The 72,089-nt window shown below is 38.6% G+C and overlaps 1 long non-coding RNA gene across 6 annotated transcripts; it reads right to left on the bottom strand.

Moving 5' to 3' along the window:
* Window positions 1-8,201: 8,201 nt before the first annotated feature.
* On the bottom strand, window positions 8,202-42,394 carry LOC127664768 (uncharacterized). Of its 6 annotated transcripts, XR_007973249.1 has the most exons (8): window positions 42,272-42,394; window positions 41,940-42,143; window positions 40,510-40,614; window positions 37,087-37,151; window positions 17,771-17,980; window positions 15,281-15,439; window positions 11,120-11,304; window positions 8,202-8,428 (listed from the first exon to the last, which is right to left on the bottom strand). It is a non-coding gene; the product is annotated as an uncharacterized LOC127664768 (long non-coding RNA). The 6 variants fall into 6 exon arrangements; XR_007973246.1 differs by having other exon boundaries at window positions 8,204-8,428; window positions 41,940-42,390; XR_007973248.1 differs by lacking the exon at window positions 17,771-17,980 and having other exon boundaries at window positions 8,206-8,428; window positions 41,940-42,383.
* Window positions 42,395-72,089: the final 29,695 nt, after the last annotated feature.

Genomic DNA, 72,089 nt, shown 5'->3' on the forward strand with positions numbered 1-72,089 from the left:
AATTAGAAATTGAGTAGAGAACTTATGTGCAAACATATAGGTGCTTAGATCAAATAGGATCCAGATTGAATATGGATTTTTTTTTTAGTACTGAGACATGTCTGGAGCCTCATATACTGTTCATAAATTAAATTGTACTCTAGAGAGCATTGGAGATCAGAATGCTTTGTGTCCTCCTCATGTTTTGATCTAGGAACATTACCAAGTGATGACCTGGCCCCTCAGCCTAGTCCTATACTGATAGTACCACCCCACTTCCAACTCTGCACTGTCCAGCAGCAAGTCGGTCTGGGGATTGGGTTGTGTCTATGTGTACAGGGCCAGCTGTGATATGAAAAGACCTAATCTTTGTCTTCACTTAGATCAATAAGCAAGGAGAGGTTAGAATAATAGGGAAGGCTCTAACAGAAATGAAGAAAAAGTGTGTGTCTTGGAAAGATGTGGAATGGAATGTAAGCATTGCAAAAAGGACACTTAGAGATTCACTTTCTGTACTCATCTAGGCACAGACATGGAAAGGGGCCAGTGGTAAGAAAACCTTGTAGGGAGGCCCTGTGGCCTGAGCAGCAGTCTCTGCTGAGAGCAGAGCAGATCTGCACGGAGGGCAAGAGTGGAGTAGGAAGTGGACCTTGCACTGCCTTCCAAACTCCCTCCAGATACTGACCGCGGGGCCCTCGGACTGGCCCGAGCTGGGGCACCAGGCTTGGGAACATGGCGCTGCGTGCCCAGGCGCTCTAAGGCTTTAAGTCCGAGAACCCTCTGAGATCTCACTGCAGGAGCACGAGGTGTTGAGGTCGTGCAGCAAGCAGGACATGGAGGGCTGGCTCTAAGGGATCAGCAGCCGCAGCCACCGCCTTCTCTTCCCGGGCCTCCTCCTGGTGATCCGCACACCTGAGCCTGGACTACCGGGCAACAGGGGCCCGGGAACTCTGCGCGCTCCGCCAACGCGCAGGCCGGAGGCTTAGAGCCTCTGCTGGCCTTGCAGCTGCTGCTGCGGCCGCAGGCAGCGCCTTGCCGCTTGGAGGGCGCCGGCTTTCCTTCCAGCAGGGGCACCCTACATCGCCCCAGCAGCTCCCTGGAGGTCACCAGGCCAGCCAAGGCAGCAATGATGACTGGGACAAGGAGTGGGACAACATCTCCACAGTGGCCTAGGAGCCAGGCGCGCTGGGCAGCGAGCGTACCCGGACCTTGCTGGCTGGGCAGAGGCGGCCAGCAGCTACCTCAGTCCACAGGCTCGGACCTGTCGCTGGGCTCACGCGGCATTTCAGCGCCCCTGCCACAGCAAGCTTCTGGAGCCAATAGCCACCCTTGCCCTTATTTAACGTGAACAGGAAGTAAAAGTAAGCGTTATTCATTTCCCTTAGATTTCCATTCCTTCCCAAACATCTCCATCAGCTTATGCACTAAGATAACTCCCAAAATGTTATAGAAGCACATTTTGCTTTATGAAGGCAATGTTTCTCTCACTCCCCCAGGTATGTCCAATATTCTACCTTGATATTGTCTGTTCTCTCTTAGACATCAGTCGTAAAATCAAGCTTCAATCGGCTGTAAACATGCCTCTGAACATTTTTTATCTAATCCGTAATAACCTCCTTCCCTATAATAGTGAAGTGGCTACTTTTTGGTGGTTTCTTTTCTCTACCCTGCTCATACAATACAAATATTAAAATTATATATTTAGTGACTATAATTCTCGCCAAAACATAAGACGTCTTTCAAAGAATATGTAGAGAGACACGAGCATTTATGTGGAAAGCCTATGAGACCCATGAGATTCAAAGTCAGGAGGAACAGCAGCCAATGGTTGTCATCGCATACTTCAAACACTAATGTAAAGATATGTTACAAAATAATAGCAACTAAATTTTGTGATGGACAAACTGAAAGGAAATTAACATGTCTGGAAAGTAGTTCCTGTCTAATTAGAATTAATGCTCAAATATTCAGAAATATATTCCAAAGAACACAATATGTGTTGTAACTATAACAATTTGAAGAAAACCAGGGAGTTCTTAGGTTTTGGGTCTACAAAAAAGAATGACCAATTCTTTTTAAAAGTATTTGTAGTCATGGTGGTTAAAACAATTGGGTTGCATATAAAACAATACTCAAGCATAACCTGGACACTTTTTTTTGGTAAGATTTACAGAAATTGTTCTCCTGTATGCTTAAAGCATACCTCCCTTCACATAATAATGTTGTTTCTACAGAAGATTGGTACCGAATATGGCTTGAATGTCTACCTTTTCAAGAAACCACTACAGAGATGAGAGTTAGTTCATATGATCTAGAGGAATAAAGAGAGAACACTTCCTGATATGATTAGGCTATCATGAGAAACAAATTACCTATTAAAAAAATACCTTTTTGGTGGAGCCTGGAAGGGAGAATCTTTGAATAAACTCAAATTTTGCCTTTCTAGTCTTGAATAGCAAACTGGTGACTAAGGTTGGTAGTCAAGCTACTGAAGTCCGAGGATTCTGTAGCAGTCAGGATGAAGAACCATTGTGATGTCAGTATTCTAAGGGCCATGAAAACGGACAAAAAGGCACATGCATTTCTTTCCCTTACACTTAGTGGCTTTAAATTTGAGCCATACATCTTTGTAAGGAATCACATATTTTCACAACCATATATATACTGATAGCTACTCTTTCGGTAATTCATTACACTACCCTGCTCATATAATTTAAATATTAAAACATATTATGTGAATATCAAACTGTTCAAAACATATGACATATTGTTCAAAGAATATGTAGATAGACACCAGCTTTTATGTAGAAAGCATTTGTGAGCCATGGGATTAGAGGAGTCAGGAGGAACAGTAGTCAATGGTTATCACACACATCAAACAATAATGCAAAGAAATTTTACAAAAATAATACCAATTCAGTTTCATGATATTAAATATTAAAAGTAAATGAACATATGTGGAAGATAATTCCTTTTTATGAATTAACATTAAATCTTTTAAACTTTTTAAAAAACACAATGTATTTAGGAAAAAAATAACAATTTGGGGAAAACTGAAGCATTCATAAATTTTAGGTTGAAGTTTGACCAGTTTACAAGAAAAGTTTGTGTTTTAATGGGTAAAAACAAATTTGATAGTCTAGAAAATACTCCTGTCTCATGTTCATGGTAGGTATTTTTTGAAGACTTATATAAAGCATTCTCCTGGAAACAAAAAGCATAGTACTCCTTAATAACTTTGTTTCTTTAGGGAATTGGTACTGAATATTGCTACTGAGTAACTTTCCATTAAGAGACTGCCAAGTTAAAAGCTAGTTTTCTAGATCTGGAGAATCAAGATAGAACACTTCCTGATTCCATCAGACTATCATAAGAATGAAATTAGTTATTATATACATACATTTGCAGTGCAGCCTGGAATCGAGAACCAATCAATGGATGTGAAATGATCACTTTCCTTCTTGGCACTAAATACCAAACTGAAGACTGCAGTTGGTAAGCCAACCACTGAAGTCTGAGGATTCTTTAGTAGCCAGGATGACAGGCCATTGTGATGTCAAGATTCAAAGGCTCATCTATAACTGACAAAGTGACAAGTGCATTTCATGTCCTTCAGTCATTTGGCTTTAAAATTGTATTCTTTTAACCATCAATTGAAACATAGGAATTTTTATTAAATAACATAATTTATAAAAATATTTGTGACTTTATAGATGATATATCTATCTCTATTTACCTATATATAGGCTTTAAAATTGTAATCTTTTAACCATCATTGAAACATAGGAATTTTTATTAAATAACATATTTTCATAAAAAATATGTGTGACATGATAGATGATATATATATATATATATGTAAATAGATAGATAGATAGATAGATAGATAGATAGAAAGATAGATAGATGATAGATAGACATCAGTAATAATACCTGTTCAAGGAGAGGAGGAATTATGCCCTGTTTTCTGAGGAACCACCAGACTGACTTCCAGAGTGATTGTACCAGCTTGCACTCCCACCAGCAGTGGAGGAGTGTTCCTCTTTCTCCACATCCTCCCCAGCACCTACTGTCTCATGAGTTTTTGATCTTAGCCATTCTGACTGGGGTGAAGGGAAATCTCAGGGTTGTTTTGATTTGAATTTCCCTGATGACTAAGGATGTTGAACATTTCTGTAGGTCCTTCTCAGCCTTTCGATATTCCTCAGGTAAGAATTCTTTGTATAACTTTGTATCCCACTTTTTAATTGGGATATTTGGCTCTCTGGAGTCTAACGTCTTGATTTCTTTGTATATATTGGATATTAGTCCTCTGTTGGATGTAAGGTTGTTAAAGATGTTTTCCCAATTTGTTGATTGCCATTTTGTGCAATTGACACTGTCCTTTGCCTTACAGAAACTGTACATTTATGAATTCCCATTTGTCAAATCTTCATCTTACAGAATAAGCTATAAGTGTTCTGTTCAGGAAATTTTCCCCTGTGCCCATGTGCTCAAGGCTCTTCCCAGTTTCTTTTCTATTAGTTTCCATCTGTCTGGTTTTACGTGGAGGTCCTTGATTCACTTGACTTAAGCTTAGTACAAGGTGATAAGAATGGATCAATTTGCATTCTTCTGCATGCTGACCTCCAGTTGAACCAGCACCATTTGTTAAACAGGCTACCACTACTTGGCATATACCGTAAGGATTCCCCAGCATGTAATAAGGACACATGTTCCACTATGTTCGTAGCAGCCTCATTTGTAATAGACAGAATATGGAAAGAACACAGATGTCCCTCAATGGAACTATGGCTACAGAAAATGTGGCCTAATTACACTATGGAATACGACTCAGCTATTAAAACAATGAATTCATGAAATTCTTAGGCAAAAAAGGTGGAACTGAAAATATCGCCCTAAGTGAGGTAATCCAGTCACCAAAGAACCCACATGGTATGCACTCACTGATAAGTGGATATAGCCCAGAAGCTTGGAATACCCAAGACACAATTCACATAACAAATGATGTCCAAGAAGAAAGAATGAGTGGCCCCTGGTCCTGGCAAAGCTCGATGCAGCAGTGTAGGGTATACCAGGACAGGGAAGCAGGAGGGGTTTGATTGAGGAACAGGGGAAGGAAGAGGGCTTATGTGACTTTCAGGGAGGGGAACCAGGAAAGAGGAAATGAGATGCTGATTGCTAGCAAAAAGAATGCAAACAGGCAACCTTGGGAAGTTGGAAGTTGAGGGGAACCTCTAGAATATATCAGAGACCTGAGAGGAGGGACACTCAAGACGAAAACCTAGAGACCTTAGATAAGTCTTAGTGTTTACTGACTCTATTGAATACAATGAATTAACTGTTTGTATATGATTTGTCAGAAAACAGATTCCCCAAAATAAGAGATACCTGTGAAAGTATTAAAAGCATACAGAACATCAAGTAGACACATAATACTCAAATATTACATGTGCAAAGGAATCAAAATAGTAAAAGCTATGAAGAAAAACAACAATGTCACATATAAAGGCTGATTAGAACAATGCCTGACTTTTTTTTACATAGAGATATATTTATATAAATAGTATATATATATGCCACATAATCAACAGATAGATGGTGTTTATTAGTCTTAAGTCAGGCTGAGGAGTGAACAACGCCTCTGACCAATTAGTGAGTTAGTTTTGGGGACACTGGCAGCTGTGGGAATGAATGACTCCAAGTACTACCCTAGAGCTATAAGGAAAGGAAGCTGGTCCCTTCTTGATACACCCCATCCCTTATGTTGAACAAGCAGGTAGGCAATAGAAAAGCCAGGATTGTCTCTACACTTGTCTATCCCTGGACACTGGGGGGCAGGAGGATGATTCAATTAAAACTGCAGGTTTATTTTCTGTTTACACTTTACACATTTTGCACTTGGGAGGAGGAAAACTACAGCTGGGTCCTCCCTCTGAGGTTTCTCTGGTGGCAAGGTAATGCATTTCTTTGTTCCTGTTTCTCTGCTCAAACCCTGGCTTTGAGCCCAGAGGGCTAATATCCAATATATACCAAAAACTCAAGAAGCTAGACTCCAGAGAGCCAAATAACCCTATTAAAAATGGGGTACAGAGCTTAACATAGAATTTTCACCTGAAGAACTTTGAATGGCTGAGAAGCACCTTAAGAAATGTTCAACAGCATTAGTCATTAGGGAAATGTAAATCAAAACAACCCTGAGATTTCACCTCACACCAGTCAGAATGGCTAAGATTAAAAACTCAGGAGACAACTGGTGTTGGCAAGGATGTGGAGAAAGAGGAACACTCCTCCACCTCTGGTGGGGTTGCAAGCTGCTACAACCACTCTGGAAATCAGTCTGGTGGTTCCTAAGAAAATAGATAGAATATCTATCTATTTTTGCACTCCAGATTTTATTTTCATCATCTGCACTCTGAATGTTCCACTTCACATACCTCCTCTCCCCCCCCAACCCCAGTCTCCACAAGGATGTGCCTAACACCCTCACCACACCCCCCTGCTCCATCCCACCAGATCTCTAAATCCCCTGGGGCAGCCAGTCTCTTGAGGGTTAGGTGCACCTTCTCGGACTGAAACCAGACCCAGCAGTCCTCTGCTGTATATGTGTGGGGAGCCTCGTATCAGCTGGTGTATGTTGCCTGGTTCGTTGGTGGTTTAGTGTTTTGAGAGACCCCAGGGTCCAAGTTAATTGAGAGTGCTTTTTCTCCTACTGGGTCGCTCTCCTGTTCTCATACTTCTAACTTTCCTCTAATTCAGCCATGGGAGTCAGCAGCTTCTGTCCATTGCTTGGGTGCAAATATCTGCATCTGACTCTTTCAGCTGCTTATTGGGTCTTTCAGAGGCCAGTCATGATGGTACCCTTATTCTTCAATCTCCATAGCCTCAGGATAGTGTCAGGCCTTGGGGCCTCCACTTGAGCTGGATCCCACTTTGGGCCTGTCCCTGGTCCTTCTTTACCTCAGTCTCCTCTTCATGTCCATCCCTGCAGTTCTTTCAGACAGGAACAATTGTGGGTCAGAGTTTGTCTGTGGGATGACAACCCTATCCCTCACTTGATGCCCTGTCTTCTTGCTGGAGGCAGGCTCTATAAGTTTCCTCTCTCTACTGTAGGGATTTCATCTGAGGTCTTGCCCTTTGAGTCCTGAAAGCCTCTCACCTCACATGTCTCTGGTACATTCTGCAAGCTCCCCCCACAACATCCTACTTCCTGAGGTTGCCTGTTACTATTTTTTTCTGCTGGCCCTCAGGGATTCAGTCCTTTTCTGTCACCCAATAACAGACCAGGATCCCCTCCCCCCCCCACCAAGCTCCCATCTGTCCATGTTCCCTCCCAGTTCTTTCCCTACCCTTTTGTGATTGCTTTCTTCTTACTCTGGTAGTACTGAGCCATCCTCACCTTCAGCTTGTTTAACTTCTTGAGTTCTGTGGACTGTATCTTTGGTATTCTGTATTTCTTTGTCTTTTTTGTTAATATCCACTTATTACTGATTACATACCATGTGTGTCATTTTGTGTCTGAGTTACCTCACTCAAGATGATATTTTCTAATTTCATCCATTTGCTTGCAAAACTCAGTATATATATAATGTATTAATGTCTCTGCTTAAGTAACTGATATGGGCAAACTAACAATGTAACTGGGTTCTACAATTCCTTTCCTGGTTCGTCGAATGTATAAAAGGAAGAAGCTTACTGCATATGAATATTCATCATCCTCTGCTTCTCAACTAGGTAAAGGATTTCACTAGTTACAACCTCCTGACATCACAAGTGCTGTTTGATGATATCTTGAGACCTCAAATAATGAGCTATTTTTCCTAATGTAAACAATTTTCTAGAGTACCATTTTACAGAAATAGGATTATTATTATTTTTTTTTAAAAAAAGTGTTGCTCCAATGCACAGGAGTGAGTCTGATTTTATTGTATAACTAAATAGTTGACACTTAGCCATGGGGAGTATTTTATAGTGACAATATGGAAGAATTTGGGCAGATAAATCCCTACCTTTCATTTATTGAGCAGTACATAGAATGCCCATTTTTGGAACTTTGGAAGAAACAAATACTAACATGGATCTGTCACAGGAATACAGGTGCCTAAGTAACAGAGGTGAAGGAGAATACTGAAAATGCCATTTTCCAAAGACTGTGGAGAATCATGAATCAGACAATTTGGAGTCTAAGCAATAACATAATTTAATACCATTTATTAATATTAATAGATAAGAATGTGTAATACACAACATAAAATAAATATAGTGAGTGAAACTATGTAACAATATGGTTAAATATAAAACTGAAGTTGTTTCTCGTAATAATCTCTTCTGCTGTGGTTAAGAGGGAGGTAGAAGGGAACATTAAAATAAAATGACCAGCAACTTCTTCAGTCATGAGGAAATTTCCATTGTGAAAAGATATATGTTGAAGTTGTTTCATTTTTCCCTGCTAAAGGAAACATAAAAATTTCATTGTACAAACATTCTCAGATGACAGATTCACCCCATTTCAGATAAGACTAGTTTTTCAGTATATTTTATGAACAAAGAATCTACACAAAGAATTACTTGAGTTAACACTATATCTGAATTTGAATAATATTGCAGGTTAAAATTCTCACATATGTGTTGTGGTGGATCCCATGAAAATTAATGTTTATACCAAATGCTAGGCATTTGGCAAGATCATCTCTCAAACATCATTGTTTTTGTACAAGGATAGCACAGCTTGCTGGCACATGGTTTAATCTTGTAGTAAGTTTAGTGCATTTTTAAATCAAATAATTGTTTCTAAGTAAACCTTTTTAAAAAGAATTTCATATCTAAGTTATCCTACATGACTTATGGACCATGGGAAGAAAAGGATAGAAATACAGCAAGTAATATTCTGGAATTCTTACAGGGTTTAAAAAAAGAATTCCCTTGTCATACATACATGTATGTATGTATGTATGTATATATGTGTGTCTGTATGCTTACCTATGTATATATCCATATAACCACATAATTTAAGTGTTGTTTAAAATATTTTCCAATGCTTTAATACCATGATATGCTAAAATGCTGTTCTAATATTTACAAATTTATGAAATCAAGGAATGATATTATTGTTCGTTCCCTGTGATAACTAATTAAAAGTTCTCTTAACTTGTAGGACCTTCCACCTGAGTAGCATCAGATGAAATCTTTACTTCTGTAGTATGAGCATCTGTGGTTTCCCACTGTGGCCATTTATGTTTTTTTTTTTTTTTTTTATCATAACAGGTGACTTGCCAGCAGTATTTACTGATGTCTTTATGTCATCTGACCTCTTTTGGTTATGGTCACAATGATATTGTTATTCTATCCAAATATATCTACACAGTTGTCAATCATGATATGTATGATAGATATCTGTAACACCACAATGCCAAAAAAAAGATTGTCTTGTCATTTCACATACTTTAAGAAATTGATGTCCAAAATGATAAGGAAAGTAGCAGTAACTACAAGCAGATATGAAACTGTGACATGAAGTCTATGTCTGAAATGGAGACTCTAAGTTCTTTGCAACTAACTAGTTAAAATTTCATATATATTGTAAAGAATGGGGAAACTACTAAAGCAATGTAACATTTCAGAACTGATATGCTGCCATAATGACTGGTGAATCACAGCAATGACTTCCAAGGTTTCTTGAATTGGTGATTTTTTTGCAGGGGTTTGGGGACAGAGGCAAAGTTTTATTTTGATGCTTTGAATGGGATGGCCGTGTAACTGCAGGCATCACAATATATGACACCATCTTTGTGACAACTTTTGGGTATTTGAAGTGGCTTGGCTTCCTCATAGGAGGTTTGTCATTGATTAGAATTTAAGGTCACAGAAGGCAGGTGCCATTTGCAGTGTACTCTCTGTGCTTCGTGTTTGCTGCCTAAGATGAGAGCCACCAGCTCTCTGCTTCCTGTTGGTTGTCCTACCTTCCTGCAGCTATGCTCTTCTGTCATGACTTTGAAGGACATTAATCTCTCTGGATATCTAATTCCCAAATAAGTATTTCATTCTATGAGCTGCTTTCATCTTGGTGCTTTATTAAAGCAATAGAAAAATGACTAAGACAAGGTGGTGAGAAGAGGAATTTTAGTTGAGAAACTGCAACACCAGATTGGCCGATTGTCTAGGGAAGGCTATGGGATATTGTCCTGATTAACAATGGAGTTTGTAAGGACAAGATCTGCAGGATGGTGCCACCCTTGAGTTATATTGAGATAAAGAAAGGTATGGGGTGCTGGTCATGAGGCAGCACTCCTACACAGCCTCTGCTTCAGTTCTTTCCTCTTCAGTTTAGGCCCTGACATTCCTCAGTAGTTAACTGTAACAAGGAGTATATTGTGAAGTGTTAACCTGCTCTGTAGGTTGCTTTTCATCCGTGTTTTATCATAGCAACAGTAATAAATTAGGACACTTTCTAAATTGAGGAACCTATTTCTTGGCCTATCTTACTCTTTTCTGAGTAATACTAGTATGACTTTCTTCCTGTGGACCTTATTTCTGGAAGCTAGTTGTTAAAGAGAACCCTAGCTTTCTTTTCTTCTTTTGTTATTGTCTTATTTGGGTTGTCTAACTTTTTTTCCTTTTCAAAACATATGGTATTTATTGATTCTCTGTGAATTTCTCATCATGCCACCCAGTAACACTCCTTTTCTAGTCTGACCACATCTACTCTTTCCCCTGGAAACTTCCACCCAAAATTAAAAATTAAATATAAATTAAGTAAAGTTTTAAATTAAAATTAAACTGACAGAAGAAGGGGTTTTGAGGATGGGACTTAGAGGAGGGTACTGCAATCAGGATATAAAGTAAATAATGAAAGTAATAAAAATATCAATGCATGCAGCTTCATAGTAAAATTAAGAGCTACTGAAAAAAGACTGAGGTACATTATACTGTACCTGAAATAATTCAAACATACATGATTCTATTTTGCAGAAGTAAGAGCGAGTGCTAAAAGAACACAAATTATATTATATAACAGACACTCCAACTCCAGAAGAATGCAATCCTAGTTTGTCCTTTAATTCAGTGACCTTTCGGAGACATTCCCAATTCCTGGATCACAATGAAGACTTTGTTCCCAAAGGGAATAATCATATCCCCTTACCTATTTTGGGAGGTCACTCCCAAATCATGAGTTCAGCAAGTTGGATCCCACAGCACATGAGGGGCTACGCGGACAGATAAGGTGTAGGTGTCTAAGTGATTCCTCATAGAGGTTTTCATTTTAATAGCACAGAGATGAGCTGTTTTAGCAGGATGTAATTTGTACATGGCATCTTCAGTAGAATACTATACATAAAAAAGGAAAATTTTACTGTTGATTGTCATACAATTAATGTTGCTTACAAAATTCTGAATACAAAGATCAGCATAAATGTTTTGTAGACCAGCTCATAGTATATTCAGAATTCAAAATAAATAAAAATATACAGCTTAAGAATTGCCCTGAGGTAACCCAGACTCAAAAGGTGAATCATGGTATGCACGCACCAATAAGTGGATATTAACCTAGAAACCTGGAATACCCAAAACATAATCTACACATCAAATGAGGTACAAGAAGAAAGGAAGAGTGGCTCCTTGTTCTGGAAAGTCTCAGTGAAGCAGTATTCAGGAAAACCAGAACGAGGAAGTGGGAATGGGTGGGTGGGAGGACAGGGGGAGAGAAGGGGGCTTACGGGACTTTCTGGGAGTGGGGGGGGGGGCTAGGAAAGGGGAAATCGTTTGAAATGTAAATAAAAAATATATCGAATAAAAAAAAAGATCAGCATAAATGTTTTGTAGACCAGCTCATAGTATATTCAGAATTCAAAATAAATAAGAATATATAGCTGAAGAATTGCCCTAAATATTTTCTTCAAATCAATTCTCCTTATAGAATTGTAGGAAACTTTGAAAATCATGTCTGAATTTCTCAGTACTACATGTATATCTGCTACCTTCACAACCCAGAGGAAGGTGTCAGGTTCCCTGGAAATAGAATGAATGAAGAGTGTTGCAGGTCATGTGTGTTCTGTGTATGGAAACAGTATTGTTAAAAAGGGAACCATCTTTCCAACCACCATGGCGACATATTTAATATCTATTGTAGTATGAATCCATGTAATACTCTTGCAACACTCTGCAACACAAGGAGCAGAAAGCTCACTAGTGACCCAACACAATGCAGGTGTAACAGCTCCTGCTATAGGGAAGGCAGAGTTGCTGAAGTCCTGGGTAGAAATGGGAGCACAAAGCTCCTGTTACCAAAGAAATCATTGTATGGAATATTGTACAGGAAAATGATTCACAGAAGTAGCTATGCCTGACCCAGACTTCTCTAGGTAGTTGAAAAAGGGGAACTCAGTAATAGCTTCATGTTCTAATCAATGACATATATTTAACATGTGCAATATTCACAATACCATGGTAATAATACTAGGATGTCAATAACCCACAGGTATTATACATACACACTTCTTTTAATTTGTCTCACAGGAACTCAAACCAATACTTTAGTCTGACCTGCACACAACTGTGTAGCATGCTCTGTCTTCCAAACCATGACAGTTATAATGTAGAAGACCCTCAAGTGGTGGGATTACAGACATGGTACAACACTCTTGCTTGAGAAATGCACCGGTTTATAAAGTGAATATACATGTCTGAGCAAAGGAAACCTCTTGGCATGGGACATTGGTCTAGTTTATAATCCTGTAAATACAAACCAATGTACCTTAAAAATACATTGATTCTAACTATGTGCAGTTCCCCAAGTGTTTACTATATCAATACCTTTGTATAGAAGAAAAATTTCCAAGCAGAGATTGGTCATTAAGGACACTAAGCCAAATTTCATATAAATCAGATGAAAGCAAGCTTCCTTAACCATTTCTAATGAAATCCTTTTTAATGAGGAAAATCACAAGAAAATTAATGATCAATGTACATTTTAGAAAGTATTTGAGAAACATTTCTGTTTAAAAATAGCAGTTTAGCCCAGTGATTCTCAACTTGTGTGCCACAATACTTTTGGGGGTCACATATCCTGTATATCGATATTCCATAGAGTATGCATAATACTCCATAATAGTTATGGAGTATTATACATAAAATTTCAGTTATGAAATGACATCAAAATGATGTCATGGTTATGGATGATCACAGCATGATTTCAGACGACTAGGAAGGCTAAGAACAACTGGTTGAGACCCTACTTCCTTAAGATATTCTCAGCCTGTCACCAACTGGAAACTTGCCTCTAAGGTGGACACTACAGGCAGAAGCCCATGTGTTCTTACCTAAAACTAGAATCAAAGATGCAGAGTTCTGGCTGCATTATCAGTGAAATAACCCTACTGTCTATTCTAAGTGCTTTTCCTGGTTTCCAGTCCACACTACTACCTGCAATCAGAGAACTGCACTCCAGTTCATAGCCTGAAGCTCTGTCTGTCTCAAAGGAGGCCAGCTTCTCTGTGGGCCATCCTGAAAGGATCCTTTTATAACTGCTCTTTGAGAGGCTTCACCCAGCAGCTGATTAAAATTGATAAACAGACCCACAGGCAAACACTGAATAGAGCACTTTGACTATTATGGAACAGTTAGGGAAGGGATTCAGGGCACTGGTGGAGATTAGGAGTCTACAGGAAGACCAACAAAGTCAAATACAGGGGTTATTCCTAAAGCTTTTGGCTGTCTGTGGAAGCCCTTCACCAACTGGCCTCAGTAGGAGCAAATGTGCTAACCCTGAAGAGAGTTGATGTGTCGAGGTGCAAGGATAACACATGGGATCCCTAACCCACTCAGGGGAGAAGGGAAAAGACTCTGTAACAGGTGAGGAGGTAGAGGTCAGCATTCAAGATGTAAAATAAATAAATAAAGAAATAAAGAAATAAATAAAGAAATAAATAAAGAAATAAATAAATAAATGTGCAATAATTCTAATAACAGCTAAATAAAGGAAAAAAGAAACAGTAACTATATAAAACCACCAAAACAAACATACAAAAATGGTAAGTGTTCTTTCTGTAATTAAGCAACAATTAAACAATGGCAGCGACAGAAAATACCTCCTTCCTGTTGTATAATTGGGTCAATTTGTCTTTCTGATCACAGAGTATAAAGTTGTAATATACAAGTATACGTCTGTATACAGGCATACTTGGAATGTGGTGAACTTTCTTACTCAACACCCTGCTTTACATGTGAGAAGGTCTTACAGTTTCACTTCCATTCCTTAAAATGTGGAAATAATCAGCTATTTAATTAATTGTAAGCAGCAGCATGTTTGAGGACAGAAAAGTGTCTTTGCTCATGAAATACCACAATTAACTTTCATGTTGTACCAAGGATTACAAATAAGACAAATGGAAGGTTCCCAGGTGTTTCTGTACCTTTAAATTGCTGTGAAAACTCATGGCCACCTCCAGTTACTGATCTTCACTTTCCTCCCCATGACATGGTCCCAGGTTTCTGGCAATTAGAGCCAGACACACTTTGAAAGCTCCAGGGCCAAGGATGGATCATTCAGTAACTTTGCCCAATATTATTAACCATGCCTATTCTCAGAGCATTATCTTTTCTTTTGATGTTTGGGACCATAGCTCTATAATCTACTGAGAGGCAAACTCAGATCATGGCCCAAATAAAAATAAAACAGTGATATTTGCTCCAGACTTACTGCTGCCCACTGGTAACTTAAGCTTGGTAGACTATTTAGAAGTAGGTAGGCTAATTCTTCATTATTTGACATGGGGTTAAAATGGCAATATCTCACTAATGTAAAAGTGATGCTTTATTTTTTTTTGGTAGAGAAGGAAAAGAATTAAGTTTATCTACTGGACAGAGGGCAACACTCAAATCTTTCAAAACTTATTGTAAGTGTGTGATGGACCAGTTATTTTGAACTATTTTTATTTAGGAATAGTTTTTTTTTTTTGTTAAGTATGATTTAAGGCATGAATTTTGTAAAACACATTTTTAGCACTATATTTCTTGTTTTGCTATTAATTGACATGGTACAGTCATAGAGATAAAATCAATGGGAACATTTGCAATGCCAAAACAAGCTCTTCCAATTTATGAGGAAGTTAACTTCCAAGAGAAGGTGTTCACCTGTGTCTTGGTGATGAATCTTTGAGATTATAAGAATTTTACTTAATATGCCTCTTATTCAGAGGTCATGTGTCCATAGTTCAAGAAAACTATCATCATCAGGCAATCTCAAGGACAAAAAGCACATCTCTAGAGTGATGCTGAATGTAGGCGATGCAAAAATTGTTCTTACCTTTAAAACGGAAGCTACTATGAGCACAGATTCTTCACTACAGTTAATATGTAGTTCAATGTAAATCTTATCCCTAAGGGACCAGTGTGATTTTTCTGGTACGAATGGGAATATTTGATATGAACTTTGGCCCCTTCCCGCAATTATGGATAACATATCCTGTGTGGGATAAGGACAAACTTCGGTTATTTCAGAGCCAAACACCTGAAGTACAAATGTGTCTTTTAAAGTAAACCAGAGCTATGGCAATAATGGACGCATAGCTACAACTGAAAGGAATGAAGAAGACATTTCACTTTTTTTCTAATTTAGCTTCCAAATATATTTTATTCCCTATCGATTTTTTCCAACTTTGAAACATCAATGTTTCTTGGAATTAATTAATCTTCAAGACTGAATCACACTTCTCTTCACCAAAGCATTTTGGTGGTCAGTGTTCTCTTACTTTTTCTTTTCTCCTATGAATATCTTTCCCAAGCATGCCATTCCAAGTTACTACTGGGATAGTTCTCTTTCACAGAACAAATTTCTCTTTTACTTCCTGTCTGTCATGGCCTCTATTATGAATCATAACATTTGTGATGATCCAATGTCTACATCTAAAGATGCTGTCACATTTAAGAACCCAAGCAAATGTCAATCGTTCTCCAGTGGTTTCATTCTGTAGAAGTGATGAGCAAACACAGATTTACTCCACATTTTCTCTCATTATAATTGACTACATGAGTACAGGCATTGATGACAGTAACTTATACTCTAATAAACCTAGGGAATGGGCAGTAATTCTCATGTGTCTAACATGATAACTTGTTAACATGCACAATAAATTCCTGGCACAGGCATAGTGCTAAAATAGATCCTGAACAGTGAAAGAATATTTCCAATGGAAATCTAGTAGCATATTTAAAATAGACTAAACCATATTAGGTGCCAATTTTATATAGCCCAGTAGCATAAAAAGATCAATATATTTCAAAGAACAATGTGTATATCTAATTAATTGATAATATCAAATAAATGTCTATAAATGTTTTAAATTATAAGATTTAGTAATCTCAGAGGCAATTATATTAAAGTACAATCTAGAGTATTATGGAGTCAAAACACTGCTGAAGATATTGACAGTTGGAAAATCAATAGGGCACTTCCAAAGATTCATTTCATTCTAAAAACTGGTGAGTTTGGGTCTTTTCTGAAATCAGTTCAACTCATGGGAATACTGTATCATTTCTCTTTTTTCCTTTTTCTTTAAATCAGAAGACTCAAATTTCAGTGGGATTTATATCTGTTTTAAAAGGATCTTACCCTCATGAATAGGTTATCTGTACATTCATCAGTTTGATAAAATAATTTACTTAGAAGAAAGGTTCCCAGAATCTATGTGAAATAGGTCAGTTGTAGAAACCCAAAATGAAACTCATAAGTACAGGAGAAGGCAGCATTCTGTCCAAACAAACAATGGGTGGAAATTTATAAAATACTTGTTTTTTTATTGGTGCAATAGTAGTTTGCAAAGTTGCTTGTAGTGTTATATCCATATTGCCTTCTGGTTTCTCTGAATCTAATACAGGGAAATCATTATTTGTTGTAATTGATCTCACTTAGTTCTTGCATGACCCTCCCATTTCATAGCTTGCATGCCTTATGCTTCACCACAAATACACAGAAAATAAGTGATCAGTATTATAAAATTTCTAATAATGGCATTGCTTGATAAGACATTGGATAACTTGTAGTATATGGCCCATGCTTCTGGTATACAAAGTAATTTCTGGGTTTGCCTTGAAAGCTATGCATATAGGTATTAGAGTCAAACAATGAAATAGTACCAACATGTTAGTTCACCTGTGTGACTTTCTGACTGAACAGCAATGGCCAACTGCAAATTATCAGCAGTATCTGCACTTCAAAACACAACTTGCCTGGCTATATTTCTACTACAGTACTTGGCTTCCTCGCTACTACCCCCTCCCCCCGAACCGAGAGCTCATATCTGAGATCATGGTGTCTATGTCTCTCATATGGGTACATTAGGCTCTATGTTAAGACTATCATAAGAGAAAAGCATGGTGGAACATGCCTTTATACCCAGATCTCAGAAGCTGAGCCGAGAGGATGGATCTTTGTAAGTTTAAGGTCACCCTGGTCTACACAGGAAATTTCAGAGCAGTCAGATCTTTTACATAGGGAAAACCTAATTTGGTGTTGAAAGGTTGTTCTTTGTATTATACACATCTATATCAATACTCTATATATCAAAGTAAGTGACACATCCTTAAGTAATTACAGAATCTCATTTCTGGGATTTACCTCTTATATAAATTCATGATCATTGGAAAGAGGTACCAAATAAGGAGGCAATTTCTTCCAATAGGAGTTTATAACCCACAGGTGAAGTTTCCCTTCACATGGTTTAGTAAATATTTCATTGCTGTTTGTTATAATTCATAGTTTAAGTGCTAAATGATTCTAAGTTTTAAGTATACACACCTATAATACTCTCCTAGAGAAGAGGAGCCACTGAACTTTCCGCCAGAGCACAATGGCCAGGGGTCCATGTCCTCCCACTGTGGCAGCTGCTGAGTCCATGTTCTAATTCTTTATGTTGCTGATGTTAGATGGAGAATTCGGGAACATGAAATATTTGCTCCATGTGGATGAAAAAATGATGTTTCTTACCACACTGCAACCATGTCTAATCTGAAAAATTTTGGAGAGTTTTCAATTATAAATGTGACCAGGAAATCTGTGATAAAACAGGGCAAATACAGAGGGTCTCTGTCATTTTGCATGGTTACAAATCACATTTTATTTAAAACTCTTGGGGGCTAAAAGTATGTAGTTCAAAGTTGTGAGAAAATATTAGCTTTAATAAATCATAGGGGTGGACTTCTTGTAAGAAATTTAAACATTGTAAGATCAGATATTCAAGTGAGATCATCATAGCCCAATTTGATATAAGAGGATGTTTTCCAGTTTTCACCTTGTGATGACCAGTATGTTATACACATTGGTCACTTGATTAACTTTGGATGTCTTTGACATATTCATGGCTGTGCATATTTGTTAGGGTCCTTATAGAAACAGGAGGGAAGATGACCTTTGAATTTGGTCATTTAAGTGGGATTCCATCCTACACACAGTTCCCAAGGGCTAACTAAAAAGCTAGAGACAGGCGAACCCATCTGAGCAGAAACATTCCCATGTCTCTGATGGCTCAATGCAGAAGCTATGGGAACAGTGCAATCTCAGGTTTATTACGCTGGGAGATATTTGAAATAATGCCTATGTGGAGGAAACTGGAGACTTATGGGTCTCCCATGTCAGGGTCTTTTGAATCCTATTTTTTCCTTCTCATATTTGACCCTATATAATATGAGGAATATTTATTCTCAGTTATGCTGTCCTAAAATATATTCCTTTCAGGTCAAAGGGCAGTTGGCCAATTAATAATGATTCAGAAATTCAAATACTGAGAGTCAAAATAAACATTTAATATCAATACTGTAGAAGTTTTGATATTTTAGTATAGTTTTTGAAAGGCAAATAGAAAATTGTACTCTATATTTTCTCTAAACCAATCATAACCAGCATCAAGAGGCCAACGGTATATTTAACCACACTAATTTTATATTGTCTTTCTTTGGTTGAATAAACCACATTGAAAATGAGTAGAATTTCACACATTCTACACTAATTATATCAGAATTCAGTCTTGATTGCTGAACACAGTACCCAGGATTTTGATCATTTCACAGCATTTTTCTCATTGGTTTAATCTAAACATATTCTATATCAGAACTGACAAAACACTGAGTCATTGAGCTCAAATAAGCATTTATATTTTTCTTACTTAAAATCCACCAATGACATTTCCTCTCCAGATGAACACCATTTAAAGTTTTACTTATTTTACAAAATGAAACAAAAGCAAAATCAAAACCATCATCATCAACAACAAAATAACCTAGGCTCTCAGAATAATCCCACATTCCTATCTCATTGTAAAGGCTTCTCAAAGCTAGGCTTAAATTTTATACCTAATTACCTTTCGGCAATAAAATTTTCCAGGACTTTATTGGGATAGCTAGGAAGCCATGAGATATATGGTGCTATATCAGCATATAGATGGTAAGGTGGCATTAGGTTAATAGAAGAATTTCATGCAATTTTATATAAAATCCTAAAATGTTGTCCCAGAAGAGGTCAGGGATACTGATTCCCCCAGAATTTCTTTTGTTATTGAGAATAGTTTTAGATATGCTGAGTTTTTTGTTATTCCAGATGAATTTGAGAATTGCTCTTTCTAACTCTCTGAAGAATTGAGTTGGGATTTTGATGGGTATTGCGTTGTTCGAACTATTAAAGGAAGTCTGCTGACTTCTAAATTATATAACCAGTGACTTGCTATAACCCAAAAGATCAATAACAAAGAAAAATTAGCAGCAGTGCGGAGGTAATGTGTGGTTAAATATGTGAACAATATCAACAAAATAGAGGTTATATTTGCTTGCACACATTAGAGATTATGTATCCCAGAAATATTCACTAAAAATACTGACTGACAACAAAAGTTTCAATTGTTCACAAACATGGAAGATCCTGCTATACCACTCCTGGGCACATGCCCAGAAGATTCCCCAGCATGTAATAAGGATACATGCTCCACTATGTTCATAGCAGCCCTATTTATAATAGCCAGAAGCTGGAAAGAATCCAGGTATGCCTCAACAGAAGAATTGATGGAAAAAATGTGGTATATCTACACAATGGAGTACTATTCAGCCATTAGAAACAATGAATTCATGAAATTCTTAGGCAAATGGATGGAGCTGGAGAACTTTATACTAAGTGAAGGAACCCAGTCTCAAAAGAGGGTATGCACCCACTAATAAGTGGATATTAACCTAGAAAACTGGAATACCTAAAACCTAATCCACACATCAAATGAGGTACAAGAAGAACAGAGGAGTGGCCCCTGGTTCTGGAAAGACTCAGTGTAGCAGTATAGGGCAAAACCAGAACAGGGAAGTGAGAAGGGGTGGGTGGGAGAACAGGGGGAGGGAAGAGGGCTTATGGGACTTTTGGGGAGTGGGAGGCCAGAAAAGGGGAAATCATTTGAAATGTAAATAAAAAATATGTCAAATAAATAAAAAAATTAAAAAAAGAAAACAATATTGTTAAAATATAAAAACAGATAGAAAATATATTTTGCAGATAAGATACATTATGGAGATTACTCAAAACACAGTCAACTCTAAAATTTAGTTTAGTTTCAACTTTCTTCACAGCTCCCCAACTTTCCCCAAGGGAGAATGTTGACTGATATGTAGAGTCAGTAAAATTTGTCCTTCAAAAGAGGAAAACTAAGAGCAGATTTTCTGAAATGCTTGGATTGCAAAAGACTCTCTTCTTAGGTCAAAGTGCCTCTACTGAACATCTGAGCAAACTAGCATACCTGAGAGATCAATACCTCAGGTCAAATTCTATTTTTAAATAACAGAAATACACAGTTATGGTAACTATAACAAAGACAACCATATTCAGTTATTATCTAATTTCTGAACATCAGAAAATCATGCCTGTCACTGGAAGCATGGGATCACATGAGGTCATGGCTCTTAGAGAAGGTCTCTAAAGAAGGTACTGTTTCTCTAAACAAGCATGATTCCCTATTCTGTTCTAAATAAATAAACTAAAATCTGCACATAACGTAGCCCTTATCCATACATCAAAGTATGTTCTCTTGGTAAAGAATGGAGAGTATCACAGAAAACCACAGCTATTCAAGGTACAGAGAACAAAATATCCTGTGGCTACAAGCCAAACTGTGTACAAATTGCATACTAACTCCTGAACCTTGGGCTCCAAACACTGGTTAAAATAGTCAGAAAGATCGTACACCAGAGAATCAGGTAATCTCCTTTGAGATTGGGCCTCTTAGACATGTTGGGAAGGCTTCACATCTGAGAGTCCAACAATATAAAAGGCTTGTCAAAACAATTTCTCATCAAAGCATCATCCATGATTGCATCACTAACTGGGAATGAGTAAATCTTGTGAAGACAAACTTCACACAATTAGTCCATATACTACCGAGGATACTGGACTTGTTGTTTGAACATATTTACAGACACATTTTTATTTACATGATAATAACAATGAATGAAAACTGGCCATGTATCTTCACAGAAGTGGAATATTGACTGGAAACAAACTCAGACCAAGGGACAGGAAGGAATGAAATGATGTAATTGAATTTTAATTTTAATAATAAGATACAAATTATATTTTTATGGTGCTGAGGGTATGGCAGAGTACTGAAGAATACCTGTTTCACAGCCATGAGGACCCACATTTGGGTACCAATGCTTCATGAGATAGAGATATGCAATCATGAGTATGTGTAACAAAGAGATACATGAAGGAGTCTATACTCTATACTGAGGAAAAGAAATCTGCCTCTCAGAAAAAACGACAGAGTGACAGAGAATGAAGAAGCCTGGTAGTCAAATGCATCTGACTAGGCACGCATACCAGGGGACACTGATATGCATGTATGAAGTGACCTCCACATGGCCACATGAATAAATCACATGAAAGATATTTAGCTACATTACGGCTCATTCTGACTGGATTTCTGTTTGAGTCCTTATTCCTTACATTGTCAATAGCAGAGGAACCTTTCACCTTGCCAGATTTTTCTCATATATATGTACTATCACTCAAGGGAATTCATGATGAAGGAAACTACTCATGTAGACTCAGAGGAATCCTGAAGGCGGATGATGCAAGGACTTTCCCTACCTTTAGGATCCAGGCCACTTCATGGACTGAGTGATATTTTATATCCACTTCTTCCCTAGAACCCAATGTTTCCTTCAGCTTTTTGCACGATGTCTCATTGGAAGAAATGATGAATAAGCCCTGTGTTGTGGGGCCTTTTTCTCTTATTACTACAGGATCTCCTGACAGGAAAAAAAGGGAAATACCTGTCAAATGTCATGGAGCACAGAGCACTATCTGCTCATGAAAACCAGACCAATGGTGAGCACAGGTGCAGTGCAGGGGCTGGCATTGACAAGCCTCGAACAATATTTATTTAAATTAGAACAACATTTTTATTTTCTGAAAACATTTCTTCAAGGACAAAAGGGAAATAAACACAACATCACATGAAGAAAATATAAAAAGTATATATTACCAATCTTCTAAACACACAAGTTTGTTAATAGTTATGGCAGGGTAACATATGAAAGCACTAGCGTCATGGGTGAAAATCAGTAAAAATGTTTACTGTAAAGGAATTGGATCTAAGTCACAAAGGTGTTGAAAGACATCAGGAAGATTGCTCTTCTATAATACTGAGCATTTGCCATAGCTGAAATCAAACAGCGGAGGCAACAGTGCATTTCCCGGCAGGACTATCTGCTCTTCTGCTCTTCTCTGTCCTGAGGACACATCTGGTTTAGCTAAGTTACTGAGTATTCTATTTAATGTCACTGGTTAGAAATTACTTTTATACTACACTTTCTCTTTAATCACTGTTTTGTATAACCTAGAAAGTATTAAAATCAAATTGCATGGTGATCATTATACACACCTTGTGTTTTTAGTGCAATTTCAACAGTGACATGTTAGAATATCGACTCTATATACATTTTGTAGCCATTAGCATTTTAAAAAGTCAGAGAGAAGGTGACTCCCTGAGCTTCATTCTATTCTGTTTTACAGGAGGAATGGTCTTCAATGCTCTGCATGCTACATAAGAGTTACATTTATGATCTACACTAAATCCAATAGTGAAAATGGAACAATAATATAAGTATTAGAACAATAGACACTTTTTAAAAAATTCATTCATTTCATTTACATGAGTAAACTGTACCTGTCTTCAGACACACCAGAACAGGGCATCAGATCCTATTACAGATGGATGCGATCTATCATGTATTTGATGGGAATTGAACTCAGAGAGCTAAACAAAGAATTCTCAACTGAGGAATAATGAATGGCTGAGAAGCACCTAAAGAAATGTTCAACATCATTACTCATCAGGGAAATGCAAATCAAAACAACCTTGAGATTCAGCTACACATCAGTCAGAAAAGCTAAGATCAAAAACTCAGGTGACAAGAGTGCTGTCAAGGATGTGGAGGTGGGATGGCAAGCTGGTACAACCAGTCTAGAAATCAGCTTGGTGGTTCCTCAGAAAATCATAGTACGACCTGAGAACCCAGCTATACCACTCCTGGCATATACCAGAAAACCCTCCACTAGGTTCAGCCTGATTTATAATAGCTGGAAACTGGAAAGAACCCAGATGTCTCTCAACAGAGGAATGGATACATAAAATGTGGTATATTTACACAATGGAATACTACTCAGCTATTAAAAACATTGAATTCATGAAATTCTTGGCAAATGGATAGAAATAGAAAATTTCATCCTGAGTGAGGTAACCCAATCACAAAAGAACACACATGGTATGCACTCAGTGATAAGTGGATGTTAGCCCAGAAGTTTGGAATACCCATGATACAATTTACAGACAAATTAAGCTCAAGAAGATGAAAAACCAAAGTATGGATACGTAGGTCCTTCTTAGAAGGTGGAACAAGGAACCAAGCGGACAGGGTCCAGGCAGACCCTGCGCTCACGACCACTGGCCATCGCTGGCCAGCCAGGCTGCGAGCAGCGGAGGATTTACAGCACCTTTCATCACACAGAAGCCACATCAGAACTCTGCCTCCTGCCAGTCAGACACTAGGCCTCCATATTGGTTCTCGGTCGCCAGAGAAATCAGACTGAGGTACACAAATACAACCCGAGACCAACATCGCGGGGATCTAAGCCCGACGGGCATTGGCCTGCACCCAGGCCCTTGGCTGATTGGGGGGCCACCAGGATGCAAACCCGGCCAGGAGGTTCCCCCCTCCCCCGCCGGCGCACGCGCACCACTGCCATTTTGCCTACCGGAAGCCAGAGAGACCTAGCAGGCAAAACCAAACCAGCTAACAGGCATAGCCTGAGGCGGACATAGCAGGGGTCTCAGAAGGTCAGGCCCTGGACTGCCCCCAGGCCCTGGGCTGCTCGGTGGGCCATCTGTGTGCTGACCTGGCCAGGAGGTTGTTAGCCCAGCAGACTCTCCCAGCACTCTCAGGGAGCGCGCACGCCACCATCCTAGCCACCTGACAGACCCAATTAACACTCACAGCTGAGGGGAACTTTGCTCGGACATTGGCCTGCCAGGCTTTTGCCTAGACTCAGGGCCTGAGCAGCTAGGCTAGCCTTGTGTGCACCAACCCGGTTGGGAGTTCCGCTGCCCAGCAGAAAGATCAGCACGCAGAAAAGGTCCCTGCAGCATACAGCCTCAGCACTGCCTGAAGGAGCAAACGGGCACCTTCTGGCTCACAGACACAATCTGGGGCAAAGAACACTAGGGCTGCAAGGGCACCCAAGAGGAGGAAAGCACATTAGCAATCTGCAACAGGGGAAACCCTGCCCTCCAGTGGTGCAGAAATAGCCCTAGAGCCTCTCAGGAGGCTGAAACACCAGCCAGAGACAAGACCAATTAGCTCCAGAGAACAAGATGGCAAAGGGCAAACGCAGGAACGCTACTAACAGAAATCTAGGCATTATGGCAGCATCTGAACCAAACTCTCCAACATCAGCAAGTCCTGGTTATGCCAACACACCAGAGAAACAAGATTTGGATTTAAAATCACTGTTCATGATGCTGCTAGAAGAACACAAAAAGGACATGAATGAATCTCTTAAAGAAATACAGAGCATGAATAAGCTAGAAACCCGTATAATGGAAACACAAAAAACACTTAAAGAAATGCAGGAGAATATGGCCCAAGAGATAGCCAATAAAGAAGAAAGGCAAAAAACACTTAAAGAAATGCAGGAGAACTTGAGTCAACAGGCAAAAGTCATGAAAGAGGAAACACAAAAATCTCTTAAAGAATTACAGGAAAACACAGACAGAAAAATGATGGAAATGAGCAAAACCATGCTGGAACTAAAAACAGAAGTAGAAACAACTAAGAAATCACAAAGGGACACAATTTGGAGATAGAAAACCTTGAGAAGAAATCAGGGGCCATAGATGCAAATATAAACAACAGAATACAAGAGATGGAAGAAAGAATCTCAGATGCCGAAGATACCATAGAAACCATTGACTCAACAGTCAAAGAAAATGCAAAATGCAAAAAGCTTGTATCCCAGAACATCCAGGAAATCCAGAATACAATGAGCAGACCAAACCTAAGGATTATAGGTATAGATGAGAGTGAAGATTTACAACAGAAAGGGCCAGCAAATATCTTCAACAAAATTATGGAAGAAAACTTTCCTAACTTAAAGAGAGAGATGCCTATGAATATACAAGAAGCCTACAGAACTCCAAACAGACTGGACCTGAGCAGAAATACCTCCCGTCACATAATAATCAAAACCCCAAATGCACTAAACAAAGAAAGAATATTAAAGGCAGTAAGAGAGAAAGGCCAAGTAACATATAAAGGAAGACCTATCAGAATCACACCAGACTTCTCACCAGAGACCATGAAAGCTAGAAGATCCTGGGCAGATCTCATGCAGACTCTAAGAGAACACAAATGTCAGCCAAGACTACTATACCCAGCAAAACTCTCATTCACCATAGATGGAGAAACCAAGATATTCCATGACAAAACCAAATTTACACAATATCTTTCCACAAACCCAGCTCTGCAAAGAATAATAGGAGGAAATCTCCAATACAAGGAGGGAAACTACACCCTGGAAAAAGCAAGATAGTTACCTTCCTTCATCAAACCCAAAAGAAGATAACCACTCAAATATAAAAAGAAAATCAAAAATGACAGGAAGTAATAATCACTATTCCCTAATATCTCTTAACATCAATGGTCTTAATTCCCCAATAAAAAGACATAGACTAACAGACTGGATAAGGAAACAGGACCCTACAATTTGCTGTATACAGGAGACACACCTCAGTGTCAAAGATAAAAGCTACCTTAGAGTAAAAGGCTGGAAGACAATCTTACAAGCCAATGGTCACAGGAAACGAGCAGGAGTAGCCATTCTAATATCAGATAAAATTGACTTTCAACCTAAAGTCATCAAAAGAGACACAGAAGGACACTTCTTGCTGGTCAAAGGAAAAATCCACCAAGAAGAACTTTCAATTCTGAACATCTATGCGCCAAATACAAAGACACCCTCATTCGTAAAAGAAACTTTAGTAAAGCTCAAAGCACACATTGCACCTAACACAATAATTGTGGGGGACTTCAACACTCCACTTTCCTCAATGGACCGATCGGGAAAACAGAAAATAAACAGAGACACAGTAAAACTAATTGAAGCTTTGGACCAATTGGATTTGACTGATATTTATAGAACATTTCACCCTAAAGCAAAAGAATATACCTTTTTCTCAGCACCTCATGGTACCTTCTCCAAAATCGACCATATAATTGGACACAAGGCAGACCTCAACAAATATAAGATGATCGAACTAATCCCATGCCTCCTATCAGATCACTATGGTGTAAGAGTGATTTTCAATAGCAACAAAAACAACAGAAAGCCCACATACACATGGAGGCTGAATAATACTCTACTCAATGACACCTTGACCAAAGAAGAAATAAAGAAGGAAATCAGAGACTTTTTAGAATTTAGTGAAAATCAAGGCACAACATACCCAAATCTTTGGGACACAATGAAAGCAGTGCTAAGAGGTAAACTCATAGCCCTGAGTGCCTCCGAAAAGAAAATGGAGAGAGCATGCACTAGCAGCTTAATGACACACCTGAAAGTCCTGGAACAAAAGGAAGCCAATTCACCCAGGAGGAGTGGAAGGCAGGAAATCATCAAACTCAGGGCTGAAATCAATCAATTGGAAACAAAGCGAACCATACAAAGAATTAACGAATCCAGGAGCTGGTTCTGTGAGAAAATCAACAAGATAGAAAAACCCTTAGCCAGACTGACCAAAGGGCAAAGAGAAAGTATCCAAATTAACAAACTTAGAAATGAAAAGGGAGATATAACAACGGAAACTGAGGAAATCCAAAGAATCATCAGATCCTACTACAAGAGCCTGTACTCAACACAACTGGAGAATCTGGAGGAAATGGATACTTTCCTTGACAGATACCAAATACCAAAATTAAGTCAGGACTAAATAGATCATCTAAACAGTCCCATAACGCCTAAAGAAATAGAAGGAGTCATAGAAAGTCTTCCAACCAAAAAAAGCACAGGACCAGATGGTTTCAGTGCAGAATTCTATCAGACCTTCAAAGAAGAGTTAACACCAATACTCTTCAAACTATTCCACAAAATAGAAACAGAAGGAACACTACCCAATTCCTTCTACGAAGCCACAATTACGCTGATACCAAAGCCACACAAAGATCCAACAAAGAAAGAGAACTTCAGACCAATTTCCCTTATGAACATCGATGCAAAAATACTCAATAAAATTCTTGCCAACCGAATCCAAGAACACATCAAAACGATCATCCACCATGATCAAGTAGGCTTTATCCCGGGAATGCAGGGTTGGTTTAATATACGGAAATCCATCAATGCAATCCACTACATAAACAAACTCAAAGAAAAAAAACACATGGTCATTTCATTGGATGCTGATAAAGCATTTGACAAAATTCAGCATCCTTTCATGCTTAAAGTCTTGGAAATAACAGGAATTCAAGGCCCATACCTAAACATAGTAAAAGCAATATACAGCAAACCGGTAGCCAGTATCAAACTAAATGGAGAGAAACTTGAAACAATCCCACTAAAATCAGGGACTAGACAGGGCTGCCCCCTCTCTCCTTATCTTTTCAATATTGTACTTGAGGTACTAGCTCGGGCAATTCGAAAACATAAGGAGGTCAAAGGGATACAACTTGGAAAGGAAGAAGTCAAACTATCATTATTTGCAGATGACATGATAGTCTACCTAAGTGACCCAAAAAACTCCACTAGAGAACTCCTACAGCTGATAAACAACTTCAGCAAAGTGGCAGGTTATAAAATCAACACAAGCAAATCAGTGGCCTTCCTATACTCAAAGGATAAGCAGGCTGAGAAAGAAATTAGGGAAATGACCCCCTTCACAATATCCAAAAACAGTATGAAGTATCTTTGGGTGACTCTTACCAAACATGTGAAAGATCTTTACGACAAGAACTTCAAGACTCTGAAGAAGGAAATGGAAGAAGACCTCAAAAAATGGGAAAACCTCCCATGCTCATGGATCGGCAGAATCAATATAGTTAAAATGGCCATTTTGCCAAAAGCAATATACAGATTCAATGCAATACCCATCAAAATCCCAACTCAATTCTTCACAGAGTTAGAAAAAGCAATTAACAAATTCATCTGGAATAACAAAAAACCCAGGATAGCTAAAACTATTCTCAGCAACAAAAGAAAATCTGGGGGAATCAGTATTCCTGATCTACAGAGCAATACTACAGAGCAATAGTGTTAAAAACTGCATGGTATTGGTACAGTGACAGGCAGGCAGATCAATGGAACAGGATTGAAGATCCAGAAATGAACCCACACACCTATGGCCACTTGATCCTCGACAAAGGGGCTGAAAACATTCAATGGAAAAAAGATAGCCTTTTCAACAAATGGTGCTGGTTCAACTGGAGGTCAGCATGCAGAAGAATGCGAATTGATCCATCTTTATCGACTTGTACTAAGCTCAAATCCAAATGGATCAAGGACCTCCACATAAAGCCAGACACTCTGAAGTTAATAGAAAAGAAACTGGGGAAGACCCTTGAGGACATTGGTACAGGGAGAAAATTTCTGAACAGAACACCAATAGCGTATGCTCTAAGATCAAGAATTGACAAATGGGACCTCATAAAATTACAAAGTTTCTGTACGGCAAAGGACACCATCAAAAGGACAAATCGGCAACCAACAAATTGGGAAAAGATCTTCACCAATCCTACATCAGATAGAGGGCTAATATCCAATATATATAAAGAACTTAAGAAGTTAGACTCCAGAAAACCAAACAACCCTATTAAAAAATGGGGTACAGAGTTAAACAAAGAATTCTCACCTGAAGAACTTCAGATGGCGGAGAAGCATCTTAAAAAATGCTCAACTTCATTAGTCATTAGGGAAATGCAAATCAAAACAACCCTGAGATTTCACCTTACACCAGTCAGAATGGCTAATATTAAAAATTCAGGAGACAGCAGGTGTTGGAGAGGATGTGGAGAAAGAGGAACACTCCTCCACTGCTGGTGGGGCTGCAAATTGGTACAACCACTCTGGAAATCAGTCTGGCGGTTCCTCCGAAAACTGGGCACCTCACTTCCAGAAGATCCTGCTATACCACTCCTGGGCATATACCCAGAGGATTCCCCACCATGTAATAAGGATACATGCTCTACTATGTTCAAAGCAGCCCTATTTATAATTGCCAGATGCTGGAAATAACCCAGGTATCCCTCAACAGAAGAGTGGATGCAAAAAATGTGGTATATCTACACAATGGAGTACTATTCAGCCATTAGAAACAATGAATTCATGAAATTCTTAGGCAAATGGATGGAGCTAGAAAACATCATACTAAGTGAGGTAACCCAGACTCAAAAGGTGACTCATGGTATGCACTCACTAATAAGTGGATATTAACCTAGAAAACTAGAATACCCCAAACATAATCCATACATCAAATGAGGTACAAGAAGAAAGGAGGAGTGGCCCCTTGTTCTAGAAAGACTCAGTGAAGAAGTATAGGGCAAAACCAGAACGGGGAAGTGGGTAGGGTTGGGTGGGAGGACAGGGGGAGAGAAGGGGGCTTATGCGACTTTCGGGGAGTGGGGAGCTAGAAAAGGGGAAATCATTTGAAATGTAAATAAAAAATATATCGAATAAAAAAAATAAAAAAAAAGAAGGTGGAACAAAATACCCATGAGAGAAGATAGACAAAGTGTGGAGCAGAGACTGAAGGAAAGACCATCCAGAGACTGACCCACCTGGGGTTCCCTTCCATATATAGTCACCAATATCCCATATACAGACACTACTGTGGATGCCAACAAGTGCTTGCTGACAGAAGCCTGATTTAGCTGTCTCCTGAGAGGCTCTGCCAGTACCTGACAAATACAGAGATGGGTGCTCTCAGCCAACCACTGGACTGAGCACAAGGACCCCAATATAGGAGCTAGAGAAAGGACCCAAGGATCTGATGGCAAGGAGCTTGCAGCCAGATAGAAGGAGCAACAATATGAACCCACCAGCACCCCCAGAACTGCCAGGGACTAACCTACCAAGCAAAGATTACATATGGAGGGACGCATGGCTCCAGCTGTATAGGTAGCAGAGGATGGCATTGTTGGACACTGAAGGGAGGAGAGGCCCTTAGTCCTGAGAAGGCTCAATGCCCCATACAGAGGAATACCAGGACAGGGAAGTAGGAGTGGCGGGTTGGTGAGCAGGGGGAGGGGGAGGGGATAGGGATTTTAGGAGGGGAAACCAGGAAAGGGGATAACATTTCAATTATAATTAAAGAAAAAATAAAATACCCAATAAAAAAGAAATGTTTAACATACTTAGTTATCATGGAAATGCATATCAAAACAACCCTGAGATTCTACCTCATAGCCAGAATGGCTAAGATCAAAAACTCAGGGGACAGCAGGTGCTGAGAAGAGTCGGGAGAAAAAGGAACACTCTTCCATTGCTGGTGGGATTGCAAGCTAGCACATCCAGTCTGGAAAACAGTTTAGCAGTTCCTCAGAAAATTGGACAAAGTACTACTGGAAGACCCAGTTATCCCACTCCTGGGCATATTCCCAGAAGATGCTCCTCCATGTATTAAAGACGCATGCTCCACTATGTTCATAGCAGCCTTATTTACAATAGCAAGAAGCTGGAAACAACCCAGATGTCCTTCAACAGAGAAATGGATACAGAAAATGTGGTGCATTTACACAATGGAGTACTACTCGGATATTGAAAACAAAGAATTGATGAAATTCTTAGGCAAATGGATGGAGCTAGAAAATATCCTGACTGAGGTAACCTAATCATGAGAGAACAGACACTGATAAGTGGATATTAGACCAGAAGTTTGGAATACCCAAGATACAATTCATGAACCATATGAAGCTCAAAAAGAAGGAAGACCAAGGTATGGATACATTGGTCCATCTTAGAAGGGGAAACAAAATACCCATGGGAAGGAGATATGGACAAAAAGTGTGGGGCATACTCTGAAGGAAAGACCATCCAGACACATCCCTACATGTAGACCCATCACATATATATTCACCAAACTCAGACACTATTGTTGATGCCAACAAGCTCTTGCTATAGGAGCCTGATATAGCTGTCTCCTGTGAGGCTCTGTCAGTGCCTGACAAATACAGAGGTGGATGCTCTCAGCCTACCATTTGACTAAGCACAGGATCCCTAATGGAGGAACTAGAGAAAGCATCCAAGGAGCTGGAGGGCTTTGCAGTCCCATAGGAGGAACAACAAATTCAACCAACCAGTACCCCAGAGCTCCCAGTAACTAAACCACCAACCAAAGAGTACACATGGAGGGATCCATGTCTCCAGCCCCATATGCACCATTGGATGGCCTTGTTGGACATCAATGGGAGGAGAGGCCCTTGGTCCTGTGAAAGCTCAATGCTCCAGTGTAGGAGAATGCCAGGACAGGGAAGTGGGATTGGGTGGGTTGATGAGCAGGGAGATGGGGGGGGGGTTTCTAAGGGCAACCAGGAAAGGGGATAATATTTGAAATGTAAATAAAGAAAATACCTTTTAAAAAAAAAGAAAGAAAAATGCTGTTTAATTCTAAAAATAATACCTGGAATGGAAATGTATGATGGTGCAACTACCTGATGTAACTTTCAGTCATCTTAGAAAAAGAAAAAATATTTTTTCTTTATTCTGCTTTAGCATGTGGATCAATCTTGCTTCATGTTGCTTTCTTCATATCACATATAAACATGGGTGCATGCCATATCCACTTAGCTTTTCCATATGCAAAAATTCATCCTATCTCTCTCCTCTACCCTCCTATGTCTCCATCTTCCATTATTCTACAAATTGCCTGTCACTCCTAGTCATGAACTTGAAATATCAGTTTTGGTTTTGTATTCACATATACAGTCACAGGTTGCGATGTCCTCAGTGAATATATTCAGTGAGAACGCTTTCTTGATACTCTTCTTGGATGCATTAATGGATCTGCTCAAATGCAATAAAAACACACAATATAGTAAAATAAATTTGCTAGTAGCTTATTTCATGCTAATCACTTTAATAGATTATAAGTACCATCATAGTGTTAAACACAAGACAATCAGTTTATCAATATGCACTATTGGATTAGGGAATATTTAAAAATGTTTTAGAACCAAAGATATGGCCAGTTAATAACACATTGATCTAGGAAACACAGCCAGTCCTCAGAAGGTTTTTGTTGCAAGGTTGCTGTCAATTAGACTACATATGAAAAAAATTACAATCCAGAAATTTAGGGCACACCTGTAATCCAGATCTTGAGGCTTTTGACTTGGACCTTGATATGGAGATATTGAGGCATAGTGGCCATGAAAACATTAGGCCCAGGCAAGGTAGAACACACCCACTATTAATTTCTACAATCTAAGGGAAGTGGATCTGAGTTCAAGGTCAGCCTAGGACAAAGCAAGGTCCCAATCTAGGCATGGGGGTAAACACCTTTAATCTGAGCCAGTCCTTCTGTTGGAGGCTTATATAAGGACTTTGGAAGCAGGAAGATTCACTCTTCTTTGCCTGCTTGTTCTTACTGCCAGCACATCTGTTGATATCAACTTCTTCAGGATTCCAGTTTATAAAGAAGACCAGGTGAAGCAAACTAGCCTCATAGACTGAAAAACTACTAGATTTTTTGACTTCCCACTCACAGCTACTCATTGTTGGCTTAGTTAGACTACAGACCATACGTCATTACAGTAAATTCCCTTAATATATAGAGGCAGTCCATAAGTTCTGAGGGAAAGTTCTGTGACTAATACACAAGGAAAAGGCAAAAATCAGCTTGACATTAAAGTAGCAGATGGCTTTAATGGACATGGTGCAGTAACATTTATGGAGTGGAATTTAACGTAATACTAAAGAGTGCTGTTTACTTTAATATAAAAGGAGGCAATGACTGCACTTCCTCAACATTAAATGAAATATGTGATAGACAAAAGGATCTAAAGCAGTATCCGGTGACCATCTAATCAATACCAGGGTTGAAGACAGTCTGCAAAATATATTTTTAAGAAAGAAATTAAACACAAACTACAATTCCCATATCAGTACAGAATTAAAGTATAATCACAAGTAAAATACCTTCTCAGAAAATAGTACCACTGATCTTTCTGTTCTTTTGAATTGTAATGTTAAAAGAAAAAAAGGTTAGAGTCTTGATAAAAGTAAGACTTTTAAGATTATTGCTCATTAAAATTACTAAAGCCAAGTGCCATCATGAGGGTGCAGGTGTAGATGGAATTCTCCACATGACTGCCCTTCTGAAGGACATGATTCACTGGAACACCTGTGTGACAGGAAGATGACTACAGTGTGGAAGATAGTTGGGAATGTCAAGACTTGACTGTGTTCTAAGAGCTGTGTGACTATGGCAGGGCCAACAATCGCTCCTAGATTTAGTTTCATTGTATAAAGGGATAGGTAAGGCAGTGTCCTCTTAGCATGAGGTCATGGCACATACAGAGGGATCATTATTCACACTAAACTGCAGGTAAGTATATGACCATTGTTTAGAAGACACTTCTTAGACAAATGGATGGAGGTGGATAACAGCATACTAAGTGAGGTAACCCAATCTCAAAATATCAGTCATGGTATGCATTCACTAATAAGTGGATATTAGCCTAGAAAATTGGAATGCCCAAAACATAATCCACACACAAATGAGGTCCAAGAAGAACGGAGGTGTGGCCCCTGGTTATGGAAAGACTCAGTGTAGCAGTATAGGGCAAAACCAGAACAGGGAAGTGGGAAGGGGTGGATGGGAAATATGGGGAGAGAAGAGGGGTGGGAAGCCAGAAAAGGGGAAATCATTTGAAATGTAAATAAAAAAAATATCAAAGAAAAAAAATACCAAAAAAAAAAAAAAAAAAAGAATACACTTGATGCAGGGAGAACACCTTTTTAGAAAAAAAATATTGTGTGTTCCCTTGGGTGAATTGGCATACAAAACAGGAGGTCCTGGAAACTAGTGCTTCATCTGTGTGAGTCCTCACATCAACTCTCCTGGCACAAATTAATAATTAGCTCAACACTATTCCACTGCAGCATGTAATTCTCTAATTTAAGAGGGATTAAATATGATAACATTTTTAACTGCAAATTTTGTGTGTGTGTTCACTTGGGTATATAAATCTGTATTGGACACTGTTAAGCCAATATGTTGGTCCAAAACTGAAGACACTTACACTGCCTCTCTCAGATTCAGGAGAAAAATGACACAAAATAAACTCTGAATCAAAAATCATATACATACACATATACATGTACATATACATATACTCTTCAAATGTGTGATGATTTTGAAACATGATACTACAGAGAAAATTTTCCACACTATTTCCATATAACAGTCAAAATATGGGAATGTATAATATTTACTAAAGGATACACATGCACACTCATATACAAACAAACATGTCAAATCAAATGAAACATTTGTACTTATATTTTCTTTTTACCTCAATACATCTAATTGTATATATACAATGGTATATATTTGTATATATACATGTATATATATTCAATTATATATATTATATATATGTGGTTCATATATATATGAACCAAAATTCAGAAGAAATACATAAATCTGAAATCTCCAATTTAAATGTCTGCTAAGTAATTACCTTCCTTGCAAATGGAAATAATGAAGATCATCTCCTATGAAACTAATAACGCTCTTAACATAACATGAAAGACATCCTCAAAATAATTTAACTTTTTATTCACTAGACAGCAGAATCAGGACACATATATGGTCTTTCAAGAAAAACATTCATTTTAGTTTTCTTTACTCTCAAAAATTAAAGTAAATTTCTCTCACATATACCAACTACACTTGAAAGGCACACTATGAGTATATAAATATAGAAATATATATATATATATATATATATATATATATATATATATATATTCATTTTTCATTCAAATGAGTTGATTACTATCTTCTAAAAACTGTGAGTATTTTCAAGTGTGGACTGAACGTGAGTTGAAGAGAAATAACAAGAAGGATGATAGATTGACAGACAGCCTGGACATTCACCTATTTTGAGCCTGCATCATTCAGACACTAATTAATGTTTTCTATGCTGGGAGCTTACAGTGACTGATTGGGGTGAAATCCAAATTTACCCTATTATGCTCTTCTAAACATTTCATTTTTTTCACAATTTTTGAAGTGGATATTCAGGAATAGTATTTATGGATGAACAGAAAGTTTATCTCCCCAAGGCGAATAAACTGTATCATTGATGTCTGTCATCAAAACCATTGACAAACTTATGAGAACATACCTTAAATTATTTAATTGATAATGTCAGTATCAACTTCATACCTTCTAAAATAATATGAAGGCTATGATCATGGGCAGAGGAGAATATATGTGATGTGGTCCCAGAAAACACCTCCATGGTCATAATTTAGAGTGCAATTTTGTATACTGCTTCATTTAGTCACAGCACTTTTCTCTAGTATGTGCAGAATCACCAACCAGGAAGAACTCAGTGCCTGCAGTTTCCCCTGATTAGTAGCTGCTATTAGGAGGGACCAACTAACACCAGAGATATCCAGATGGTGAGAGGCAAAATAAGAACATTATCAACAGAAAGCAAGGCAGCATGGCAACACAACAGGAAGTCCTAGATACTCCAACCCACTTGAAAAGAAAGATTTGGATTTAAATTCACAGCTCATGATGCTGCTAGAGGACTTCAAGAAGGACATAAATAACTCCCTTAAAGAATTACAGGAAAACTAACCAAACATGTGAAGGAATTGAACAAAACCATCCAGGATATAAAAATGGAAGGAGAAACAATAAAGAAATCACAAAGGGAGACAACTCTGGAGATACAAAACCTAGGAAAGAAATCAGGAGTCATATAAACAAGCATCACCAACAGAATAGAAGAGATAGTAGAGAGAATCTCAGGTGCAGAAGATACAATAGAAAACACTGACACAACATTCAAAGAAAATGCAAAATACAAAAATCTCCTAAACCACAACATTCAGGAAATCCAGGACACAATGAAAAGACCAAACCTAAAGATTATAGGTATAGAAGAGAATGAAGATTTCCAGCTTAAAAGGCCAGTAATGTCTTCAACAAAACTATAGAAGAAAACTTCCCCAATCTAAAGAAAGAGATACCCATGAACATACAAGAAGCCTGCAGAACTCCAAATAGATTGGACCAGAAGAGAAATTCCTCTTGACACATAATAATCAAAACACCAAATGCACTAAAGAAAGAAATAATATTAAAAGCAGTAAGGGAAAAAGATCAAGTAACATTTAAAGGCAGACTAATCAGAATTACACCAGACTTCTTGACAGAGACTATGAAAGCCAGAAGAACCTGAAAAGATGTCATACAAACCCTAAGGGAACACAAATGCCAACTCAGGCTGCTATACCCAGAAAAACTTTACCATAGATGGAGAAACCAAGGTATTCCATGACAAAAACAAATTTACAAGTACCTTTCCACAAATCCAGTCCTTCAAAGGATAATGAATGGAAACCTCAAAAAGGAGGGAACTGCACCCTAGAAAAAGAAAGAAAATAATCTTCTTTTAACAAACCAAAAGGAAGAAAGCCACATAAACAAAACTCCACCTCTAATAACAAAAATAACAGGAAGCAACAATCACTTTTCCTTAATATCTCTTAATATCAATTGACTCAATTCTCCAATCAAAAGACATAGACTAACAGACTGGATATGTAAACAGGACCCAACATTTTGCTGCATACAGGAATCCCACTTCAGACACAAAAACAGATAATACCTCAGAATAAAAGGCTAGAAAACAATTTTCCAAGCAAATGTTCCAAAATAGACTTTCAACCTAAAGTAATCAAAAAATGTAAGCAAGGGTACTTCATACTCATCAAAGGAAAAAATCTACCAAGATGAACTCTCAATTCTAAACATCTATGCTCCAAATGTAAGAATACCCACATTCATAACAGAAATTTTACTAAAGTGCACATTGCACCTCACATTATAATAGTGAGAGCCTTCAAGAGCCTACTTTCACCAATGGACAGATCATGGAAACAGAAACTAAACAGAGACAGAGTGAAACTAACAGAATTTAGGAACCAAATGGATTTAACAGATATCTATAGAACATTTTGTCCTAAAACAAAAGAATATACCTTCTTCCCAGAACCTCGTGGTACCTTCTCCAAAAGTAACCATATACTCGCCTTGGACACAAAACAGACCTCAACAGATATAAGAAGATTGGAATAATCCCATGCATGTACCCTATCAGATCTCCAGGGACTAAGGCTTGTCTTCAATAACAACAAAAACAAGAGGAAGCCCACATGGAAACTGAACAACATTCTACTCAATGATAACTTGGTCAAGGAAGAAAGAAAGAAAGAAATTAAAGACATTTTAGAATTTCTTTATGAAGGCACAATATACCGAAATTTATGGGACACAATGAAAACAGTGCTAATAGGAAAACCCATAACTCTGAATGCCTCCAAAAAGAAACTGCAAAGAGCATACACTAGCAGCATGACAGCACATCTGAAGGTTCTAGAACAAAAAGAAGCAAATATACCCAAGAGCAATAGAAGGCAGGAAATAATCAAACACAAGGCTGAAATCAATCAAGTGGAAACAAAAAGAAATATACAAAGAATCAACCAAACTAGGAGCTGGTTATTTGTAAAAACCAACAAGATAGATAAACCCTTGCACAAACTCACCAGCGGTCACAGAGACCATATCCAAATCAACAAAATCAGAAATGAAAAGGGAGACATACAACAGATACTGAGGAAATTCAAAAAATCATCAGATCCTATTACAAAACCTATACTCAAGAAAACTGGAAAATATAGATGAAATGTATAATTATGTAGAAACATATCAAGTACCAAAGCTAAATCAGGATCAGATAAATTATCTAAACCATCCCAAACCCACTAAAGAAATATAAGCAGTTATTCATAGTCTCACAAGCAAAAAAAAAAAAAAAAAAAAAAAAGCCCAGGATCAATCAGATGGGTTTAATGCAGAGTTCTATCAGACCTTCAACAAAGACCTAATACCAATAACCTTCAATGCCATACCAACACCAGGAGAATCTGTTTGACAAGTTCCACAGACTGAGAATTCAACTTCAAAAGAAAGAGGTCTACTGGAACCAGTTGTGGAACTCTCCCCTGGAGCAAACATACTGAGCCCTAGTTCTCATGACAACATTTCTGTTCTGTTCTCTTTCATTCCTTAGTTACAGGTTCCTGGGAGCCTAGACCATGATCTTATGCAAGAACAATGGTTATGAAACCATGCCTTGAGATGTGGGTCACTAACATATTTCCAGGTAAATCAATGCTTTACTTTTTAAATCATTTATAAAATTATTATGATAGATGAAAACTTTCCCAATAATAAAATTTCATATGGCTACACCTATGACATTGGAGGTGGGCTTTGTCATATGGTAGAGAAAGCCTTAATTTTAAAGAATTAAAATAGTTTAAATTTATGTGTTGAAGATTTATAAAAAATCAGGCATTAGATGCTAAATAATAATTAACGATATTGGGCAGGAAAGTTAGCTCAGCGGTTGAGAGCACTGAACATATAGATTTATTAACCTGTTCTTGGGAATATGCCATTAGCCTTGGATGACTGCCCTATTGAATACATCCTTTTAGAATTGTTATATTTTAATGATTTATATTAAGAATAATGATGTTACCTGTCCTATTTATGATTCACTAAACATGTACTTTAAGAGTTGTAATGCTCAGATGATGTTTGTATTTTACTGTGACAAATGACTTTTGTTGGTGTTAGTCATTGTTTCACTGGATACGGTTTCTAAGAGTTGCTACATTTGGTTTTTAATATATAAAAACCCCTGCTTGAGAGCTGCAAAATACCCTCAGATTCAAGCTGCCTCTGTGTTTCTGTTTCTCACAGCTGAATCCTTACCCACCTGGACATCAAGGACCCTCATCACAGGGACCCCCATACCCAGCTGGGGTGACCGTGGCACTTCAAACTATTCCACAAAATAGAAACAGCTAAATATCATAATCCTTACTTGCCCCCTCTTCTACTTCCTAGGCCTAAGAAGATGGACAAGAAAAGGACACCCCCTCAGTCCCATATTCTACAAACAGTACAGAAGACTGGAGAACAAGGGGAAAATTTGAAGCTTTTCCAAACTGTAAGCATGGATGATGGAGATCCAGAATGGGAACCAATCTCCTTTAAACTTCTTAAGGAATTAAAAGACAGATAGAATAAAAGAAAGTCATCGAGTGAATGCAGCTGATTCCAACCTTCCTAAGTCTTTCTGATTCTCCTGCCTCACTTACATTTATTTATCTAGTGAGTGTATGTATGCAGATATAGGCATTTCCCAGCTCACAAGTAGAGAACACCTCTGTCCAGACTAAGGCTTCACAGACAGTGCCTAACCCAGCCATTTCACTGGTCCAATACAGGATTTTTACAATGCAGGAATAGAGGCTGGAGAAACAGCACAACTGTAGGTTGCTTGCCTAAAGCATGCACAAAGCCCTGGGTTTGGCTTCCAGTATAGGACAGCCAGCCATGAAGATGCAACCTATAATCTCAGCACTCACAGGTAGAGGCAGGAGGGTCAGAAACTGAAGATTATCCTTGAATAGGGAGTTCAAGGCCAGTCTGAGATATATGATCCTCTATTTCCCAACAATAAAAGGCACAGAATATTAACAAAAGCAGAACAAAACAAAACACTATTTCTCTAATGTGTAAGATAAGAGGAGTCTAGTAACTGGTAAGGAATATACTCTATAAAATTACTATCAAGTCTTGAAAAACTACTACCAAAGAGGGCATTTATACACTCTGAAACACTGTGAACGAGATCAGTACTTACTTGATAATCATTTCTCTTAATATTTGGAACATCCATGTTGTGAGTAGAGGGACAGATATCTTCATGTTTTCTGCCAGTGAAAATGTCAATTCCAACAAGGCGTACCTGACAGAGGCGAGAACAACAGGAAACATGGTTAATCTTATTTATTATATATAAGTACACTGTAGTTGTCTTCAGACACTCTAAAAGAGGGAGCCAGATCTCATTATGGATGGTTGTGAACCACCACTTGGTTGCTGGGAATTGAATTCGGGACCTTAGGAAGAGCAGTCAGTGCTCTTAACTGCTGAGCCATCTCTCCAGCCCCCTTTCAACTCTTTCAAAGGCATCTTACTTTCTTTGAAAAAGTTGCAGGGGCACAGAACTGAGATTCGTTAAGTATCCAAATCCTGAACAGTTTGGTGGCATCAAAACTCAACACACTAAGTAACTCAGGACTTCAATTAACAAGAGTCCCCAGAAGTGAAAGCCAAGTCTCTTAGAATTATAAGAACTGGATTGCCTCAACTAAACAAAATGTTTTAGACCACCAGGGCCGGCAGCCCTTCAAAGGGGGTGGGGAGGGAAGAGTTAGCAGTAGAGTGAAGGCGACACCGGCGCCTGGCCAGCAGGTCCAGTCCCCACCACCCTACTCAAGAAGAGCCCACGACCTTCCTGTGCAGGAATGCAGGGCCGGGCGCCTCCCCCAACTCCATCCCGGCTGCCAGAACATCAGCCAGGCCGCAGGTTCAGGGAAAACTGGGACCAGAGCACACGCAGGCTCCACCTGGCCCTCAGCTTGCCTAGGACCCGCAGCAGCGCCGCCCTGGATCCCGGTTCCACCCAGCGGGGAAGGGCCCAAGCCTGGGCGGTCCCGAGCTCGCCGCCCTCTAATTCCCTTGCATCTCGGCTCCTCACCTCGCCCGGACCCCGGCATTCACAGCCGCCCCCCGAGGCCCGGCCACAGGACTTCACCTTCAGGCCCACACCACACATCTTCCCAGGGACCTCCAGTACAGGACAGCTGGAGTGGTTCAGGAGACTGGGCCAGGTCACCAAGCTTCCAGCACCAGGCTCTCACCACAGCCCGCTACGCCCCGCCCCCAGGCCCCACCCCGACCCTCACAGCCACACTTCCGAGATAGGCCCTGCAAGCCACAGGCCCCGCCTCCAGACCTCCCATTGGCTGGAAGCTTGCTGAGGTCCCGCCCCATCAGGTGAAGCTTGCACTGGGAACCCCAAGTGCTGCAGAGTAGAGCACTCTTGATAAACTAAAGATTGTTTAAACTTCCTCTCTCCTAAGCTTGCTTTCTGTATTCTATACTGTGTTTTGAATATGCTGGAAGAAAGACCAAAGGGAATAAAAGGGATGCCTATAGCCCTCTCAGGATCCAGCCCAAATAGGAATAGGAAAAGACAATAGCATCACAGGTTCCATTTAGGCTCACCCTAATCCATATGGGTGAGGAAGAGGAAGAGTCTCAAGATGTTCTCCAAACCACATTATTTTCTTCCTTCCCTCTCTCCATGATTCTGATATTTCTTTTCTTGTATCCACCTAGGGAGCCATTGGTAAAGTGGGAATTTCACAGAACAGCAGTAAGGTGCCTATAGCCTCAGGGACTTGCTTTCTGTCTTGTTGATGGAATGCCCTGTAGAGAGAGGAGATCCTGTCTGCTGAGAGAACTCTTTTGGGTCTTTAATTACCTTGTGAAAAGTTGAGCAGGGCCCTGTTGATACTCTTCATTTAAGTGGATATGATAAAGTCCATGAATAATACCTTTCTGAGGTAATCCCATTTGGCATTACATCCTTGTGAGAAACCATGGGATCCTCCTCAGGAGGGTGTTGAACATCTTCCAATGGGGTTCCTGGAATTTCTAACAAGGTTCACAGCAGGACTGACCTCATAGATCAGCAGGCTGCCTGTGGGGAATTGACAAATAGGCTGAACTATGTGTCACAGCCTCCTCATTGTAGACGTTGGTTTTACCCTTCTCAATCAAGTGGATGGGCATTAGTTAAGTTTAAGAAATAGTAAAAAGGAGTGGTCTGGCTCTTTATGAGAAGGGAAGTTTTATGACATACAGTAATTGGATACTTCAGACTGAAACTTGTGGTGTTCCTCCTGTCACAGCTTATTAAGTACTGACATCTCAGAAGTGATCTACTATGGTGGACATTTTTAATTTGTTTTGAGTAAGGGTCTTGCTATGTAGACAAAGCTATCATGAAACTATAAATCCTCCTGTCTCCATATTCAAAGTGGTGGAATTATTATAGGTGTGCACTAATGTCCTGAGGTGAGACCTGGCTCCATTTATGAACCTCAACTGGATTTTTAAAGTTCCAAGCCTTGAACTAGTTTGGTGGCTTAGAAGTTAAAACCATTTGCTGACAAATGTGATGCCCCCAGTAAGTCCTTGTACTGGGAAGGAAAGAACAGATGCTACTAAGTAGAAGCATGTGTGCAAACACACACACACAAACACACACACACATAACCACACACAGATGCACACACACAGATGCACACACACACAGACAGAAATTAACAATTTACATAATATTCAGAATATATCATGTTAACTGCATAATGATGACTATATCCACATAATTTTTATTTTTGTTTGTTTCTTTGTATTTGTGTGGTTATTATATAAAGTTGCTAAATGCCTATGTGTAGTCACAGAAATTTACAAAATTGAGGCAGAAAATTACAAACTGGAGGTACCCCTAGTTAACAAAGAAGATATTCTGCTTGAAAATCACAAGCTGCCATGAAGCTATTTGTTGTCATCTCTTAATCTGGGGTGTACTGGTGAGTACAGTGAGTGGTTGTGTTTTGATTCTTTCTTGCAGTTTTTAAATCTTAGTCTTAGTTGTTTTATAATAACAATAATTATTATAAATTATTAATAATATTATGAAATTATTATTATCATCATCATCATCATCATTTTATTACTATTTAATCATTTTTTATAGTCCAGACTTTATCCCTCTCCTGGTCTAGCCTCTGATTGTTCTACATCCAATACCTCCTCTTTCCTCCCATCTACAACAGGGAGATACCCCAATCTCTACCCCACCAGACCTCCCAATTCCCTGGAGCCTCATGTCTCTTTAGGGTTAGGTGCATCTTGGCTGACTGAGTGTAGACCTGGTAGTCCTCTGCTGTATATGTCCTCGGGGCCTCATATCAGCTGGTGTAGGCTGCCTGGTTTGTGGCTCATTGTCTGAGAGAGGTCTGAGGTCCATGTAAGTTGAGACTACAGGTCTTTCAATAGGTTTGCCCTCCTCTTCAGTTTCTTCCAGCTTTTCTCTAGTTCAACCAATGGGGTCTTGAGTCTATTTCCATTGCTTCAGAATAAATATCTGCATCTGACTCTTTCAGCCTCTTGGTGGGTCTTTCAAAGGGCACTCATGATAGGCCCCCTTTTGTTGAGCACAACTCAGCATGAGTAATAGTGTTAGGCCTTGCAGACTCCCCTTGGGTGGATCTCAGTTTGGGCTTGTCACTAGACATCGTTTTCTCAGGCTTTTCTCCATTTTTGTCCCTGCATTTCTTTGAGACAGCAACTCTTCTGGGTCAGAATTTTTTACTGTTGGATGGCAACCACACCCCTGTACATGATGCCCTCCTTTTCTACTGGAAGTGGGATCCACAAGTTCCCTCCCCTGACTCTAAGGCATTTCATCTAAGGTCTGCCCTTTGACTCCTCAAAGTGGATACTGGCCAAAAAAAAAATTACAGAATGTAATCCCAAGATAAGGGTTTGTCTATCTTGGTTTTTTTCAAAGAACCAGCTCCTGGTTTGTTTGATTCTTTGTATAGTTCTTTTTGTTTCTACTTGGCTGATTTCAGCCCTGTGTTTGATTATTTCCTGCTGTCTACTCCTCTTGGGTGTTATTTGCTTCCACAGAAGAAATATTCATTTTGTTTCTTTATTTTATAGGTTGCTACTTGTTGTGTTTACAAGCTATATATGTTTCCTTGTGGCATTTTTAGGGTTAGAGCCAGGGTAGTAGAGGAAAGGGCTTCAGAATTTCTTATTTATAATTTTCTCATGTAATACATGCTTGATGAAAACATTTTGAAACCAACCTTGGCAACCACTTATTTCCATATGAACTTTTACAATGGTAGAGAAAAGAGGGAATATTATTGCATTTCTCTTGCAATCTGAATTTTCTATATATCTTTCTTCATGTTTTGTATATCTCTGTGTATAAGTAAATCTATAATAAATTAATTGAAATAAATTCAGATAGATATTGGGGCTTTATGCATACTTAAGCCTGAAAATAAAGGCTACTCTGCATTTTAAACATAACACATAAAGTATAAATAGATAGAATGTGTGTTTCCAGACTAAGCTCTATTATAATGTCAACCCATCATTCAAATATTACTTCCTCAAAAGATTTTGTATCAATTGGCTTGAATATTGGTTGATAAAAGATGGTTAAAATTCACAAGGATTCGGCATTACTATTTTATGTATGTGATTTTCTGCACTGTTTTAAAAATGTGACCTTTATATCCTCAAAGGATAAGAAGACTGAGAAAGAAATTAGGGAAATGACACCCTTCACAATAGCCACAAACAGCATAAAGTATCTTGGGGGTGACTCTAACCAAACAAGTGAAAGACCTATATGACAAGAGCTTCAGATCTCTGAAGAAGGAAATCAAAGAAGATCTCAGAAAAAGGAAAAATCTTCCATGCTCCTGGATTGGTAGGATTAACATAGTTAAAATGGCCATCTTGCCAAAGGCTATCTACAGATTCAATGCAATCCCCATCAAAATCCCAACCCAGTTCTTCATAGACCTAGAAAGAGCAATTGTCAAATTTATCTGGAATAACAAAAAACCCGGGATAGCTAAAACTATTCTCAACAGCAAAAGAACTTCAGGGGGATTCAGTATCCCAGACCTCAAACTTTACTACAGAGCAACAGTGATCAAAACTGCATGGTATTGGTACCATGTCAGGCAAGCAGATCAATGGAATAGGATTGAAGACCCAGAAATGAACACACACACATATGGTCTCTTGATCTTTGACAAAGGAGCTGAAAGCATCCAGTGGAAAAAAATAGTCTTTTCAACAAATGGTGCTGGTTCAATTGGAGGTCAGCATGCAGAAGAATGCGAATTGATCCGTTCTTATCTCCTTGTACTAATGTTTTTTAATAAACATTTTTATGCTTGTAATTGGGGTAAAGATGCTCAGAATGAAGACTTCCTCTTGGTGAGCTTTCCCTTTGATGAGTATGAAAAGTCCTACTCCATCTCTTTTGATTACTTTAGGTTGAAAGTCTATTTTATACAATATTTTAAAAGCTACTCCAGTTTGTTTCTTTTTCCTGTTGGCTTGTAAAACCTTTTACCAGCTCTTTACTCTGAGATAGTATCTATCTTTGATACTTGTCTCTTGTATTCAGCATAATGATGAATCCTGTTAAAATGCGTTTTGTTAACCTCTGTCTTTTCATTAGTGATACGAGTCTCTTGTTGCTGAAATGAGTGACCAATGATTGTTAGTTACTGCTATTTTAATATTGGAGATGGTACTGGGTATGTGTATGAGTCTCTTCTTTTGGGTGTACTGTTAATTCCTTTTGTGTTCTTGACTGTAGTTATCCTCCCTGTCTTGTTTTCCTTACAGTATTCTCTCTCTGTAGGGCTGGATTAGTATTAAGATGTTTAAATTAGGTTTTGTTATGGAATATATATGTTTCTCCATCTATGATGATTAGGAGTTTGGGGAGCCTGGCATCTGTAGTCTCTCAGGGTCTACATGACATCTTTTCAGGATCTTCTCTTTTAGAGCCTTTTTGGGAAGTCAGATGTAATACTGACAGCTTGGACTTTAGGTTACTTTGCTTGCAGTTTTTAATGTTCTTTCTCTGTTCTACACAGTTGGTGTTTTTATTATTATTTGGCAGAAGAATTTTCTTTTCAGATCCAATCTACTTGGTGTTCTGTAAGCTTCTTGTAAGTGTAGCCATCTATAAATAAAATAGGAAATCAGAAAAGGTAAAAAGAATTATCACAGTGGAAGCCAAAAGGAAGTTACCCCTAGAACCTATGACTCATTGCTACTAACATTTTTATATGAAAAAACCCTGTATAGTACATAGTATACCTGCAAATGGCATAACTGAATTCTACCAAATAAATGTGTTTTGGAAAATCATGATAATTCATCAAGTAGCATAGCTACTAAGAATATAATTAGCGCTGTTTATGAACAGTGCTAGGTTTCATTAAAATGTATCAAAGGAGATATCTACATCATAGAGACAATCACACAAACTCATACATTTCTCTATGTTTTGGTTTATACTCTTTTAGTTCAGTGTATTCCTACATGAAACTGTATTACATGTACATATTATATATGACTTCAAACTTTAATATTAGATGATTTATTGGCAATAGTATTATTAAAATGTCTTCAAAATTAAACAAAGAATGTTTTTTTTATTTTTTTAATATTTTTATTTTCTATATTCTTTGTTTACATTCCAAAAGATTTCCCCTTTCCCGGATCCCACCTCCCCATATGTCCCATAAACCTTCTTTTCTCCATCCCTTCTCCAATCACCTCCTTCCTTTTTCTCTGTCCTTATATTCCCTTCCAATGCTAGATCAATCGTTTCCAGGATCAGGACCCTCTCCATACTTCTTCATGGGAGTCATTTGTTATGCAATTTGTGCCTTGGGTATTCTGGGCTTCTGGGCTAATTAATATCCACTTATCAGAGATTGCATTCCATGTGTATTCTTTTGTGATTGGGTTACCTCACTTAGGATGATATTTTCTAGATCAAGCCATTTGCCTAAAAAATTTGTGAATTTATTGTTTCTAATTGATGAGTAGTATTCCATTGTGTAAATATACCACATTTTCTGTATTTGAGAAATACAGAAAGAATGTTTTAAATATACAAGATATCGGGCAGTTACCAGAAAAAAATATACATAAAATGAACGCATATATAACAGAAGACAGAGAATCTATAAAAACAACCATGTATTTAACATGCACATCTATTGATAAGGAAAAATACAGGCATATTTTTGTTACCATCCAAATGAACTTCAATTTAAAACTGAAAAAAATCATTTTACATTCTTCTAGTGAATGCTGCATGTGTTTTATTAAAGAATTCTTTTATTCTAAACATATGGCGCTGTTTGACATTTCTTAAATCGCTCTTATGCTTTTCCACAAACATACTCAAAAGCTCAAGTTTTGAAGTAGATGTATTATAAGCATTAGGTACAAATTAAGTGTCTAAAATGTTTCATCTTTATTTTTGCAGTGAATAGAATCAGCTTTAGAAACTTAAATGATTTCTTCTAGACAGTTATCATGAGTACTCATGAATTGTGTTCATTTTCCATTTACTTGGACTGGAATATAGCAACTTCATCAAGCACCCAAAGCTTTTCACTGCCTTATGTCTGGACGTTCCTGGTCCAAAAGGATTTGTGTGCCTTATGTCAAAAACTAAACTCCGTGAGGTTTTCTTTCATTGTAAGAATAATGCTAAATATTGAAATGTTTTGACAAAGAGGTCATGTTGAAAACAGTTATTTTAAAGTCAAAAGGAAAAGAATTCATTTCATTATAAAATGACAGCTAAGCATCATATCTAATATGGGGGAAATAAAGTGAAATTTCTTGCACACAGAAATCATGAATAGAGATTTACTTGGTAGAGGCAAAAATTTTCCATTCTCCATTGCTCTTCTATTCACACACATTCTTTTGTTTCTAATCATCTAAATTTAGACATCATTGAGAAAGCAGAAAGTAGAAACAACACCGTCCCCAGGAACTTGGCTGATTTAGAAGGAAGATTACATCAGTGATTTTTCCTGGGTTCCCAGGTGACACTGGTCCTGTCATCAGTAAAATGGACAACAAATAAATACAAAGGCCATAGGTTAGAAAATCATAATAAAGGCAGATTATGAAGAAACAGTACAGAAAAATCAGATGAAATTGTTGATCATGAGGGATATCATAAACTGGGTAAGGTTTCACTAGGGCCCATGAGGAAAGGATAGAATCAGCTATAATTTTGTTGAAGATATTTATTGGCTCTTTACCTTGGGAATCTTTACTCTCTTCTATACCTATTATCCTTAGGTTTTTGTCTTCTCATTGTGTCCTCCTGAATGTTTTAGGTTAGGAGCTTTCTGCATTTTGCATTTTCTTTGATTGTTGGGTCAGGGTTTTCTATGGTATCTTCTTCACCTGAAATTCTCCCTTCTATCTTTTGTATTCTGTTGGTGATCCATGACTCCTGATCTCTTTCCTAGGTTTTCTATCTCCAGGGTTCTCTCCCTTTCTGATTTCTTTGTTGTTTCTATTTCCCTTTTTAGAACCTGGATAATTTTGTTCAATTCCTTCACCAGTTTGATTGTGTTTTCCTGTCATTCATTAAGGGATTTTTGTATTTCCTCTGTAAGGGCTTCTACCTGTTAACCTGTGTAGTGCTGTATTTATTTTTTTATTCGATTTTTTTAATTTACATTTCAAATAATTTCTGCTTTTCTGGCTCCCCACTCCCCGAAAGTCCCATATGACTTCTTCCCTCCCCCTATTGCCCGATCCACCCCTTCCCACTTCCCTGTTCTGGTATTCCCCTATACTGCTGCACTGAGTCTTTCCAGAACCAGGGACCACTCCTCCGTTCTTCTTGGACATCATTTAATATGTGAATTATGTTTTGGGTATTCCAAGTTTCTAGGCTAATATCAACTTACCAGTGAGTGCATACCATGACCGATCTTTTGAGACTGGGTTGCCTCACTTAGTATGATGTTCTCCAGCTCCATCCATTTGTCTAAGAATTTCATAAATTCATTGTTTCTAATGGCTGAATAGTACTCCACTATGTAAATATACCACATTTTTTGTATCCATTTCTCCGTTGAGGGACACCTGGGTTCTTTCCAGCTTCTGGCTATTACAAACAGGGCTGCTATGAACATAGTGGAGCATGTGTGCTTATTGCATGCTGGGGAATCCTCTGGGTATATGTCCAGGAGTGGTATAGCAGAGTCCTCCAGAAGTGTCATGTCCAGATTTTTGAGGAACCACCAGATTGATTTCCAAAGTGTTTGTACCATCTTGCAATCCCACCAGGAGGGGTGTTCCTCTTTCTCCACATCCTTGCCAATACATACAGTCTCCTGAGTTTTTAACCTTAGCCAGTCTGACTGGTGTGAGGTGAAATCTCAGTGTTGTTTTGATTTGCATTTCCCTAATGATTAATGATGTTGAACATTTGTTAAGGTGCTTCTCAGCCATCTGAAGTTCTTCATATGAAAATGCTTTGTTTAGCTCTGTACCCCACTTTTTAATTAGGGTTATTTGGTTCTCTGGGTTCTACCTTCTTGAGTTCTTTGTATATATTAGGTATTGGCCCGCTGTCGGGTTTAGGGTTGGTGAAGATCCTTTCCCAATCTGTTGGTTGACGTTTTTTGTCCTTTTGACAGTGTCCTTTGCCTTAAAGAAACTTTGTAATTTTATGAGGTCCCATTTGTCAATAGCATAAGCTATTGGTGTTCTGTTCAGGAACTTTTCCCCTGTGTCCATGTCCTCAATGGTCTTCCCCAGTTTTTTTTCTATTAGTTTCAGTGTGTAAGGTTTTATGTGGAGACCTTTAATCCACTTGGAGTTGAGCTTAGTATAAGTATATAAGAATGGATCAATTCACATTCTTCTGCATGCTTACCTCAAATTGAACCAGCACCATTTGTTGAAAAGGCTATCTTTTTCCACTGGATGTTTTCAGTTCCTTTGTGGAAGATCAAGTGACCACAGGTGTGTGGGTCCATTTCTGGGTCTGTATTTCTTTAAGGGAGTTAGTTATTTGTGTCCTTCTTAAAGATCTCTATCATCAAGAGATGTGATTTTAAATCAGAGACTTGCTTTTCTGGTTTCAAGTTTACACAGAGTTGTCACAAAGTCTTCAATGAGATGTTTAACAATTGAAAAGGTGGAATCTGAGAGTCTGCAGAGAAGAAAGGGTAACAAAATGTGCATTGAGCTAAACAAATGCAAATTTCAGGTGACATTGCCCCAGGCACAGGTACTAGGAGAGTATGGCAAAAGTGCTGTTGTTGTGAGGGAATGGGAAACTTTAGAAGTTGTGCATTAAAAAACTCCTGATAAAAGAAAAATGTAAAGAAATAAAGAAAGAAAGAGTAGCTATGGCAGACTGAGAGATTGTAATCGTTTGAATAGTGTTTGGCTTCATGTGAGAAGGCTAGGCTGACTCCATGACAGGTTTCAAACTGGCAGTTTAGGAGGCTAAGACTAAACAACTGGGCAAGTCCAGGCAAGTCAGGTACAAAAAATCTCAGGCTTCAGGCAGTTTGTCAAAGACTAGAAAGTGCCCAGTTACTTAGCCTGAAGCAAGAACTTTGGTTAGGCAAGTTTCCAGACCTCCCCAGTAACAAGTTCCAGCTGCCATGCCTGGTAATGAATGCCTTTAAAGATGGAGTAAGATAGAGGTCACCTATCCTGGAATACATTAATGTGCTTTAAATCTTGCCTGCAAGCTCACTTGGTCATCTATCTTGGTAATGGTGAGACCCCAGCATGTTGAACTTATACAGAATAAGTATACATTTTATACAGAATAACTTATACAGAATAGAGTGCAGGATTTCCTTTTAGGTGAATCATGTACCCTTACAAAAAGAGATGGTAGGCTCTGGATATGTTCTGTAGAGTACCATAGATGATATAGGGAAATAAATAAGGGTATGAGAGAAAATATCATTGATTATTTCATTTTTTCTTTGTTTTGTTCTTCTGAATTTTTGTTGTTGTTATTGTTCTTTATTTGTTTGTTTTTGAGTTTTTAATAGGGAAGACATCCTGGAGGTAGATGGATTCTGAGAATAAGTTTGGCCATATTTTGTTGCTATATAAGAGAACTAAATAACTTTTACTACATTTCTTTTTTTTTAGTTGTTACCAATAGTGTCCAATAGGTAGCAGGAATAACACTCAAATTCTTATATTAAATGCAATAACCACTGAAAAGTGCAATGTACATGTTGTCCCCATTAATCATAAACTGTATGATAATGTGGGCATTCTGCATGTTCCTCTATTTCTATGTTCATGCAACTTCGAATCATCTCTGTGGATAAAAGTACAATATTAAATTCAGCATCTTCATAGTTGGAAGACTCCACAAACTCTATCTAAAGTTTGGGAGCGAGTTTGCCTCTATTTCCATTGGGTGATAGTCCCTCAGAAAACAGTTAGAGTAACTTCCTGTCTGTAAGCATAAAGGAGTATCATTAATAGTTTCAGGACTGGTTATTGCCAATGGGATGGGTATCAATTTGGGCCAATCATTGGTTCTAATAGACTATTAATGAAGCCCTGGTAAAGAATTCTTTGGGCTTTTAAAATATTGATGCTCTTGTCCTGGAGTACTGGTAGATACTTTTAATCCTGGAAGTGAAGGCAGAGGCAGACAAATCACTTAGATGGAGTCCAGCCTGATCTACATGTGAGTTACTGTATAGGGCTACAAAGTGAGATTCACACACACACACACACACACACACACACACACACACACAGACACACACACACACATACACAGGGATTATTATTATTAGCATCAACAAGTTGTAACTTTTAAAATTTTTAGGATGTCTTCTAAATATAGGCTTAAACATTATTTTATTAAAACTTATTGAATACTTCAGAGAGTTGACATTAATCCATCTAAGATCAATGGATTCCAAATAACTATTCTTGTATATTAATAAAATATCTTTCCCTGCCTACTGCCTGTTCCAGAGGGTAGAATTCCATCGTCTTCTTCCTCTCTGACCCCTCCCTTGCTGTCTTATATACTGGAAGTTGTTTCTGAAGAAGCCTGTATTATAATTGTTATTGAGAGTCTTTGAACAAAATGTTTCCCTCTTTATGGACATGGATTATGTCATTCATTTAGCACCATGACAATGGAATGCATCCTATTTAATTGTTCACCAAGCAGTCTCAGCCCTGCAAACAATCACTCTCAATTATAACGGGGTAAAATGCTTCTGAAGTGGTTGCTTCATGATTGGCAGCTGATATTCTGGATCCTACACTTAGTTAAAATAGTTATCTTTGTTACATTAGGAAAACCATAAACTGTGAAATCAAGGGAAGGAAATATCTACATTCATCATTTTGGAGCCAAGCATAACTTGATTATAATGACAATCTGAAACCATTTTCCAATTTGTAGTAAATATCTTTGAAATACATCTAAATGTGTTATTATTTCTCTTTTTCCTGAACAGTAAAAATTAGCAAATCTTCATGGAGTGAATAATTCACTAAAATCAATCAGAGATAAACACCAAAGAGTAAACAGAGAAAATATATCTAAATATCATTTTTCTCCTATGCATGTTATCTTGGCTCTTCATTTTAGGTAACCTGTATGATCATGTTTTTCTATGTGTAATGTCCAAAGTAAGAAAGTAGAGATAATCTATTTTATTTTAATATTATTTCTTATGCCTCAAGTATCTTTCAGTTGATGCAGAAAGAAAACAAGAGACAGATTGGGAGGTTGGCTTAGTGATTAATAGCATTGGCTGTTTGTCTGGAAGACCTTGGTTTGGGCTCCAGCTCTGATAGGATGGCTCAGAACTGCCTCTAACTTCCTGTATTTTCAAGGGACTTGGAAACAATTTTCTAACCTCTGTAGCCAATAGGTATGCACTGCACACACACACACACACACACACACACACACACACACACGCACACACACACACAAATATTCATGCAAAATACTTACGCTTACATAACCAAGAAATGTAAAAATATTTTTAATATCTTGACTAAAAATATGCTACAACAATAGTGACACAAAAGATGTGGGAATAACCTAACAATCTGAGTTCAGGCCATGTCATATGAGATAGAACCCCGTGTACATGTTACAGCAGGGATAGAAACGTAACCTGGCAATCAGAAGACAAGGAATTCTACAGAGTCACACAGCCCAAAAATCTCACACAAAAATTTTATTGGGAAGGAAAAGCCCAGAGGGCTGTGTGGAGAGAATATCTTCTATCTGTATGGATGAGGCACCTGTCAATTAAAGTCTGATGGCCTATAGCTTAGGCACAATGTAGGAGGCAGGGCATACAGGAGGCAGAAAGGATTCTGGGAGAGTGCCAGGTGGAAGATTCGCCTGGGAAAATGTGACAAAACAAGCCCAAGTTATCTGAGCAAAGGTAAACAGACTCCGAATATCAATTAAACTAAATCACTTAATTTTTGTTATAAATAAGTGAGAAATGAGCCTAACTATATGACGAGTGTATTTATAAATATATTTTGAGTTCGAGTCTTCTTCCTGGGGAATGGGGCTGGGAGGAAGACATCTCAAAGTCAGGAGCACAAAGAACACAAGTTACCACTGAACCATCTACATGAATAATTGATTGTTCTTAAAAAATAAAGTAGCAGTTGATGGCTTAAGAAATAAAATAGAGACAGCAAATAGTACTAGATTCAACATACAAATGGCTGACTGGAGATGCAAACACTTCTGAAGAACCCTGACACCCCATTTGAAATTAATTAGTTAAAGCTGACAATCAAGACTGTGCCCAAAGAGGGGTTCCACTAATCAGAGGAGACCCAGTTATCTGAATGAGAGAGCCAGAGACTATAGCTTGTGGCCAAAGAGCAAGAAATTATGCCCAGCGAATAATGGACCTAGCTGATTTCCTCTGAATACGAAACTTGAACTTGAAAAAAGTTAAGAGGAGAAAGGATGCAGAGGCACTCGGACCTGCTGTTCCATACTGTAGAAACTTTGTCAACTAAAACACAAACTAGACTCTCCATGGTCCAATCCTCCCTCCAAGCCTGCCAAGGAACTAAGAAGAGAACATAGGTAAAAAACTGATTTCTATGAAATATGCTGTATGCCCACTGCAAATGCACCGATCTCTGTGGGTGTGAAAAGGCAAGGGAAATGAAAAGCTGTGTATTCTGCAGCTAGATAAAGGACACAGGAAAATGTGTCCCACCAGTGACATCTTTGTTGCCAAGGATTTTAAGAAGTGGGGAATAAAACAAGAAGAAGTTTCTTATAGTTTCCAGTGGACATATTCTTGTATGTTCACCCTAAGTGAATATGCTTCATTCCTGAAATCTAGTAGCTTTGAAAACTTAAAGGGGAAGAAGGCTGATAGGAAACAGAATACTTCACAAGTAAGTGCTTGTGTGTGTCAGGTTGTCTGTGTGTCTGTGTCTGTGTGTCTCTGAGTGTTAGTTACCTTGCATTTATCTGACAACACCTAATAATAAGTAATGTTACAAATCACCCTTTTCCCTCTGTAATCTTTCAATGGTATGTGCTACCTAGTTTTCATCTGTTACCTCCAGATACACCGAACCTACCCTCTCTGTTTCACGTAAATGCTAACCTGAACTGTCATGCTCCCTCTAAAGTTTTTAGGTATCAAGTTAGTATCTCCCTTATCAAACAAACTAGGGCTGTGTGCTGCACTTGGTTCTTTGCTAAAGCATACCCCTAATTCACTACATTTTGCAAAGTTATCACCAAAATCTCACTAAGAAATTTTACTCAGAGCCATACTTCATAACTGAAAGTCTTCTCCCTATTTCCCAAACCCACTGATTTTGAAAGTCTGTCCAATCTTGGTTTTCAGTCTCCTCGCTGTACCTTACTGCCTGGTAGATAATCAATTCTACAACGTATCCACTAGGCCCTTGCACAAATGTTAAGTGATAACCACTTAACTTATAAGTGTGGCTCATTCCTCACTTAAACCAGTGCCACACCCACCAATGGTCACATGTGCTCTTCCACATTAAATGGAATGTTCCCCACAAATTATCCATTAAAGTTCTTCTTAGACCTTGAAGAATCCAAATTTGATTTGACCTGTTCTTCAGTTTTATTTTCTCTTTCCTCAAGAATACTTAGTCTAGAATCTAATGAGTCTATCCGATGCCTCTGATGTCTGGCCTGGTTCTCCTCACTGGACAGACTGCTCTGGCTGTCTCCACCCTCCCCACCACACCCCCCCACACACAAATACACATTCTGCTTTAGAAGTCTCTGTATTTTCCACTGACAACTACTATACGAGATCCCCTGATGCTGAGGAGAAAGGGCTCTCCTCCTCCCCAGCTCTCTAAGACACATTAGGTAGGCACTCACTGGCCATCCTTAAATTTTAAGGCAGGTTTTCTATTACTAAGAGCAATAACTCATTTGTTCAGCTTTATTCCTCCAATGCACCTACCTCATAGCTTTCTCCATATCAGTAAACCAAAATATATTTAAGAAATAATGCATAAATCTCTTAAAATTCATAGTGGCACAAAAGACAATTATTTTAACTACCTGATTCTCAACATATACCTCTAAGGCAGTAATAGACCAATAACTGCTGTTTTATATAAACTTGGAATGCAAAAAAGTCATTAGCTATGTGAATAGTACTAAAAGTTCAGTAATTAATTCTGTAGTACCTTTCTGCTGAGATGGGTCTCATCAGATGTGGACATGATATCATTTCTTTTCTGACTAAACTTTTTTTTTTTTTTTGGTTTTTTTGAGCCCTGGTTGTCCTGGAACTCACTCCATAGACCAGGCTGGCCTCGAACTCAGAAATCTGCCTGCTTCAGCCTCCCAAGTGCTGAGATTAAAAGCATGTGCCACCACCGCCCTAAAACTTTTATTTAACCTTACTATTCCCAGATATGCCTAGAACCCAATTCCACGAAGAAATCTTCCAGAGTGAGGGAAATGGACATGTCTCCCCTACAATGTAATTTAAAGTGGTCTTTTTTAACCCCTCAAATTGTTACCCTGTGCTGAAATATAAAGTGTATGAAAATATGAACACACATCAATAGCTTCCCAAATGAAATTGACTGAGGCTCAAGAACGGGGCTTGTCTGAACCCCCCCTCCCCTTAACAAGTATTTGAAAATAAGTATTGAGATTGTGATGCATTTGGAAAGAAAGGGATCCACCCATTAAACCATCGAGCAATTAAACAATTGAAATTGGAAGAGATTTCTAATATGCAATGATATAAAAGTAGTTTACAGCCTATTTGGGATGAAGCTCCACCCTTAATCAGCTTTGAATTTGTTTCAAATGAGAGGAAATTAAACTGCAATTTGTGGACCAAATGCAGCCCTGTTGCCTACCAGTTAAATAGTTACTACAGAAATCATATATGGACCTGACATTCACAGAAAAGACCTATCACCCAACCCATCCTTTGTGTTTCAATCAGGCAGGATCTCATGTAGCACAGGCTAACCTCAGTCTTGCTAAAAAGTCAAGAGTAATCTTGAACTTCTAACCCTTCTGTCTCTACCTCTCAAGTGCTAGACTCCTATAGCATGCTCTACCACACTAGTAATATTGTTGACTCTGCAACACAAGGCTCGCATGCTAGGTAGATACTCTACTGACTGACCTACACCCCAAAACTCACTCCCCCAGTATTTAAATCAATGCAGAAATTAGGCCTCCTTACTAAGCAATATCACTTTCATGAATTCATCATTAGGAAGAAAGTATAGAAATCCAAGCAAGGGCATTCATACTGCAGTACAATTTTTTATTTTTAAAATAGTCTAATAACCAAGAACTGACTGAATCAATTGTTATACAATAGTACAAGACTAGATTAAAAAGATAGTTTCTCTGTCTATCTCACATCTTACCCTTCCTCTCTTTCTCCTTCTTTCCCATCTTCTATTCTCTCTTAGAAGAGTAGAGTTCAACTCCACTAGAGAACTCCTACAACTGATAAACAACTTCAGCAAAGTTGCAGGTTATAAAATCAACTCAAGCAAATCAGTTGCCTTCCAATACTCAAAGGATAAGCAGGCTGAGAAAGAAATTAGGGAAATTACACTCTTCACAAGAGCCACAAACAGTATAAAGTACCTTGGTGTGACTCTGACCAAACAAGTGAAAGATCTGTATGACAAGAACTTCAAGACTCTGAAGAAGGAAAATGGAAGAAGACCTCAGAAAATGGAAAAATCTCCCAGGCTCATGGATTGGCAGGATTAATATAGATACAGATTCAACACAATACCCATCAAAATCCCAACTCAGTTCTTCATAGAGTTAGAAAGAGCAATTCTCAAATTTATCTGGAATAACAAAAAACCCAGGATAGCTAAAACTATTCTCAACAACAAAAGAAATTCTGGGGGAATCAGTATCCCTGACCTCAAGCAATACTACAGAGCAATAGTGTTAAAAACTGCATGGTATTGATACAGTGACAGGCAGGCAGATCAATGGAATAGGATTGAAGATCCAGAAATGAACCCACACACCTATGACCGCTTGATCCTTGACAAAGGAGCTGAAAACATCCAGTGGAAAAAAGATAGCCTTTTCAACAAATGGTGCTGGTTCAACTGGAGGTCAGCATGCAGAAGAATGCAAATTGATCCATCCTTATCTCCTTGTACTAAGCTCAACTCCAAATGGATCAAGGACCTCCACATAAAGCCAGACACTGAAGCTAATAGAAAAGAAACTGGGGAAGACCCTTGAGGACATTGGTACAGGAGGAAAGTTCCTCCTTTAGTGTATGCACTAAAATCAAGAATTGACAAATGGGACCTCATAAAATCACAAAGTTTCTGTAAGGCAAAGGACACCATCAAAAGGACAAATAGGCAACCAACAAATTGGAAAAAGATCTTCACCAACCCTACATCAAATAGAGGGCTAATATCCAATATATACAAAGAACTCAAGAAGTTAGACCACAGAAAGCCAAATAACCCTATTAAAAATGGGGTACAGAGCTAAAACAAAGAATTTTCACCTGAAGAACTTCGGATGGCTGAGAAGCATCTTAAAAATGCTCAACTTCATTAGTCATTAGGGAAATGCAAATTAAAACAACCCTGAGATTTCACCTTACACCAGTCAGAATGGCTAAGATTAAAAATTCAGGAGACAGCAGGTGTTGGCAAGGATGTGGAGAAAGAGGAACACTCCTCCACTGCTGGTGGGGTTGCAAATTGGTACAACCACTCTGGAAATCAGTCTGTCGGTTCCTCAGAAAACCGGGCATGTCACTTCCGGAGGATCCTGCTATACCACTCCTGGGCATATACCCAGAGGATTCCCCACCATGTAACAAGGATACATGCTCCAATATGTTCATAGCAGACCTATTTATAATAGCCAGAAGCTGGAAAGAACCCAGGTATCCCTCAACGGAAAAATGGATGCAAAAAATGTGGTATATATACACAATGGAGTACTATTCAGCCATTAGAAACAATGAATTCATGAAATTTTTAGGCAAATGGATAGAGCTGGAGAACATCATTCTAAGTAAGGTAACCCAGTCTCAAAAGATTAATCATGGTATGCACTCACTAATAAGTGGATATTAGCCTAGAAAATTGGAATACCCAAGACATAATTCACATATCAAATGATGTACAAGAAGACAGAGGAGTGGCCTGGTTCTAGAAAGACTCAGTGAAGCAGTATAGGGCAAAACCAGAACAGGGAAGTGGGAAGGGGTGGATGGGAGAACAGAGGGAAGGAAGAGGGCTTATGGGACTTTCAGGGAGTAGGGAGCCAGGAAAGGGGAAATCATTTGAAATATAAATAAAAAATATATCAAATAAAAATAAATAAATAAATAAATAAATAAATAAATAAATAAATAAATAAATAAAAGAAGAGTAGGGTTCTAGAAACTAACCCTAGGCATGAGAGTACTTAGCACACACACTGAATTTTATTCCCTATCCTGCTAATGAAAGACACATCTATGGCACTCTTGTGTTTTAAGACCACAAAAACATACAACATAAACAGCATAATCATTTAAAGTAGCTCTAATGTTCCAAACTTGAGAGATAGAGATAGAGATAGAGATATAGAGATAGAGATAGAGATAGGTAGATAGATAGAGAGACAGAGAGACAGAGAGAGACAGAGAATGTGCATGTATATAATGAAAAGATGTTAAACAAAAGGTTCATAAAATAACCACATACATGGTGGCACTAATTTTTTTCTCCCTGGTTTTCTTAATTATATTTGTATCTTTGTATCCTTCCTGTCAAAGTCATGTTAAAAAACTTGAGACTATTAAATAGCAAAAGAAATGTCTACGATTTAAACCCTTCCTTTAATTAAGAAATTTAGAAGGTATTCAGGTAGTGGTGGAGGTGCACACCTTTAATCCCAGCACTCAGGAGGCAGAGGCAGGCTGATCTCTAAGTTCTAAGCCAGCCAGGGCTACACAGAGAATCCCTGTTGATGTTGAAAAACAACAGCAACAGCAACAGCAAGAAGCCCACACAAGCCAGAACTAAGAATCACAGAAGGGTGCCTTCTTGGGGTGGAGGAGGTATTCTTGTTGTGGTTTGGTTGAGTAGTGAGTTTAGGGGTTTGTTGTTGTGTTTTAGTTTATTCTTTTTCTTTGTTTTAAAGACTGCAAGTAGCTAAGGCTCACAGAAACCCTGCACATCCATGAACTTGTACCTCTGCTACTTGGGGCAACCTGAACAATGACTAAAGCCCTTCCTTCATAAAGCACACGTGGAGTAGACGGGGGAGGAGAGGTTAACAGAATCACTTCTTGATGGGAATATATTAATTCGATCAGTTGCTTGCTTCTGAGTTACTATAAAAGGGTTCATAAAGTACCCAAAAGCCACACACGAGTTTAGAATTATGGTGCTCAGTGACTGAGTCCAAGTGAAGAACAGGAATAGTAAGATTTCTCTCCAGCTTAACTTCCTGCAGCACAAGTCCGCTTCTACACAAGTGGCCTGGTTAGGATTTCAGTAATCACTGAAAAGCCAAGCATTAGATCACGCATGCAGTAAGAACCTGGCACCATAGGCTATGACCACATGCTGGCAGAATACCGCTAAGGACTAGAAACTGGAACAACACTTGACAAACGAGGACTATGACAGCAGCCACACAGCTCTCCAGTTCTGTGCCACACATCATAGCCCGCTTTCCTAAGCCCCACACTATGAGACTTAGTCAAGCCTCAGAAAGAGTCCATGCTTTCCCAGTCAGAGCAATATCCCAGATATAGTCAGCTGGTACGCGTATGGGTCCTCCCTGTATTCACAGGAGAGAAATCGTGTTTCTAATAAAGTACCATATAAAACCCCAATGTAAATTTGTCAGGTTAGAAACTTGAAATCCATGTGTTACAAAGAGAACACAAAATTATGTCAATTACTTTTACTGACAATTTATTCAATGTAGTATGTTTTCCTCTCACCTTTATCCATCCATACATGCACATAGAGGATTGGAGAGTTTCAATCTTTTTAAACTGAAGAAGAGTCTGTATATATTCAGACACAATTAAGTAAAGAACTATGACCTGGTTTTTCAGCCTTCTTCCATACTAAAATTATGTTACTATTATAGATTATCTAAATCTGCATACCTTGAAATTAAACATACAAAAAGTTGTACAATGAAAAAAGTTGCTATTCTTAGGTATTTTCTCTTGCAGAGCAGCTTCCTCTATTAATATTACAGTGATATCACTCAAGTCAAATAAATGTTTCAATTCTCAGGCCCCATGACCTGAAGTACAGAGGAATGAAGATACTGTTTTTCTATAACCACGTCTTCATGCACCAAGACAGAGGTCTAATAGACAGGATTCAATAGTTCTCATCCCATATATAACTACTCCGACTTATGAGTTCCTTGAATCACACCCCTTTAAAATTTGCCGTCAAAGTGTCAGAGTAGGAGAGGCTAAATTTCAAGGAGGGCTCTAGGTGGAATGTATGGCTCTGGGAAGGTGAAATGGGACAGATGTTGTGAGTGGACTGAGGGCATATGTGGATGGGAGTAGGAGATCCCGTGAGGGAGAGAACAGCAGAGGGAGACAGTACAGAAAGACATGAATGGAACTTGGGGTACTTGGTGGGGGGCTATATAGAAACCTTGTGCAGTGGAAAATTTCCACAACTTATAAGGATGACCCTAGGAAGAACTCCTTGTTATGAAGGCTACAAAGCCTGATCTGGCTAATTTCCGTAAGCAGGCAGGGCGTCCAGTGGTGAGACTAGCCTACTACAGGACACCAACCCAGCCACATAACCTTTGACCTACAACCTTTCCTGTCTGCAAGATGTATTGGTGCAATAGTGGTTCAGAACTTATGGGGGTGGCCAAGCAGTGACTGGTCTAATGATGCCCTGCTAAGGCAATGGTCATCAGAGAGGCTTCTTGAACCTGATGAGAGTGGATGGAGACTACATTACCTAGAGCAATCCTGGGGAGGTGTGGGTGGGGTAGTATGTGGTGGGAAGAAGAACTGTGGGGGCCAGAAGAACATGGCCCATAGAACCAACTAAGCAGGGCTTATAGGGGCTCACAGAGACTGAAGCTACAATCACAGAACTTGAATGGGCCTGTGCTATGTCCTCTGCATATACCTTGTAGTTGTTTAGCTTGGGGTTTTTGTAGGAATCTTAACAGTGGGAGTAGGGGTGTTTGTCTCTCTTTTGTCTGCTCTTGGGACCCTTTTCCTCCTACTGAGTTGCTTTGTCCAGCATTGATATAAGTGTTTGTGCCTGGTCTTATTGCAACTTGTTATGCCATGTTTGGCTGATATCCCTGGGAGGCCTGTTCTTTTCTGAAGGGTAATGGAGGAGCAGTGGATCTAGGGGAGAGGAGCTGGGCGGAACAGAGGGCGGGGAAGAACAATATGAAAGAAGAATAAATAAAAAAGAAAAACAGGGAACATTCAAAAAAGTAAAAATAATTTCCAGAAGGGTCAGGTGATTTCTACAACTGACTTGTTCCAGCTTTTAAAATACCTAGCACAAATAAGAAATGTTTAAAATTCAAGCAAATGGTTAAAACTGGTGGTCCAAGGATAAACAAATGCAACAGAATTTGTCACAGAGGGCATCACAGAAAGAATGACACCATTTTGGACCTCCATGACCTAGTCACACTGTCTTCCACTTTCCTACAAGTGGAATGAAGACATGTGAATGTTTTTTTCAAAGCTTTCCCCATTACTCCATTGTTTCTAAACAGTCAAGCTTCCCTAGAGACCAAAGCTACCAAACAACTCAAGTACCTACAGGTTATGAAGGCCCTACAAAAAGCTACAACCTACAGAGTATATTATTTTTTTTTTTTTACCTTCCTCAAGGTCAATATCCTTTCTACATGATAGACTCAAAGATGAACTCAGTAGTAGAAGGCTCTCCTAACAAATGATCCTGGTTTCAATCTCAGTCACTGAATGGATACATGACTGCAAAAATTAGTGAATTAATTTGTTTCCTCAAAAAGTTGTGTGCTGGGAATCTGTAATCCTAGGATTCAAGAGGCTAAGACAGAAGAGTTTGAGTTTGAGACCTTCTGGGCAATAGCATGAGACCCTGTCCAAAATCATAGGCTCAGACAGACTGTATGCAAAGAAAGGACAGCACTCAGGTGTCTCATTCGAGGTCATGTGATGTGGGAGGCTCCTGAATGACATCACAGCAGAAGCATCTGCACTCAGGACCAGACAATTAACCTAGGAAGTTCCCGACATGATCATGGATGGCAAAAGGGACAAGGACATGCTCAAAGGACATAATGCTGATTTGTTTTTAAAAAATGAAATTTGACTTGGGGGAAAAAAAAACACCCTGACTTGGTTGAAATGTTCTTATTAGAGAGATTTAATATTGGAGTGATTTTACTCTTTCCTTCTTGGAAAATAAGAGGAAACTTTTAATAAATCAGATTGGAAAAGATTGAGGAGAAATACAACATAATAATAAAAATTATTTTGTTTAATTTTCATAATAAAAAAAGCTTCCATGATCAGGATTATCAACTGTATTTCCAGATAAAATAAATATACATGCAAGATTATTTGACAATTTTATTTTCACTTCCTAGAGAAAAAAAAAAACTTTAAAACTGGTTATAGGAAATAATAAAAAAGAAAGAAAGAAAGCAAATACCAGAAACATTCTTTTTAAAAACCCCATTTTAAAATCCCCAACTGGGAACCAGAGTTACCCAGTAACACCTGAGCAACAACTGACTATGCAGAGTGAAAGGAGACAAGTCTGTGGGCATCACCATGAGCTTAGGGAAGACATTTCGTTTATGAATATGTCTTAAATCTGAAGCATCAGTCTACATATAAATCCTGATTTTGTTGTAAAGTTGATTGCTTGCTGGTTTAAGACTTCCCATAAACAATGTCAATATATCTGTTTAAAAAGAACAATACATACAATCACCATCATACAATCACCACTAATCAGATTAAACTCTGGAGGTCTATTTTGACAAAATCATTTTATAAAAATGTACAAATCATGCCCTTAAAATTCTACATAAATAGAGCACACTGGCTTACTCGGGCCTCATTTTTTTTTGTACAATATTCATGTTAAATTTCTGTTATACTCTGGAACTGTCTTAACACTGGAAATATAGAGGAAACAAGCAGTTCAAACTACAGCTCAAATTATGTCTTCTCTTAAGATAGAGTTTTCCTCTTCACAGGGGATCGATTAGAAACACAAATGCTTTACAAAGGTAGAGTGCAAGAGAAAACTGTTCCATCAGTGCACATTTTAATCTCTTACAAATGAACCTGAATCAGATCATGAAACAGTCCAGAGTGTTATTTGTAATGTACACAATTACAAGTGAAGTCAAACTGTTTGAAATGATAAAGAAGGTTGAGGTACTCCTTGTGAGGGACATAGGAGGGGCAGTGCAAACTCAGAGGTATCCTAAACCTGAGGCTCCACAAATGGTTTCACAGCACTATTCCTTCCAGAGACCCCAAGCCTGATAACTTCCCTGTTTAAACTGCTCAAATTCTAGAATTCCTTGTTTTAAATCACAATAGAAAAGTCTAGCTAGAATTCAATTAGAATGTCTTAGGATAGCCCTTCTAAAAGCCCTAGTGTTGGAGGTGGGGGGGGGGAGGACAACAGTCGAACACATACTTAAATTTGTTTTAACTCAGACCTTCTGTATTCCAAAATTGTATCCCTCTGACTAATATAAACCACTGTTATAGAGAAGCAGTTATGAGGAGGGGGAAGAGCCTGGGAGAAGGAATGGGGGAGTGGTAATGGTAACAGACAGTACCATGGGCTGCAGAAGCCTCCCAGTCAGTGGTGCAAGGTTAACAGATCAGTCCCCCTGGCCTTCAGGCAGACAGCAAAACAGCCTGGGGAGAAGGGGACAGAGAGGGGGCCAGGGAAAGGGGCCCTGCTTGGGCAGTTTACACAAGGCAGCTCAGCTCCTTTCTGGCTAATCCCTCCTCTCTATTGGCCGGCCTCTCTGTGTGTGTCTTATCATATTTTCTTCAGCTGCTAATTGTCCGGACTACAAGACTTTAAACAGCCACAGTTTAAGAAAAAAAAAGTGAAACCCTTCTAAGTGACCATCACAGCAAATCAGCTTCATGCTGATGGGTAAAATTTTCCAAGGGAAGTGTTCTTCTGATAGTTTCTGAGTCTCCAAGTCACCCCACCCCCAAGGGAAGTGTTCTTCTGATAGTTTGAGTCTCCAAGTCACCCCACCCCCAACCCCACCTCTGCCACACACACTCCCCTGGAGGGCTAAATGCACTGTGGCAACAAAACATTCATGTGACTTGGAATTTTAACACAATGCCATTTCCCTAGTTTAACCTGAAAGGAATGCACTAGTCACAACAGACTACATAATCCTGCCATTAAACCCTGCCAAGGAACCACTTTTTGGCCACGCTGGGCCAGCTTTGAAGGGAAAGGAGTACACAGACCCACACACTGAGCCTAGAGAGGCAGCATCTGCTTCCTCAGTCTTATCCAGAAACAACTTGCCCTTGAACATGACTCCTGCATTGTGACTGGCTTGGGAGGCATGTGTCAACCTGGAACTTCTGTACAGCCACACACTGAGCAGGCCATTTGTGGAGCCATCCTTGGGCAGATGCCAACATCCTCTCTTATTACCACTGCTACCATTCAAGGCTCTGTGGCTTCGCAGAAAGGAGGCTTTCTCCAGGGTTGATAAAGCCGTGAGATGCTGTGGGGCTCACTTTCCTATTTGTTTTGTACTTTTTTTTAAAAAACAAACTTCACTTTGCATTCATAATTAGGTTATGATTACTGACACCACCATTTGCTTTGGGGACTACTTATCAAAGGTGCCAGTTCTTTCACATTTAAGTGACATTTAATTTAAATTTACAAAATACAAAACAGAAAAAATTCTGACATCTCCTGACAATTTTAGAAGAAAAATTCAAAGGTGGAGAAATTTCTAAAACATGCAGTTAACCATTTCACATAGCCAAAGCATTATCACAACAAAAGATGTAATTATACTGGATTTAAACTGAATTTCTTGACACATTACTTTGAAAGAGAATGCAAGCAATGTAAACAAAAAGCAAAGAAACAAGACAAGGCATGCCTGCATCTAGTGAGAAGTTTAAGTCAAATGCAGTGGGTGCAGCAGAGGCATCCAACCCTAGCAAAGCCCTGAGTTCAATCATCAGCATGGGAGAAATGCATACGCCAATAAGAATAAAATCGTGTTCAACATTTGCCCATGCACACAGGTGCTCTTTTCAGGTCTGAGCATGAAAACTAAGATCTCAGACGTCCAAGGCTTCACCAGTGAGCCACATCCCGAAACTTTAAACTTGTTCTAGCCCCAGTGTGCATCCCAGTTTTTAAAAATCACAGCAATGTTACCAGAGGCTATAATTTTGCACATACAAAGCATCATTTGCCCCGAACATTCTTCTTACTACCCCTACCACCATTTTAACCACTGGGGTATGGCTCTCAGAACAAGTTTTTTCTATCTTTCTTTAATTCCCCTTTTGAGCACTCTTGTTGCTGTCTTGGGTAACACTGTCGCTTTAATCCTGTTACTTTGTCATCTTCCTCCTTTCTCTTGTAGTTGCAGATCTGAAGGGATGTGAGTCCCCCTTGTTCTGGCCCCACCTTGCATCCAGGTGAGCAGAATTATCCCTGTAGAAGGCACTGTCTATCCTTGGCAATGAAGCCACGCCCCTTTGCAGTAACAAATGAATAACATCTCACTCCTTTAAAAGAATACCCTCAAATACTAAATGATGATCTCAAATCAACTTAACATGCACATAGAAGACAAAGCCAAATGGTCTACTCTAGTGTAATTTCTGTCTCCTTAGTAGCTGGAATTAGTATAAGCCCTAGTTAAAAGACAGTTTCTCCCCCTTTACACAGACAGTATCGTGCTTTGAAAAGTCATTTTAATCCCTTTGCCGGAGCTAGGCATGCCAAGTCCACAGAGGAGGACAACAATTAACTTCTTTTAAAATGAAAAAAAAATCATATTGGAAAGGAGGAAAATCAATCCAACAGAAAAGAAAATGTTATATTTACATAAACTATTCCCACTTCAAAATATAAGCAGTGAGTCAAACTACCAGCTTAGATTCTATAAAATACAGCAATAAAGACACTTGATTTTTTTCAAGGCATTAGATTTATCCATAAATTCAAATTCTAGTTATGATGTCATCAATTTGAAGCCTACTAAAATTGAAAACAGAGCAATATGAAGCCATAAGATTAAAACTTCAAAAGATCATGTCTGTGTATGCCTCAGCAAGCATACTTTTCTGCTTACATCAACTTAATCAACACAGAGATTCCAATGTGTTTTAGACCAATAGCTAAAATATATTTCCCTTTACTTACTGGATGCACATGTGTGTTCCCACCAAGCATAGGAGTGACCTGGCCATCAAAGTACAAGTTGTAAGAGCAGTTCCCCTTTACTACAATGTACCCCCTGAGGATTAAACACAGGTCACTAGGCTTGATGGCAAGTGCCTTTATCTGCTGGGCCATCTAACTAGTCCAGGGACCAATATCTAAAGAATGAAAAGGCACCAAGTCTGTGAATCTGTACAAGAGACACCTGTCATTCTCTTCAGTAACACCCACATATAACTTCTGAATTACTCTAGAATTTGGGGCATACCAGTAAATGAAGGAGTAAAAGCCATCTTATTTTCAAACAAGTTTCTGACCAATTTTATTATCTATTCACTACATTACATTTAAGAAAATCAGATTGCTACAAATATCAAAATGAAACTACTTCTTCCTGCAAATGTATTGATGATAAAAGCAAGTATAATTAGAATAACATGGAACCAGAAAAAAAATAAGTCACATTAAAAGTTCACTCAGCAAGCAGGAAGGAAACCTTGGTGGGTACAGCTCTTGACACACAAACAGGAGGAACCTGAGTTTGGTGTCTCAGCAGGCACATTAAAAAACTGTACACAGTATGTCAATAAACCTAGCACTGGGAAGGCAGAGAACAGAAAATCCCTGTAGCTTATTGGCCAAACAGTCAAACAGAATAGGTCAGCTATGGGTTCAATAGAGGAGAGAATTGAGGATGACACTAGATATATGGACCTCTCCCGTTTGCACACACATGCATCTCCTCTTTCTCTCTGTCTCTCTGTCTCTGTCTCTCTCTGTCTCTCTGTCTCTGTCTCTGTCTCTGTCTCTGTCTCTCTCTCTCTCTCTCTCCCATTAATGTAAACAGTTTAAAGACATCAAGAAATTTTGTAGAATTGTTTTAGCAAGGACATTAGAAATGATTAAAAACTTGGTAACCATTGCTAATTTCCATTTTGTTCAAATTAGAAGAGTTTACCACATTAAATGACATTTAAAGACTTGAGCCCAGAACTCCAACAGTATCTTTGAATTCTAGAAAACAAAATAGATGAGATTTTTTCCATGGGTTTCTACTACAAAGAGCACACATTAGTTTTCAAACAAACACACATATTGCTGTAATTTCTTTAAGACTTCACTGGTTAAATACACACACACACACACACACACACACAGAGAGAGAGAGAGAGAGAGAGAGAGAGAGAGAGAAAGAGAGAGAGAGAGAGACAGAGACAGAGAGAGACAGAGACAGAGACACAGAAAGAGACACACACAGAGAGAGAACAAGTTTTACTCTGGATGTAGGAAAACCGCACTTGAGACAGCTTGTGAATGGGCATTCTATCAGGTGTTTAGAAGAACTAAAGACGACAGTTTAGTATTCTGGGAAAGCCACACAGCCTAATACATTGAGTTAACTGCTACAGTAGCATTGTCATCGCTCAGCAACAAACAGTACATCCTGCCAATAGCTTCAGGGTGACCTTTGCAATGCTGACTACTCAGTCAGGTTCCATCTCTGAGATGCAAGGCATAGACAGGAACAGTCTATTAGCTGAGGTAGGAAGGGAAACCCAGGAGGCTCCACAGTGACTCTGCTTTTCCCTAGGAAGAGAGGGGCACACCATGCGATCAGGTTGAGCAGTCCATGGGCTTCCTCTTATCATTAGCCTCTTATAGTGCGAAACATCAACCCAACCTTAACAACTTAACATGTTCTTCTCCACCTCAGCTACAGTCTGTGAAATCCCAACAGGGGTGGGGTAGGAGAGATTGAGGAGTGGGGTGGAGAATGAATTTCAAAGACATGAGTTCCAGGATCAAGAGGTAAAGAAAAGCTGTTCATACTGTCTTAGAACTTTAAACCATTTTTCATGCATGGGTAGTAGCCAACCAATACCAAAAGAATCTGTCTATAGAATTCAAGAGGGCATCAGCAATGGGTTAGGAGAGAGGATTCTGTACTGAACTGAGAAGTTTCAAGTGTCACCTGGTGATAACCAGCCATGAAAAGACACGTTTTGATGAAAAAAAAAAGTTAACTGTGACTGTGGGAAAGTGACATACTTAACCTTGATATTCTCTTAGGGATGTGCCAGCTTTGAAGCTCATAATAAACATGAAATGGTTCTGTGGAATGTTAAGTCTTAATGTAGAAGGTTGGTGCCACTGTCATGCCTACAGAGAAACATGTCAACTTGGAAGTAGGAGCATTATGCTCCAGGGCATGGAGAACAGAAACTGCCCTGTGATTGTATGCACTTTCTGGAGGATTCTACTTTGAACTGTAAGAGAAAGCTGCAACATACCCCTGCCTAGTTAACATAGCTAAATATGACACTATACCTTTCTCAAAAACAAACAAACAAACAAACAAACAAACACATCAGAGAGAGAAAGGATGGCTTTAAACACACTTTAGGTAACGACAAAACTATTTATCAAATATTCAACACATGTTATTTCAGAAAATCCAGAAATACTGAAAGGGGTGTGTCACTTTCTCTTCCAGTTGTTCCCTTTAATATTCTAAGATTTATTTATTTATTTTATGTATATATGAGTACACCGTCTCTGTCTTCAGACACCCCAGAAGAGGGCATTAGATCCAGTTACAGATGGATGTGAGCCACCATGTGGTTGCTGGGAATTGAACTCATGACCTTCGGGAGAGCAGCCAGTGCCCTTAACCTCTGAGCCATCTCTCCAGGCCCTTTAATAATCTAATATTAAAGTTCCTCCCTCCCCTGTATTACAGATATTTGCTCTAATTCCCGGTTGAAAGGTTTCAGAACGTCTAGTCACAGCTGTGTTGATAGGAACTTGTTGAGCATAGCATCCCACTTTCCCACACACTGACAGAAGCTTCATTACAAGATGTATCTACTCCTGATTCGAGACACGTGGCTGACTAGAAGACTGGAAGCATTCATATCTGCTCTCTGCTCCAATCCATGGCTTTTTCTGCAGTTTTGGAAGTGACTTAGGAGCTTGTTGTGTTTCCTACAGAGAAGGTTCCCTTCTGGAAGGTTTCTGACTCTGACAAGATACAGAGATCAACAAGACCCAGGGCAGAACCCTAGGCACACCTTGGTCCCATTTGCAGATCATTTTAACAAGACGCTCTTGTTTCTTGTTCCCACGAAAATCAATAACAGGATGACCTTCAATTTGAAATCCAAACCAATTAATTACCTGTTCTGTTGGAAATGTTGATATCTGATTTGCCTGGAAAATTTCAATTATGAGTAGCTTATTTCTTTTAAAGAGCCCCTTCAAAAAATATAGACTGACATTGAAAGCCTCAGCTTATACAATATAAATGATGTTTTCTTGAAGCAGGGATATACTATTGGCCTTGTACAAATTAGTAGGGGGAAGTTTTCCCCTTGTGGTCCATCTCCTCCTCATGACATCATAATCAATGGGACTGGTAAATTATAGCAATCCCACAAAGATTCAGGGCCTAGATTTCACTGCTGAAGGTGAGGTGAAAAGCTCTTTATACTTGAATTCAGCTTTTTGTTTGTATCAATTACTGACACAAATCACGGTATTCTTTTCAGAATTAGGAATTTTCTATTTCTCTCTAACTCTAAAATTCTTATATCCCTACTTCTAACTCTAAAATTCTTATATCCCTACTTGTATTTAAATAATTATTATTATTTTATTCTATCCATAAATTTGATTTTTTCTTTGAATAGGATCATAAGGAAAAGGCTATACATCAAAATTAACTAAAAGCAGAAATATATTTACTAAACTTATTGTAATTGCAGGGGGGAAATTGAACTCAATTCATGCCAGTGGGGAATTCCCACAATGAATGATCACAGGCAATGAAATTATTATCTTCATCCATTAAAATATTATCTAAACCAGAGGTTTCTATCTGGCAGCCAGTGGCTGAATATAGCCTGCAGATGAGTTTTCTTTGGACCACACAGTTTTTTAAATATTTGAATATATTGCCAAGATTTCAAATTCATGAGATTTCACATAAAAACTGTGTTTCTGGCTTCTTATTAAAGAAAGAAAGGAGGTGATCTGGCAACCAGTAGGCCTGCATACTCACCTGGCAACAATTCTCTGGACCCCAGAGCTGCCACCTCAGTGGTTAAAGGGATGAGCTTTCTGGTCTACCACAGACCCCACAGACTTCCCCAGACCATTCTACTAACTTAATATTCATCACCTCCACATGGGCATTTTAGGTAACTATTGACCTTTAAACTTTCATATCTAGTCTAGAAAAGCTTGTAGAAATTGTTGCCAAAAACAAAAAAAAAAGGAAAACAAAGGGAAAAAGAAGAAGTAAGTGTTCTAAAAATAGTTCTTAAAACGTATATTTATAGTTCATGAGTTTATATAATGAATAACAATAGATGCAAACTTAACTTCCAAATATAGCTGTTCCAGTTATAAGTAACTCTGAGGCAAAGAAAACTCAATTTCATAAAACAATAATCTAAGTAGTAAATTTTAAATATATAACCTACACTTACATAGTGATGCATCAGACTTTACATGGGTTTCCGATGAACCCCATTCTTCCTTGCAGCCTAGGAAGGATGCTCAGACAAACTGCTACTCAGCTCTACAAGCATCCTGATCCTTCACTTCTATCCTTCCTTGCTAGAGGTATCATATACACCTAAGTGAAAAATGGACCCTAACTGAAAATAGTATATAACTTTAAGATACAGTTAAAAAAAATCAACATTTAAGATGCACAGAAACCATGACAAACACCAATCTTTACCTGGTCCC

This window comes from Apodemus sylvaticus, chromosome 14, assembly GCF_947179515.1.
Source record: "Apodemus sylvaticus chromosome 14, mApoSyl1.1, whole genome shotgun sequence".
In the NCBI taxonomy this organism is placed as follows: domain Eukaryota; kingdom Metazoa; phylum Chordata; class Mammalia; order Rodentia; family Muridae; genus Apodemus; species Apodemus sylvaticus.